Raw genomic sequence first — 67,207 nt, forward strand, 5'->3', positions numbered from 1 at the left:
CCGAGAGAACTTTCCCGGTCCCAGGAAAACGTCAAGTGCAATTTTGCGTTTCATAAGCGGTAAATTTAATTTTTCTGTAGATTAAACACAGATATATATTTTGCGTGTGTACGATGGAAAAAAGATGATTTATGCTCCTCAAGTCTTTCAAGTAATTTATCTTTCGTCTGGAAAATGACGAAACGTATATGCATTATAATGTGTTTTTTGACTTTCGTCTTTAGCTGACTAAATAACACAATTCTCCTTTTATCTTAATTGAAAGATTTTTTTTATAGGAAACCAGCTCTTAAGCCGCTCGTGACTTTCATTCCAATGAGGATGCGCCAGCATTCTCAGAGCTCTAATTATCAGATATCCATCTTCTTACTTTTTATGGAACGCGAGGCTTCAATTTTAATTTCAATTCACCCTCCGATTCCATTCATTCATGATAATACCGCGTAACGAGATGTTTTAACCGCGCAATCTCATTTCTCGCGAGCAAGTTACCTCGAGCTTACGCTAATGAAATGTAATTCGGAGTTTAATTATCGACCGTGAAAAAAAAATAGATTGGAGACGAGAGAACGTTGAGAAATTACGTCTCAAAGCAACGACATTCCATCCGCGAATCGTTTAATGATATTCCGTTACCGTGCGATTTCCTGTTCTGATCGCATCCTTCTTCCACGAGTACCCCATCTTATTCTTGCCACCCGAAGTGCCGCCGGATGGTGATTGATGCGAAATGTCGGTGGCCACGGATTGCCTTAAATCATCACGTTACATCTCTTCAGGAGCAACGCACAACCCCTGCGTTAAAAAATATTCTTGCCTATCTGCCGACATCGCAATAAAATTTATAAACGTTTATCACATTTTTTTTATTGCATACATCAAACTTACATTACAAATTTAATAAACAAACAAAAATTAATTTGTTCAATTATCGGTTTCAAGTAATTACAGAAATTAATATAAAAAGTAAAATTGTAAGATTTGACATTCACATAATTCACTCTTGCTGATTTATTCACTTCATTCATTTATTTCGGTATCTCTTCAATAAAAAAAAAAGTGTGAGTAATTTCATTCCCAAAGTTCGAACGCGCCATTATTCAAATACACGATTCCAGAGAAACAGAATCCAGTTTCGATTCTACATCGGTATCTAATTATAAATTCATTATGTTGCAATGTTGGATTTATGCCATTCCTCGAATAAAAATATCCCATGTATCGTTCAATGATCTCACTGCTTGGTACGCGTTACGCAACTCGGGACAATCGTATAGATTTATAAGTCGGATAGAGTTGGTTTCGTTGGCCGTGCGAAGAATTACGTAGGCGTCGACTCCGGAGACTTCAATGCCAGATAGGAGACTCTGCGAGAGCGCGAAGCTCGCCAGATGCCGATGAAGCCATAGCCGTATCTCTATATCCGTTCGTACATTGGCAAGCCCGATGTTTTTGTATTAACGCAAAAAATATGAGCGGCACAAAATCAACGCTCTCCGACTGGCAAGCGGCTTTATCGTGATCACAACGATCGGATCCGTACAGCGTAGCACCTCTTGGCTACATTGCGGCAACATTGAACTCTTACAAATTGTGATATAATATTGCATAGATATTACTAAGGCATGGAATTGTAAAGTACAAGGTTGCAGCAATATTATAGTAACGGGACGTTCGATATATATCAACGATATCTCGTATGAGTTTTGATAAATAATATCTATGGGTTAAGGAAGGTAGCGATTACTACAGCACGATAAAAGTAAAAAAGTGACTGTAATTTGTTGCAACTTTTTCGACATTAATTGTCTATAAATAAAACCGTAAATTCAGCTGTTTTAATTCATCTAGAAAAAAAATAAGGAAAGTACTTTCTCAAATTCACATCGCATTTAATAATAACTCAATTCAAAATGACATCTACACTAGGAAAAATATTTTGTTAGTAACAGCAAATAATTTGATTTAAATGTACAAAACAAAATTAATATTAAAGCCTTATAACGCAATAAGCTTCATATTTAAAAACATATTATTTTATACCCGTAACAGATATCTAAATTTATTTATCACAAAAAAACAAATTTGCTAAAATGCAGATTTGAAGATAACTATGTTGAACCGTTTAAAGAATTGTATCGAATAATACAATAATTAGTTTAATTTGGTTGTTAAAATGTCAAAACATTTGCAACATTATCACGATTGAGCGTCCTAAATAATTATTTTGATGGCCCAACATAAAATTGTTTTCTGATTTAATTCCAGCTAAATTTTTAGATGTTGCAGTAATATTGTTCTTTCCGCAAATATCGCTTCAATTTGTGTCGTTTTAAAGAAAATATCTCACAAGAATCTCCACTGCAATTGTCTGTTAAAATGTAACGCGTTTACGAATCATTCTCAAAAGTCATCAAAATTAAACAAACAATTTAATTTTTCTCATACAACGGAGAAACTTTGATTATAACAAGAATCATTATTTGTTTGGCGATAACAGTCACGCAGACGAAATCGAGAGGGGCACATCTCTTGCACGCAATTGGAAGTTGATTAAAAACAAAACCGCAGAATACATTGATCGTCTTCATTATCGGTCATCTCCATCGTCTCATCAGATACCCCATCTTGTTGTCCCTCGACCGTTAAGAGATCCGGGGACTGATGGTACGTACGGATATTCGAAGAAACCTTACCATTCACGGTATTTTGTAAGTAAAATCGATGTAAATACAATGCTAACGACTTGTATTTTCGGAGGTCAGTAACCAGAAGAAATGGAGAAGGTGTATACGGGAGGCTTAGAAGGAAAAATACCGCCATAATACGGTACCTCGTAAAAGAAAAATTTTCTAAGTTACAATTCATCTATTAGTGAATATAATGACGATCATCGGCTTGTATTTTCGGAGGTCAGTAACCAGAGATCATGGAAGAGGCATGCTCGTCCACCGTTCATAAGGAGGGAGACGGAAGAAAAGACCTACACGCGTATACGCTCGAGGTAGACACCAAAGAGGACAGAGGAAAATGCTCGGGATGGAGGGGATACAGGGCGAGAGAGAAGGATAGGAAGACGGAGTGAGAGGTCGAGAAAAAGAGAAGAGAAAGGATGAATTAACAGACAGGGAAAAGGACGGAATGAAGAGTAAGGCAAGATACATAAAAGTAAGAGAAAGAGAAAGAAGACGCGGAGTAAAAGACAGGGAAAGGGAAAGAAGGAGAGACAGAGTAGAACGCATGGAAAAGAGACTAGGAAAAGAAAGGATGAACTGGGTGACAGAGAAAAAGAGGCAAGGAGAGACAAGTAGGAAAGGAGAGAGAGAGAGAGAGAGAGAGAGAGAGAGAGAGAGAGAGAAAGCGCGAGAAAAGACAGAGAAAAAAGGAAAGGCAAGAGACAAAGGAAAAGAGAAAAGAGAACGTTAGCTCCCACAGAAGAAAAGAGATAAACTGATGAGAAGACGGAATGAAGAATGAAACGAAGCGAGTCGGTAATGAGCGCGAAGAAAATTTCTCAAAGTTTAAATGTTAAATAAAAGTCTGGAATCTCTATTCTTAACACTTATTCTTAGCAACTTCTTCTGTGTCGAGAATGCTGCAAAACAATAATCTCATTTCGTTTTTGCGTCACTGGTAGAGATAAGGACTGGAGAGCAAAGTCCTACAAATGAGGGAGAGTTACTTTAACGGGGCGTAAAAATAGAAAAGTTCGATATAGTTGAGAGGGTGGAAATCTATAGAATAAAAGGATATACAGAAAAGCGTGAAAAGGGAAAGAATACGCAACGACGATCTCGGAGAGATATATACACACACACACAGACACAGATGGGAGAGAGCATGGGGAGGGTGATAAGGAGGATGAGAGGGGTCCACCTCGCAGGCGAAAGGGAGACGAGGACGAGGAGGATGAGGTGAAGGCAGGAGAAGGTGAAGGAGGCGAGTGATAGCGTACACACGGGAGAGAAGAACTCGATGCCGAGCGATGCTAAAATGGGGGTGGGGAAGAGTACCGTTGCTTCTGTCGATGGGGAATGCCGGCGTGCGCGCACGAACGAAACGAATAACCCGCCTGTATGCCGCGGCGGCGGCGAGCACCAACCAACCTGGATGGAACGAACGAGGAAAGACAACGTGCTGCGGAGGAGGAAAAGAGGGAACGGACGGACGATCGTACCAACAACAAGCGAGCGAGCGAACGAACGAACGAACGAACGAACCAACGAAGGAGCCGAGAGGCAGCACGAGGTGTTCACCGCGTGGCCGTAAAGAGAGAACAGCCAACGCCGAGAGAACCAACGGCCCATCGTCGTCATCGCGACTCTGCCTCCTCTTCCTTCCTTAGTCCCCTCGCCGGTCCCCTCGCGTATACACACACGGAACACGCAACGCGCTCACATCCAAGCGCGGTACGCACGCATGTAGGCCCGCCCGCTTGCTCGCCTGCCTACGTGGGTCACGCACACGTGTGAGAGCGAGAGCACGGGCAAGGAGACACCTAGACTCACCTTACCCGCTTCGTACTCGTCAGTTGGAACCACGCGGCTCCGCACGGTGTACACGACCGTACGTCAAGGACGAGGCAGTCTTCGACTGCCGGCGCGGATCAAGAGCGAGATAGAGAGAGAAAGAAAAAGAGAGAGGAAAGAGAGGAGTCCTGACGCGCGCGATTACGAGAGAGCCGCACTCCCAGTTCGACCATCTCGCCGTAACCGGCCAGCACGCGCAAAAGGGTGCGAAAACGTTCCGCGACGATAATAAACTAACATCGACGGCGCAACGATACAGCTGAGGGAGTCTCTTTCTTGGTGCACCGTCAAAACATAGTGAACATTACGCTGCGAGTACCCTCCCTGTCTGTCTGTCTGTCTGGTTGGTTGATTGGTTGGTGCCCCGATACCTCAGTGTCAAAGTAATTCGAAGAAACATTCGTGAATCGCGGCAATCGGTTGACGCGACATCGATGGTGGATTATCAGCCGGACGTCGCCGGACTGGAGATATGTCAGTGACTTCAACGTGTGAACTTTGACAGTTCGTCGCGAGAGGATCCACCGGCTGCCAGGCAGATACGTCGCAAGGTGAGTCCGATAAATTATGTGATATCAGTTGGACAGAGCGAGGATGCACTGTACATTATGCAAAGGTACCGCGACGATAATAGTCTGCAATGCCCAATGTTGTTCAATCTTAAAATACCATAACGCAAGCGTAAACTCACGATTGGAAAACCAATTCCTAATGACAGTATTGATATACTTTAAAAGAGATCAGTTAACATTTTTACATCCTATTTAAATGATGTCGACACTTTTTCTTGAAATTTTTAATACGTCATAGCACATATGTTAAATTTTACAATTACTTATTTTCGAATAGAGAAGCAGTGGGATTCTAAACTTAAATGTTGCTTCACTGGTCACATCTAAAGAAGATAACACAAATGAATCGTTTTGCTTTTCAAATCTAATTGTAAGTTTTTAGATTTCAAGATTTATAGCGACCCGGTTCTTTTCGTAATCGATAGCGTATATTTTAACAATGAAACGATTAGCATTCTTAGATTGCATATAAATTGATCGTTTGTCATTACAATATATTCATAAATTTGCGATCGCCATGTTCATGAAACTTGAACTGGTTTTCTTCTATCTTGATAAAAAGAATCTCTTGTGTATTCTTAATTGATCATGGTAATTATATTGCATATTAGATCATTACATAAAATTACGTTCGTAGAATGTAGATGCAAAAGATGATACTGTCATTGTAATATAATTTATAGTGAATTAAATTAATATCCGACATAATGACAAACGATCGGAAATCTCATTAAAATCGTCGCCAAGAACTAATTCTGAAAAGCGTGACACTTTTCTTCCATATTATCGAATTAGACGCGCGCGAATCCGTCCTCGTTCGTTATTAATACTCGCATTCGCGATTTCATCGGGACACTATTACGAATTACAAATAAATCAGGGGCTATTAATGTACATTAATCTGGTCAAATTACATTAACCCGATCGGTTCTTAAGTCTCGCGAACGCGCGGTTAATAAGATCGGGTCTCGAAGCAGAAAATAAAATGAATAAATTAGCAACAATGCAGCGACGGAGGCCAACAATTATGCAATTTTGCATAACGGTCCATCGGGGGACGGAGTCGGCAAAGCGCAAGTCGAATAAAACGGCGAGGAACGAAATCGCGCGGAACGAAAATGAATATATACGAGGCAGTCCCGAGTACTTTGAACCCTTCGATATATACGCGTTACGTCACGGGAGATGCTCTTCGAATACAGAAAGTGTTTCTTCACGCTCGTTCTTCGAGAGCCTCCGTGTGTCCATAACGGTACCAGGACCAAGCCGAAACTCTGGAAAAAAACAACGGTAAACGCAATAACGCAGTTCATGTTTTGCGGAGTGTACCGTGATACTATAACATACGGATTCCCCGATCAATTTCACGTATCATCTTAATTTTTTTTTTTTTTTTTTTGATCGCATGCGAATCCGATATTATCTAGGCAAAATCTACAGCATTATACGAAAAGCCACTTATAATTGTTTCAATATTTACGAACAAAGCATTTAGACAGCGTTAGAGTTGCAACGTTTAAAAAAATTATTAAATTTTCTAAAATAGTAAACTTTGATATAGTTTTATCCCGATAATTACTCTAGACGAGATAGGTCAAAATTGTCACCAGCAAAACAGCAAACCAATAAAAAAGAAATATCTTGAAATATATATTTACCCGATAATTCACATACACACACAACAAATCTACATTAGATTTATCTTTTTTCTAGGAATAATAGAAAAGATGAGAAATCATTAAAGAGTGATTTTTTTTACCGTGTGAACTCGTAAAAGGTCTTTGAACCGCAAACAAATATTTAATTGCCTGTCAACAGTTCAAATTTTTCGATCTTCGACAATCATGAATTGTAAATATTATCGATTTTTCTTTCCTCTTCTTTTTAGAGGAATAAGTGATCCTTCTTTACATTGTTCGTCTTGGTACGCATTTGTCAGTCGAATATAATATCGATCGGGACCGTTTGCTCGTCATAAGTGTACGGAAAAACACCGTTAAACGTACGTATTTCCTAATATGACATAACGGTGTGCCGCGGCCTCCCACTTTTTCTTCGGCCGAACGAAATTTTCGTCGGCGCGTAATTCTCAGTTCGGCTGAGGAAAATCTCGGCTTGGAGAAGGACGACGTTTCTTATTTGAAACAAAATCCCACCACGAACGGCGATAAGAGTGGAAGCGGGAGAATGGAGGAAGAAAAAGGACGGGGAATGGAAAATTGTTGAGGCGTCAAAGGATTACGAAGTATAAAGGAAGTCGAGAACGGAAACGAGTCCTTTGTACCTACGGCCCACGTTTCCTATCGGGCGTTGCTTCAAGAAGTAGTACGAAGAGACTTATCTCTATCGAATGCGCACTATGATTTAATAATCGTCAAATAGAAAGATGGATCTTCAGAAAATTCGATAATTTGCCTTTATAGTTTATGAAATTTTAAAATTCTAAAATAAGGGATAAGAGAATGATTTACGTGTATGCGTAATCCATTATTCTTCATAAACGCTCGCATTGCATAATTTTATTATTTCTTCAAAAAATATGTATTTTATATATAAGTGTAGAAAAATTTTAAAAAGTATAAAAATACATATTAAAAAATATAATAATATATTAAAAAAGTACATACGGACAATAATTAAATATTAAATATTATTAATATTGTTAATATAATTAATTTTATTAATTTTATTAATATGTCATGGGCTAAAATGTCTAAACGTGAATAATTTATGAATTCACCATTATATTAATTTTACTAATTAAAATATAAATTTTATTTTACTTTAATGAATAAGATGATAAGAAACTAGTTGTCTGTAATGAATGTAATCTTAGAAAACAACTTCAAATGCATCAGGATCAAATTTTTCAATTTCTGCATAATAGATATGTAGAAATAAATAGACTCTATATCTGTTTTGTCAATACAACAGTGGTTTAGCTGACAATGAGCTTCAACATAAATCAGACAATTGAATCAGAAGAATCGAAGAATTCTTCGAAGATTTCTTCAACCTATATTTTACGATATAAAAAGCTGCATTAGGAACATAGCATAAACGATATCAAATATCAAGTATCTTGATCAAAATTGATCAGAAATAAAAATAGCATGATTTATGATGAATAAAAAATTATTGGAATAATGTGAAATAAAAACTGAAATTGTGTGTGCAATTTTGATATAATTATTATGACTGCACGTCTATAGCCATCAATTACTTCAAAGTGATCTCGTAATCTAAAAAAAATTTTAGAAAATACTGTGTTAAGAAATTGTCTTACATGCTACATATGCTGTCCTATTTTTTCCAATATTTTTAAAATATATAATTTCGAAAGAGTAGTTTGTGAACAGGTTCCCCGAGAATATGTAAACGCGAAAATCCTATTTACGGTTCGCGCACAGTCGCAGCATCGCAAATCGACCTCTCGCGGAATTGTACCGGGCATTTCAATTATCAATTCAACATCCCTGTGAACGCTGCAACGTCTAAAATGTCCTGCGACCGTGATGTCACGCTAGGATATTTTCAGACGCCGCGGTCCCGATGCCGCTGCCGATGGCCGGTACCGTTTTCTCGCGTGTTACAGGATAAGTGTTTTTCGATTTTGAGAATGGCACGCTGTGGGAGAGGATAATAACGCTTGCAGGTGCCTACTAATGTGACATAACGGTATCCACAGCCGCGGTTCGTAGCCGCGGTCACTGCGAACTTGCGTATATGTAATCATTTTGGGATGGAAGGTGGGGCGAGGGATAGGAGAGGTGGAGGTGAGAGAAAGAAAGAGAGAGAAAGAGAGAGGCAGGGGGAGGGGGACGGTCGATTTATTGGAACGGTCGTTGCACTTTTCGTACGGGGGGCACTGATCGAAAAGATCCGTACTTTCTTGCATGTCCGCGAAGCACCCGAAGATCGAGAGATCTTCCCAATCTAGTATCATTTCCCATCTGACTCGATGTCTTGTTTGCTTTCAATCATTACTTATTGTCACTTGGACGATACATAAAAATTTATCTTTGTGAATTTTATCTTGTGCGAAATAACAAATAAATTATTATTATGATTCCACTAAACTTATTATATTCAAACTTATTATTTTTTTTTTTATTGTCAAAAGCAGAAGTGGAAAAAGAGAGCGTCATGCTCCAAAATAAAATCTAAAATTTAATAAACAACTTTGTTACAAGCTCATACGTAATTGAGGACGCGCGGATAAGATTCAGTTACAAATTGTTTCGTAGCTGAGAATCCTCGATTGTCTTCGGGAAGATAATTCTCGCGTGTCTCGGGATATGCATTTTGTCCGGCGCCACGTACCGCAACGGTGTCATAATCTAATCAACGGGAAATCGGAGTGCGCGCGCATTGCGCGGCTTTCTCCGTCTTTAGTAAAAAAAAATCAAGGGTGGTCGATGACCGTGTCGTTCCTAGGCCTAGCCTAGATTCGTCGTCCGCCGCGGACGAACGGCGAGGCTGAAAGTACCGTAGCGCCATTTTCCATGCAAAAATTGCGCTTGTCCTGTGCGATTCCGCGATAATACGCACGCCGAACCGTAAAGTATTACGCGCTACCGTAACGATGACCGTCCGTCGCGCGTATACGGGGTGTCCCGTTCGGCGCGTCGCCGCGTCGTGCCGTCGTGTCGTTGTGTTCAATGAACGAGTATATACCTCTCACAATGCAATACCCGAAATCTCGATTTGCGTGCTACTTTATTAATATTTGAATGTATTTATAAAATAATTATAAATACCTGCAAATATTAATAAATATAAGTAAACTAAAATAAGTTTTTAGATTCGTATCCTAAATATAGAGTTTCTATCTCTCTTGTTTAAATATTTAAATGATATGCCTGATTCAAAAATTATTTTGAAAATTATGTATAATAATTTTATATGCTTTCGTTAATTTTCTTTATATTTAATGGAATTGAACAATTTTAAAAAAATTCAATAATGCTTATGTTTTGCTTACATTAAAATATAAATTTAATTTCAAATGTAAATAAATAAAAAATTTTTTATAATAAAAATTAATTTACTGTTTACTTATCATTTGATTTTTTTTACAGAAATTAGTAATTTTTGTATTTATTTTTTTTCTTTATTTTTCTTTAAAAAATAAAAAATAATTTTCCTATTTTTTTATCCAAATTATTACTTCGTTTTTAATTATCTATTTCTTGATTTTAAATAATATATTTATGTATATAGTCTAATCTTGATAATTTTAGCTTTATTAATAAAATTGAGAATTCTTCCATTTTACTTATAACTATCTTTAATTTTTAAATTATTAAAAAAATAGATAAGATGCTTGACATAATTTAAAATATTATTAAATTTGATGAACTACTTATTGCGATAGATTTGCAAAGCTAAATTTTATTTAAGAGTCTTACCGATTATTAACATATTGATAAATATATTGTAGTACAATATTCTCGGACAACACAATTTTTATAAAAGATTTACAAAATATTAATAATAATTATTTGAATATTTTATAAATATTTATAAAAATATTTATAATAAACGTTTTTATAATTTTAGATTGAACATAAAGATTTACCATAAATGTTACATAAAAATATTTATAAAACATATAGTCTATATTTTAATAACATTTTAAATAAAGATTTTATTATTTCTCTCCTTCGTTCATATAAAATAGCTATACAATATTTATGTAATATATAAAGAAATAAATAGAAATAAATATTTATAAATATTTATCATAAATATTGCATGCTGTCTGGGAATGTAATTGCGGTTAGTATAAATGTCTTGGTTTCATTATTATTATTCATTACTATTTTTATGCAGTGTCGATAGATTTTTTTGAAAGAATTAGAAGTTGTATGTAAAATAGCACAAATTCTGTGAAACGTTATTTCAGCACTCAGACCTTGCAACGATCGTATATGTACTGACCTTTCTCGATTGTAATTGTGTTACATACAAATCACGGTCGTAATCATTATGTGAACAATTTTAAATCTTTTCCTATATTTTTTACTTAAAATAATATCAAATAATATTAAATTTTGCTGAAATTGCTGGGTTAATGTGAGCATTTCGCATGTACCATTAGTACTTTAGAAAAGAGGGATTTGCTTCGTTGAAGGAGTTTTCTCACTCGCAGTGAAGATTCTAGCGGACAGACACGCCGAATTAGTGCAAATTTTCTCCCAAGCGGCCGGAGTGCAATAAACTCGGCCTGCATTTTCTGCGGCGCGCAAGCTAGACTCTCCGAAGTATTACGCGGTACCATAACCCCGATTATGCTATCTATAGGGTGACTACGAAATATACTAAGTCTAATTCGGTTTAGATTGTAAAAAAAAAAAAAAAAAAAAATGTTTGCACATAATCGATTTCTTTCTCTTCCTCTCTCTTTCTCTCCCTTCTCTTTCTCTTTCTCTTCCCTCTCTATCTCTGGTTTCTTCTGTCTGCCTCTCTCTTCCTCTCTCTTTCCATCTCTCTGTTTCTCTATGCACTGAACTCGGAAGTGTTACGTTCGTGTCTATCGGGTGCCGCTAGATCGCTCATGAACCTGCGGCTCTAATGCGTACGATCAGTACACGGAGATAAATTCATGAACAATGAAAATTAAGTTGAATTCGTGTCAGCCGTACTATACATGATGTGACACAACTCGTAACAAATAAATTCGCGTTGGCACGATAATTATGTGGCACATCCGTGAAAAGCGTTTGCAAAACGGAAAAAAAGGCATGACCGTTATTATTTGTTCGAAACGAAGTAGATTCTCCTCTCCTTTGCCCTTTCTATTATCAGCACAAGAAGATTTCGAAATACATTATTTACAATGAGTGAATTAAATATCATAAATTCTATTTTGTTTTTTTCATCATATTTTCTAAACCGCAAAGAAATAAAATTGTTCACTAAACTTCTCATCTTGATTGAATTTCTTCAGTTCAAGCATTTACGTATTTAAATTAAATATGTAATTAAGTTAAATATATAAATGCTTAAATTGAAGTTCAAACACTTTATGTATTTAAGTCAAATACATGAACAGTTGAACTGAAAAAATTTAATCCAGTTAATAACTTTTTTTCTCGGTGTATGGCGCTCATTAATTGCAAATTGAAGAATGACCACCGCATTAAATTTGTCTCACTTTATTTTATTAAAAGCTTCACTCGAGGAATTAAAAATCGTTTTCTTATCGATATAACGCGAGTGTATCGATGACTGTGTGCCATTACCATCAAGATTTGGAAGTCCGTCAGTGAAAGCGCGATTCTCTTGACAAAATGAGCTGTGTTGGTGCATCACGGTCGTGTGCGATCATTATGCGCGCTTCCTCATTCTCACTTACGCCGCAGCTTGCGGAATTCATCGTGATAAAATTCCCATCGCGGCCCGTGCGAAGTACCTCCGCGCCACGGATCGTCAGTGATCTTGGAATACGAGCCGAGTTATACGAGTGTTTATCGTAAGGACGCATCGTTAAATTCTCGTTTGTTTATGGACGAAGACCTTTTTTAAGCTCACGAAGTCGTATGCATCGTCGATTAAATTGTAAAATAAACTTCTGGAAACAACAAATTGTTCAAAAATCAAAGTTTATTGGTACATAAAATAGAACAATTTTTTAGACACTTTAGTGTCTAAAAAAAAGCTGGATACAAATCTAAAAATAATTTTGTTTCACAACCCAAATTAGAACATTCAAATTGGTTGTTGGAATTATTTGCGAAACTTTTTACAGCTTTGTCCATCATGCTTTTAAGCGTCCTATATGATTCCATGCTCTTATACATTATTTCGATGGTTCAACAAGATTATTTTCAAATCTGAATCTAGCTAAATTTTTTAATTTGCCTCAGCAAAACGTTCTTTTCGTGTATGCATTTACCTTCTCATATATAATTATACATGAAAAGAACAATTTTACTACAGCATCAAAACATTTAGCTAGATACAGAGCAGAAAATACTTTTATGTTGTGCCAACAAAATAATTTTGTAGGACCAAGTATGGTAACGTTGCTGCAAACAATTTTGACAATTTTTCTACCAACCAAGTTAATCATTTTTACATAACCTTTTTTTAAATTTAATTTAATTTGAATTCATTGTGTATTTCAAAATTAAATTATGGTGCGTTCAACATAATTATTTTCAGATCTGTAGTTTAGCAAAATTATTCTTCCTGTGTAGTCATAAGTAGAAAATTGAAAACATATTAAATTCGTAAATATAAATGTTCAATAAAAACAACTGAAAACATATTTAATTTGAGCACAAGATCCATTTTGATCAATGTTGGCTATTTTTTAAATTTAAATACGTTGTACCTTTTACGGTCCTACAAAATACATGAAATGTTAAATTCGGCATTAAGATTTGAAAATCTCGAACGTGTTTGGAATCGAAACTTTCGCTCGGCAAAAATTTCAAAGTTCTACGTCATTGAAAAATACAAGTACTTGAATTCAATGAATTGAGATTCGGTGAATCACTCATTGTGGCATTTTATTTAGAATCAAAGACTTACATTTCGATATAAAGTAATTTATTTTCCATACTCATATCAGTGAGCCTTAAATACGACACTAATAATCTGTTATGAAAAAATAATTAAGGGCTATTATTGGCAGCAAAAATGTAGAGTTCACGTGAGAGTTCTGGACTACCCGGTATACCAAGTGTGCGATCTAGATGAAAATTAGCGTAAATCGGCAGAGAATCGAATCGCGGAGGTCAAAGCGCGCATCGAGCGTCGAAGTATCACGAGTCGCGCGGCGCGCTCATGTACCGGGTGTTCACCGGCGAGAGGATGACGTCCGTGGATGGGAAGGAAGGCTCGGGCGGCGCGGAATCGACTCGGGCGCTCGCGTATATAGGAGGCTCGCGAGGCGAGGAGTCAATGACCGTTCTACATTGACGCGTTGCTCCGGCCCGAGTGCCGGCTGAGTTGAGTAAAGTCACGGCCAGCCGTCAGCCGTGAGATTCCCTCCCTTCACTTCACTTCGCTTTGCTTTAGCCTTGCTGGTCGGCCCAGCGACGGCGACGAGCCGCGCGCGAGTAGTAAACTCGTTTTTTCTTCCCCGCGGCGCAAATTAAATTGGGCTAGATATATCGGTGAATGATCGATTTTACGATCATGTCACGGAATCTGGCTACGTATAAAATATCGTAAAAATTACGGAAATATATCTGCCAATAGCTTAAACCATATCGGAAGGGAAAATTTATTAATAAATTTAAAATGTATCGATTAAAAAAATTATTTAATAATTAAAGTTTTTTTTTGAGAGCACAAGATTGTTTCAGATTTGGAAAGAAAATATACTTTAAAGATGTTTTGATATAAGCTAAAAGTTATCAAAATTTAAAAACTGAAGACCTCTAGGTTTATTCTTTTTTTTCCTAATCAACAATAAAAAAATTTAGTCGCGAGTGCTCGAATTTTAGCCCTGAAACTAGCTGCGAAGAAGAATACAATGAAAAATTTGATTCATAATGGTTTTTGCAAAAAAAAAGTTATTATATTTTGCTGCAGTTTTACATAAATAACTTTTAAGCGAGTAAATCGATCTAAATAGAATTTTTGCACGAATATTTATAAAAGTTATATTTATTGGAATTTTATTAATATATGTAAAAATTTTGATTTGGTTGATAATATGAAATTTTTATATTTTTGGTAATGCTTTGAGATATAACCCATTCATCTTTAAACATATTAAAAAATAAATATAAAAAATATTGGTTGCACGTACACATACAATCTCTTCTAAATAATGAAATATTTTTGAAAATAATTTAAACACCTTTTAAAATTCTTTTTTCAGCAATTTGAAATTTCTTTTTTATTAATTTCTTAATTATTATATTATACATTAATTTAATATTGCTACAATTTTTTTCTTATGAAAAAAACTACGCTAGCCCTCTAACTATATTTTTTTTATTAAAATTTTTCATCTGCATCGATACGCCATTGATTTTGATATATAGGGTTTTTTACTTGTTGAAGAGACAATTCTGCAGAATACAACGCTCGCGATTAAACGCAAGGTATTAATTAGCACGCTTGAAGTATCCTATATTCCGCGATCACAATTTAATTGGTATTATCGATGCATCAAGGTCGCGTGCACAGACTGCGTACGAAACAATAAAAGGTGACGATAAATTGTTGCCGGTAATATTATCGTGGGATGAGAAATTCAGTAACTCGGAATTCTTTGCGTTTTGATTTAATCGAAGCGACCTACCGCCACCGCCGCCGCCGCCGCCGATGGGAAGGTATGCTCTTCTTATGAAACTTTGAATTGTATAATCATTCCTCCATTATATTCCGTATCAGACTGTATTCTTAATCCGGCAAAAAGCAAATACGCGCTTCATCATTAACGAATTAAAGCGGATTTGCATTCGGCCGCTCGCTTTGACGAGAGAAACCACGGGGATAACTTTGCGATTATTTTATCGTGACGGGCGAAACTTTAGCGAAGCGCGGTTTCTACGCGCCTGGTTTCCAGGATTCGCCATTCGCCCTTTCGAAAATTCCGCGGGCGAATACGCGAGAATGCGACGATAATTAAAGTCGACGCGCGCTCGCAGCAAAGCGGATGAAATACCTGCGTGATCCCGCTGCGACCGGCGAGTACACAAAACCAGAAGACTGTAAAGCAGGAAGCGGTCCGGTAGGAAGATGCGCGAGCGACGCTTGAGCGCGAATAAAAACAAGTCCGTAGATCCGTTATCGGCTAAATGCGTCTCTCTCCGGTATTACCCGACATCGACACAAACGATGGATACACGGTTGAAGAGGATTGAGTAAACGAGACCCCACAGAAGCATCAGATGGTCGCGAAGCGCAAGAAAACGGTCCTCGCGAAGGGATTTTTTTCGCCTCGCGGATTTACCTACTTTTCTCGGCCAGCTGCCGACTTTTTCTACTGTCAATGCTGAAAAGTTAATCGTCCATCTTCCGAGCGCTAAATTTAGTTCGCCAAGCGATACGCGTGACTCTCGTACTGCGAACGCGTATCCTTTACTCTCACCACGGCCATAAACGCATTTTACTATCGCCACGCTGCACCGAAGGAGGTATACTTACCTAGAAAGATACCTCTTAGAATTTCCATTTTCTCAAGTACCCGCGAACAACGCTGCCGGAATATACGCGGGTGGACGGAGGGAGCGAGTCTCGTTCGATTAGCAATTCAAAAAAGTAGAGACTACTGGGCAAACTATTTAAAAAAAAAAAAAAGTAGGTACCCTTTAATTCCACAAACGAGTAACAGAACAACGTACTTCAAAGTCATTTGCAGCCTCGCATTAATCTTCCCCAGCTTGATCGAGAAATTGTTATGTGAATTTCTCGATTATTAAAGAGTTTCTCATTGGAGAATTTCAATCGGCAGTTAAGGTTATAAATATTCGAATAATTCATTATATATTATCTTAATTATATGAGATAAATTATTATTCGATTATTCGTATCTAATTCGTACACCCGAATGTGAAATTGGAAAACCCATAAAATCAATTGAGTTAAATAAATTAAATATCAGATCCATCATACTTAAAGATATCTTAATTGGTACATTTCTTTTCAATAAAAAAAATTAAAACTTTTATTATAACGCACTTTTTTTCCTTGATAAAGAGAAAATAAGATTTTACAATAATTGATTCAATTATTGTATTTCTCTTGGTACGTGTCGATTATACTTGTCAATAATTATTAATCAAACCGTTCAAGTTCGATGAAAAAAATTCTTCATCTTATGATACAAAAATTCTAGTAAGGAATATTTATTTTCGAGAAAAGAAGAAAGATTGTCTTTTTTTAAGTGCACAAAACTTGTAGAATATTCCGGCAAAATTGTTGAATTTATAAAGTTTGTAAAAATATTTTCAAGTTTGTGAGGCAAAAACAGCGAGATGACCGTGGCTCGTTTCGATTAATTGTCGTATAATGTTACACTTGCTAGATAATTAGTCGGGGCTGCCGACCGAAACAGGATACAGCTGGAAGCAGACGGTAGAGAGTGAGAGAGAGAGAGAGAGAGAGAAGATTCCAGGATTAGGAAGGATTAGATACGCGAGAGCGCGTAATTTTTCGCATTTCCTGATTCTTTGGCGAGCGGCAAAACAGGCGACGGAATTATTTCGTCGTGTTGCACGGCGCGCGTTCGAATTGCATTAAGCGGATAATATGCCCGAGTCTCTCTCGGCGGCGAGTCAGCGCGCTCGTTCGTTATATAAGGTGAAAGGGCGACTGACATTGACATTGAAGTTCCGAGCCGCTCAATGCGGAAACGCATAAACTCCGTTATTTAATCTCTTTCGCAACGATTACGGGGGATATATCGCTTTATCGGCGTGCCGAAGTTATGATTACGCCAACATTTCTCGCCTTATCAACAGCTGAGAATACATCGTACGCAATGTGTACAGAGATAATAAGACAATTTTGATAATTTTTTAATCACGACGACAATTTGAAGAAAAATTATCATTTACTTTTGCAACGTTTCTATTTGTTGTCACATATTTTTAGAACTATATTTTACATATTAAAATGTTAAAGGAATTGACAGAGTACAATTGAACGAAAACAATCGGAACGGAATAATGTTCAGGAAGCTTCAATCTTCCCCTCCCCATAATCTAGCTATTTGCATATTTCAGTTGCAAAAAAAATCTAATATAGTCAATAAAACCGCTTTAAAACTCCGCTTTTAAAATTTCCTATGGATATAATAGATACAGTTTTTTTTTAAACCATGAGCTAAATTAGTAGTTTCCGTTTTTTTTTTAAATTTTTCTAAACTTGTATGACACCGGAAAAAAAGTTTCGCGAAATTTTTCAGTTTGTTTAATCTCCACGAGACATATCGTAACGTGCTTCGTTATTCGCGTTACTCGCGGAAAAAAGGGGATTCACTGTTGCTGTCAAGCGCGAGATGCGCATTGATAGTCTCAATTTTCTCGCGGCCGTTCCGCGCGCGTTCGATAACCCCATCCTGAAAGCGAGAAACGTGCGCGCAAGATATAGAAACACACTTGACCTGCCTCACTCTCTCACGCCACGTCGAGCACAATACCCGAATATAACCGTTCTTATCTCTGTTTGCGACAATTTCTCTCCGTTTCGACGTACCACGTGCTGTTACCAGCATGTTATCAGTTTTTGTACGGGAAATTTTGTAAACGCGCGTGCTGACCAACGCGGGAGCTCAAATAAGGGCATCCCCAAAGGGATACATATGTTTACATGTTTCTGAAGCTTTATCTCTACGTTGTTTAATTTTACTAATCTGTTTTTTTTTTCTTTCACAATTTTACACTTGCATTGCTCCCACGTAACGATATCTTTTTGGCAATACATGTTATAAAAAATTTAAAAAATTATAATTGAAAAGTTTAATGGAAAGAAACTAAAACTGAATATGTATTTAAAATCATTTTTCATCAAATGCGTTGAAAAATTTTGAATGACTTATCTTGCAGAATTGAAAATTTAAATTTTGATTAATACTTTCGTAAAAATAATAGATATGTAATAATATATATTTAAATATATATTTAAATATATATTTAATTATATTTATTATATTTATTTCATTAATATATATTTTAATATATATTCAAGTATGTAAAAAGGATACGATTATAAAGGATTTTTATTAAATAATTCATTTTTTATAACATAATTTTATGTTAGACGTTATTTTAAAATTCAGTCTTTTCTAGTCTTGACTTTTGTGCCACTTTGCTCTGCGAAAAAGTCAAATATTCTACTTTAGCTAAAGTAAAGGAAATACATCGGCATTTATTTGACCTCCTTTATTCTAATCAAATAATCATTCGCGACCATGCAAATTTATTAGTCATGCGACGTGTCATTTGTAGAAAAATAAAGTTAATTTCCTCATTTCAAACAAAATTGTATGCATAAATTCATATGTTACTTGAAAAAAATCCTATTTAAAACTTGGCATGTTATCTAATTTGAAGCTTGGTTTCTGCCTTTCTGATTGTAAATTTGTTAATTTAATAACTGTTTAATTAATATAAATATAATTATTGCATAACTGTTAATTAATATAATTATTAAATACTTGTATAATTGTTTAATTAATATATAAATATTTATTAAATTTATAAAAGAATCACTGTTACATTCTAGTAAGATTAAAAGCAAATTTAAAAAGATTTATAAAAAGACAGATTATAGAATAAATATACAATAACAGATAAAAATTTTAAAATTAAAGAATAAAATATATAATATAAAATGGAATTATAGATTTTTTTGAAACATTAATTATTGAACTAAATAATTAAAGAGTTCAAGCACAAAATTAAATTAAAATAAAAAAATATATAAAATTAATATACTCAGCAATTTCAAATGTGCTCTCTTTCTCTTTCGTCATCTACTGAGAAAATTTCAAAAAGCGTAAATTGGAAAAATTGTGAAAGATAAGAAGGAAAAAGTGCAAGACATTCAATTGGCAGCGCGCCACGACGTGCGGCGTGAACGCGCGCAGCCCATTTCGGAATGAGGATGCCGCGCTGGTGTGCCGGTTAGCGCGGCACGAAGTGTGCTATTACAAAATAGGTTATGCAGCGCGCAAAGAGAGTCGGGTTCAACAACCGGCGAGAACGGTGAACCGTGAGGCGCGCAGCCCGGTAGCGAAAATGATATAGCGGTCGTCCGTGACTGTGCGCGCTCGCTCGCGCCGAGCGAGCGAGTGGAGAGAGGCACGCTTTGGTCGGCCGCAGGCGAGCGAGCGAGCGAGCGAGCGAGCGAGTGAGCGAGCGCGCGCCACTCAAGAAACCGGCGCGGCGACGACGGCGGCGGCGGCGGCGGCGGCCGACCACGAGTACGCGCGATCACGTTCCCCATTGAAAGCGGCCATGCCGTACGTACGACCCGGCGTTGAGTCGCGCCACTCGCCGAGGCCGGTGCGGCCGACGTCCGTTTCCACTTGTACTTTTGCGAAACGGCGCGCGCGACGGCCGCGCGAGGGTCGATGTACTCGCGGCCGAAGGAGATCAGTTTCGGCGTGTTCTCGCCGTGCTCTCTTATGCAGGAGCAGCGTGCTAATAAAAGAAGCACGCGGCAACCGAGCGAAGCGACAATTTTTTGTGTCTTTGGGCAGCACAATTTTCGATCTTTTTCGAACAGAGGCACTGCTTTTGAACGATTGAAAAACTAGAGAAACGAGACTAGACGTATGTGTATGTGTACGAATTATTACGCGGGCAAACTATTAGTTAAAATATTATTGTTTAAATAATTAATAAAAATATGGAAATTAATAAAATTATGGGAAAAATTCAAAATGGCAGATTTGCAATATTCCTGACAGTTTTAATGGACATTTAAATTTTTTTACTTGTATAAAATGTAATAACTTAATAATTTTAAAATCGCTTAGATTATTTTCCTGTTATAATCAGGAAAATTTATCAGTGTAATATAATAATTATTCTATTATATCGTAACGCGCTCAAGGAGGACATCGAGTCGCGATTAGTGGACTACATATCGTTTCATTCCCATCATTCACTGATCAAACGGTGTTCTCCTTTTGCCATTGCCATTGTATAAGGACCTTCGCGAAAGCGAGATGCACATAAGAGCGACACAGTTGTAAATTACAGACGCGTTATTATTTGAACTAAACAATATTTTCTATTTCCCTATTGCAGTTGAGAAATTACAAGTAATTCAACATTTAAAAAATCCAACTTTATAAATCAAATTTAACGGAAAGGCTAACAGCTTCTCCTATACTTGTGAAACAATTCGTCTTCAGCTCGTTTTGATCGTCGAACGTAAATCTGTATATGTAATCACAATTGTATAAAATAATATGTCAAATTATATTAATATAAAAAAATTAGGCACGCAGTTTAATTTAATTTTGCGTGTTACATAATGTTTCTTAAAAATTGATATTTTTATTTGTTGCAAAGATTATTTGATGTATAAAATTAAATCAATATCGTTCATACAATATATTATGAAATATATTTGTACTATTATGAAATAATATAAAATTTCCGAATAATATTAGAAAACAAAATAAAACTTAATTTAATAATTATAATCTTTCTCTTAGAGACTGTTTTTTGATATAATACTGCATTTTTTTCCATTGTTGAAAGCATTTTTTGAAACTTCTTCTTTCAAATACTTTTCATTGCTCCTGTGAATTTGACTTGAATTTCAAACAATCAGAAAATCTGTTCTTTTTCAACTGTATTTTTATCTTCTTGGAAATAAGAAAAAGTTCGCACGGAATCAAGTTGACAAAATAGGGAAGGTAGAAGGTAGAACATTATAGTCTGTTATTTTTTGCCAAAAACTTTTGGACGAAGAAAGAAAGAAGAAAGAGAGAATATGCCAGCTCTCTACCCACCCAGTAATTTTTGGCAGAAAATAACGCGTCTTTTATCTATTTTCTCGATCCGACTCCACGCGGCTTCCTGTTTCTTAAGATAAAAATACAGCAGAAAGGAAAGATTTGCTGACATCGCCGAGATTCAAATAAAATCGCTGAGGCACTGTGAAGAGAGTCTTGAGAAAATGGAGTTTGAAAATTGTTTCCAATGGTAGAAAAAGAGTTTAAATGAAAAAAAAATTGTTCCGAAAGAAATTGTAAAAGTGAGTTTTTAATCTATAAATATATTTTTTAATGCAATTCCAAAATCTTTTACCATATACATATATTTCCAAATTGAAAACTTCTCTGATGAGGACTACAATACACGTAATAATAAATTTATTATTTCACTTTATGCTATTCAAACAGTAGTACAAATATATTTGATATTATTGATTTATAATATTTTACACGTCAAATAATATTTGCGATAAAAAATATAAATTTCTAAAAAAAACACTAACACGCGAAATTAAATTATGTGCCTAGCCTCTAATATAAAGCCTGTTTTCTGCGTTTCTCATTGGTTTTAATTCTGCTAATTTAATAGTAGTTTAACTGTTTAATAAACATTAACATAATAATTGTTTGTATTTTTCCACAAAATGTTTCGTTGATTTATAAAAAGTACAAACTGTACTCTGAAAGGAGAAAGATTTATAACAGGTTTTCGTGGATTGTCACATGTTTGAAAAATAAAAGGATAAGAAAAGATTAAGATAACGATAAGATAGAAAATACAGGATTTGCGCAGTCGGCAGAAAGAGGCGGAAAGAGGCGACACACGTCATTCGGAGTAAAAATGCACAAAAGGGCATTGTGCGTGCACACAGGCACACGCGCTCTCTTATATAATATGTATAAAGAGAAAACGCAGAAACACGCGAACAAGGAAGATCCGGAAGAGACTCGTGATAAGGAGTCGGAGATAAGCGAAGAGTCAGCGCCGCCTCGAGCCTTACCGAAAACGAATTCGGTTTTACTTTTGGCCGTGCCATCCCCCGCTGCTGCTCTCGCGTACACTTCTTCCTCCTCCTCATCGCCGATGTACAACGGTGCTTTTACGCACCTGTACACGCATAGACACGCGATGCGTGTAGTGCATAGTGTGGGCCCACGTGTTGTACCCGCCGTCCTCACGTATTCACGCGTTTTACGACCGTCGGACGCGGCGCACGGCGCTGTATGTACCTGTACGGTACTTTCGGTATATACACAAGGCACAGGTATGTACAGTTAGGCGAATGACGCGCTCCGTCCGTCGTCGCGTCGGTTCTGTTCCGATGTCGGAGCGTGGGTAATATGCAGGGGCGAATCGCGGGGAATCGCCCGCGTGTGTTGGAAAATCCTCTCACACGTTATGCACACACGCGTACATATGTATTATGCACCCCGCGCGATTGTGCCTGTCGCCGTTGCGAGTAAATACAGCGGTACCGTACGTGCGCCCAATTCACTTCAACCGATACGCGTTCTCTATGACGATGCATTTGGATTTCGCGTTTGACACGTCATCTTCAAGGATATGAAGTGCTGACCTGCAAAGTGCAGCACTTGCCGCGATGCCGTAAAAACGAGATAACTGTTTGCGATTGTAAGGCAGTCTCTTGTTGCGAATTAGTATTTTCCACTGTTACAAGCTGTTAAGTAATAATTCTACAGAAGTAAAATAAGTGAGTCTCTCTCCATTTGTATTCGCCGTAAAAATTTTATTCAGCACGAATGATATTCGTGCTTCTCGTAATAATGTATTATTGAAACCAAAGAATAAGATCCTGCGCACGATAGAGGAATATTAGATATTAGGAATCAAAATTTTAGAATCAATTTCCTCAAGAAATACTACAGATAAATCATAAATTATGTTGTATTAAATTCTCGAGAATATTATAACTTTTAAATTATATAATAATTATAAAGGTTGTTAATATTTTACGCATAATAATTCACATTAATTTTTGAACAAAAATAATATCATAATCGTAGAACATTTTTATAATATTTCACGGATATTGGAATAATATACTACTAATATTATATAAAGCGAACGTATTACATTAATACAATACTCCTGTAATATTAAAATAATATTAAAAATTAAAATAATATTCTCGGAATATTATTTTAATATTATTTTAATTTTTAATAATATTCGTATAATATTCTAAGAATATTGCAGCGCTTATAGGGATCTACTGTGCGTTACGTTAAATTCGTTAAGAAAACTAATTCTAAAAGTTCAGTTCCTATTTCTAATATTTAATATTTCTCTTTATTATGAGCTGTCTAAAGAGAGAAAATTAAATTTGAGATATATTAGATTATTAATTATTGCTATTATATTAATGATAAATTGTTAATCTTAGAATATTGTGTATAGTAATGTGTGATTGTAATTATTTTTTATGTACATGCACCGCGCAATACTATGTCGAAAATTCGCTACAAAGAATTATTACAGAGCGACAAAAAAGTATCAAGAGAAAACGTTGCTTGATGTAGCGGAAATTACGCAAATCTGCACGCGTTAAAGTTTGTTCACCGATGCGCGATACCTCTTTGAACGCCCCTGCGGCAAACATGTACTGCCGTTCTAAAATCTTACGATCCCATTATCACGTCTCTTAAATTGATCGGAAATTAAATCCATAAACATCTTCGTATAATTTTTTAATCTATAATAACGTGTTTCTCGATAATATTTCAAACTGAATTTTCGTTACAGCAAAATTCTGATTGAACAACGTATAAGATTCCTATCATTTTTCGTATCCGAGAAAATGTCTCGCTTTTATTAAGAAACAAAAAAAAAATGCATCGACGAATTCGTATAGACGAAAGTAGCGGCGATAGTTCCGGGACACCCCGTATACGCTATGCAGGCGCGAAAGGGGGTCCCCTATGGGGGTATCGGAACCTCGTTACTCAGTGCACCATGCCTATGGTGTGGTCCAAGTCCAAGTCCAAGTAGACCTCCAAGTGGGACAACGACCGGCAGAGACCTTCTTTCAGATCCGTGGCGAAGAGAGAATGGAGAAGGTGCCGTGGCGAACGAGGAGAAAGAAGGACGAAGCTCACTTGGGCAAAGGGTGGGGTGCGGGGAGAGTGAGGCTGGTCGAGCGAGGGGAACGAGGAGAGGTGGTGGCAATCGCGAACTCACTTTGCTAATTCACTTGCTCGTTGCTTTTCCGGTTTACATTTTGCTACCAGCCGGGTACGACGGCCTTTAAAGCCGCGCTCGGCCGACTGGAAAACGAGATTTTCAATGTTACGCGCCGTGAATGGGAACTCGCCGAAATCGAAGACGCGAATTATTCGCCTCTCATCCCGAAAGAATATAGGGCAGTTTGTACAAAACGCGCCCATCCTAGTGCTAGAGGATGCTATTTAATATGGTTCTTTCTACGCAAAATCTATAATATAACGATTCGTTCTTCGTTTTTCACAAATTTCTATTATGCAACGTACGTAGCTTGACTTTTCGTCTTCCAGTTTGAACAAAATATTTTTCTCGTCGAAAATATTAAAAGGGCTTTGGATTTATCGAAAATCGAAATTATAAATTAAAATTGAAATTTAAATATGTAATATGTTATGATCAAAACAAAAGAACATCGACAAAGATAACGAGTTTTTTTTGCAAATTATTTTTTAAACGATTCTTGAGATACGTTCAGGAATTGCAACTGTCGCAAGAGCAAAATTTATGAAATAATGATTTCTTCATTTTTCGTAATTAGCTTGACTTTTCATCTTCCAGTTTGAACGAGATATTTTTATCCTCAAAAACATTAAAACGGCTTTGGATTTTATTAAAGTTCGAAATTATAAATTAAAATTTAGTTAAGTAAATATGTAATATGTTGTGATTGAGATAAGAGAGAATGTAACAAAAATTTTTCTCGATGATATTTTATAATATAAAAAAATGTTTGTACAAATCCGTAAATCAAGATTCGCAAAGATAACAAGTTTTTCTGCAAATAATTTTTTAAACGATTCTTAGGTGCGTTTGAAATTGCAACTGTCGCAAGCAGCTTGGCACGTTTATACAGGAAACTTTTTAAGTGACAGGAAACAACGGAAAACCGGTAAAGTTCCTTGATGCTCAGGATGCTAAATATTTCAGTGAGTTTCCTGCTTGATGCACCGTTATCGATAGGTGAGAGTACACGTAGTATACTCTAAGCGGACAGGAGCTAGATTTAGCATTAAATCCGTTTCGCAATGATGTTTTATTAATGATGTTTTATTAATATTTAAATATCGATAGGCTGAAATTTCCTGCCTATGAATATCTAAACATTAGATGAATGCACTGAAAGAAATGTTTGCTAATGTAATAATAATAATCAAGTTTTGGTGAAATAATTTCCATTAGATATTTGATGGGGATATAATCAAATATTATTTACTTATATTAAGAATGTTTACTCATTTTTTAAATATCAAGAATTTAATAAAAATCTTACAATTGTTTTCACGTATGTTCGGAAATTTATAAAAAAATCTGGAATCGATTCACTGAAACATTCAAAAGTTATGAGGATTTTAGTTTGCAACGAATTTACCTGCGACTTTATGGAAAACGTGTCACGTTGATTCAAATGGTATTCTAAAATAGAAAGCAAAAAAAAATGATAGAAATTATTTAAAAATTTGTTTGAACATAGTCTAAATATAGAAGAAACATTTGATTAAATAATTTCGTCCAAATATTGAGTGAGTCAAAAGATATTGACTGCAGCGAAATAGAATCGTTTTTGCTGCAAAAATTATTATAAATCAAATTTTTTATTGCTTTCTTTTTTGCAGTTGGTTTCAGGGCCAAAATTTGGACATTAGCGGCAAAAATGTGTGCTGTTGATTAGGAAAAAAAGGAATAAAACTTAAGAAACCTTAGTTTTTAAATTTCGATAACTTTTAATTGGTATTGCATAGTCAAAACATTTTTAATAGTAACAAACATAATAGTAATTAATCAATTATTAAATATGGATAGCAAATGGTTACTGAATATTAAATTTTATCAAATATTTGGTTACATTAATTGAATAATTAATTGAACTATTTCACCAAAGCTTAGCAGCTATCTAGGCTTGATCATTTTTATCACATTCTTTTTTCAGTGTAGCAGATATTGGAATTCGTATAATTTTAAAGATCGAAATCAGTGAAGACAACAATTCGATATTTGCAAGTTGCCGCAACAAAGTTAACCTGATTTTGTGCATTAGGTACTTCCGCAAACTTTCTTATCGTTTCGTAAAAAATAGAGAAAACTACTTGTACCACCTGTTCTGGCCAATGTTTCAATTAGCGTCCGCCACAATTCTTAGTATCTGTAATGGCGGACGGTGGAAAAAAAAAATCAGGGACTCGGTATTTTCCCGGAAGGTCGGACAACTGGTTAAGCAGGCGCATCAAATATTCGTTTCGTGTCCTCCGTGGTTAAGAAAGGTCTGGACGTCTGTAAGAAGGTCGATGCTTCGCCGACTGTGCGAGAGGTCGATGACCCATAAGGCTTTGAACCGGGACATGTTGCGTTTAAGCTTTTTGTAGAAAGTGCTGTTACTCCGCGTTACTTTTGTATTAAAGTGAATCCTCGCCGGCCTGCCGCGGTACAATTTACCGTTTTTCGCGTGCGATTCGCCGCACCGTGGCGTTTCAATTATTCCGCCCTTCAACTTGAACAAGCACCTACGCGAATGCACATGAGGACCCGAGCTGATCTATTTGATAAAACAGTAATATTGAAAAGGCGAATGATGCATTTTAAAACACATTAAGCTATTTAATTAGGCATATTAATAATACGAAGGAGTGGATCAAAAAAATTTAAGGCTGCAGCGAAGACTGCAGCCCTTTCTCTTTAATGAGATCCTTATGTAGCACGAGCATATTTTACTTTTCTTACCTCTAAACTTGCTAAATACTTTCTTTTTACGAATACATGTATAAAATATTCTCCCAGAAAATTTATCCACTTAATGATAATAATATGATATTTATATTTCAAAATGATTTTTTTGCAAAAATTAAAATACCGATATCTATAATATAATTACATTTCATTAAATGCAATAAGACTGTCTTATTAAAAAAAAATCACATAATGCACGAAGTTAAAAAAATGTACAAAAAAATATGAAGCACATAAAAGCGAAGATAAATATTGTTAATATATTCACTTTTGTAGAATTGATTTCCTTAATTACGTAAAAACAAAAAATAGCTGTATTGTACTTTCCATCAAATTAAAAGTTCAACGATACGATTTCGCAGTTATGTTCCGAGGACATCTCGCGCGGCAAACAAATTTCTGCCCGTTATTCGCCGTAATCTTTACGCACACGCAATCTACTTGATAAACACGCATATATACGTACGCCGGACGGTCCGTTATATACTCCTAAAGTAACAGTTACGAGTACGCGCAGCGGCAAGCGTGCGCAGGGAGGAGAAGGAGGAGGAGGGAACAGCGAAACACCTTGCTTCGATCCGAATGGGTTCCATGGAAACGACGTTTCCGGTTCACATTCGGTTTTCTATCCGTGGTGGCCGCTATTACGCGTCTGATTAGAAACTTGCAAGTGACGCGCAACATGCTGTCACCGCCACCGCCGCCGCCGATTTTCCGGCTTTTTTTATACGGCCGGCGTCGTGGCATCCCAATTTCTCTCTTAATCGAAAATCGATATTTTATACGAAACAACACAAATCCGTCAAGTGTATGAATAAATTGAAATGCATATTGCAGAAATTATCTTTGGCACCAATAGCTAAATAAAATATTTGCATTTCATCCAACGCGGAAATCGATCGGAAATTCGAAAGCGAGAAAAATGAATTCTTGGTGCACAACTACGTTCCTACAATTTCAAGAAACATTTTCAATTGAGTAACGCTGCAAAAGTCTTATTAAACGAGTTTTAATTTGAAATTTCATTTAACCACACGAGTATGAATTTATCGATGAATATTCGTTTCCAATAAATTTATTTAATTCGTAATGTAAAGACGATTAAGAAGTTAAATATAAAAGCTATCGATAAATTCTATTTATGCATAAATTTTAATGAAATCGGAAAGCAAATGTTATACCTTGTATATTAATTTGTTGGTTATGATTTTATTTAAACAAAAGAGAAGTAACTTTAAAATTTGTTTTAATAACGAAACAATAAAGTTGGGGTATAATAACAATTGTTAGACCGTAACAAATATTTTTTGTTCGATTATAGCTTCAGTGCGATGCCAATGTCCGCGATAACGCTCGGATTCCGACTCTCGGATGCAGAAATCCTGCGTCCGAGAGTATTGACCTACAGAAAACGAACTATTCTGAAAGTTTGCAAGCGCCGACATTCAACTGCGATTCGTGTGCAAGAAGCGGTCGTGCCGTAGGAAATTAATATATCTGGTACACAGTCGTTCTCCTGGCGAGGAGGGAAAAGATCGACGACCCCGAGGAACGTATCTGGGTTAGTAGTCGTCGGCGATTCACGCGGAAACTTCTTTCGCTAGGCGGGACCGCCGTCGACTGGCTCGCCATCGTGGAAATCGCCTCGAAGCGAATCGCACGTGTTCTTCCGTCGAAAAGTGAAATTCGGCATGAGCTGTCGTATCGCGTATGCCCACGCCGAAATTTCGTCACACTGGCGGAGGAGGAGGTGAAGGAGGTCAACGGCTTCGCCAGACGTATAATCGTAGCGTAATACGAGAGCATCGTTCACACGTAGACTGGATTTACCATTTGCGTTACCATGATGTACGCGTGAACGACTTATTAATGTAATTCTGGATTTTTATATTTATTTTATTTTATTAATCTGCAATTTATTTATTTGCATTGCTTTCTCTGTTCATGAGAAAAAAAGGAACGATTTTTTAAATAATCGGTCAAATGCGAGTTTTGTAATGGGAATTTGGGATAGTACGATCAAAGCAGCGTTGGGGAAAAATCCTGTTTGCAAATGAAATTCTGCAGTTCACGCAATTTCGATAAAATTACGAATAAATCATGTGTAACCCAATATTCTATTAATATCGCTGCTGGTGCAGCACCAATGAATTATAGCGGTGCTAAATCGTCCTGCGGTAAATATGTATTTTCCTGCTCCTGTTGTGCGTTGAAACCCCTATTCTTTTTCACGTATAAATATAAATATAATAAATCACGACGCATGGAATAATCGCTAAATGATATTGAATTTATACGTTTTTGTATTATATCTATATAAAAATATATTTTTTTGCATTGTCCAAAATTTTCCAGCCCGATTGATATTAAATCTTAAAAAGTTAAAGTTTCTCGTTAACATAAAAAAATTGTAATATCAAATTAAGTTTTATTCGCGATTTTTACATTTAAATCTAGAAAACAATGTTTTTCTGTTATGTATTATAAAAGTCAAGTAAAAAATGAGCAATAATATAACAATGTAAATTATTATAAGATTTAACATCTGATTAATATAATTTTCCTTTATTAATAGACAAGCTTTCTGTATGTTTAATCTCTATTAATTTTTAGAAAGACATCATTGTTTTTCGAAGATGAATTTTAAGATGCTAAAGGAAAGGTAAGTGAACCCAAAATGTCCGTTAATCTTACGGTATTAAATGTTAATTCTGATTATTTGTAATAATTTACATTATTATATTATTACTCATTTTTTACCCGTCTCTTAATTACATTGATTGAGTCAACTTCTTTTAATTTCTCTAATTCTACAAAATTTTATAGTGATCGACTCGTGCTGGTTTTTTTCAAATTGAATTTATATCGAAATACGGGACCTTCGGTGATTGCTCGCGTAACCTTGGCGCGATGTGATAGAGACCGGTCTTTTGGATTAGAGTTCGGTTGTAAGAGTTCGATGACCCTTCTTCTCATGTCGCGATGTATTCGCGCTCCCGTCAACTAATCTCGCGATTCGAAAAGGCTCGAATCGCGCACGCTCTCTCGCGTAGTCGAAGTGAACGGGGTTACCGATCTCGAATGGCCGTGACTCTGGGCCAGGGTCTGGGCCAGTCGGATTCCACGTACCCGGTGATCGCGAAGTCGACGCACAAAAAACCGATCGGAGAATTTCGTATGCCGGCGGCGCGCGGGCATTATGTGTACCGTTGCCGTCTTGGCATAATTCGATAATAAATGGCGACGCTCCGTACGCGAAACGACTGACCGATCTTGTTCATGCAAAAATTGCGACCTACCGATCGAGCACTGTCAATTAAATGAGTCGCTTACTTAATTCGCAAAATGTTTCATCTCATCGTAAACCCCCCACCCCCCTTGAGAGCTAATAATATTTCCATATCTTTCGCCATCATCGATCTGCTAGAGCGTTTAAAGATAGTAATAAGCTCTTTCCTGATTTGTGTGCGTATCGTACGTAATCGCCTCCATACACCAAGTCGTGAATGAGAATAGATGGTTGGAGAGGTGGTCTGAAGTATAGTCGGAGGGGTTAAACGTACGTAAAGAGGTTACGAGAGGGCGGCAGACAAAGAGAAATGGCGAGGAGGAGGAGGATGCACAAAGAAAAAAAACATGAAAATAGCAGGACGAAAATAGGTGTAAACTGATGATAATAGGGTAATGAGAAAAACTTTTTAAGAGAAAACCGTAATTCCCGAGCTAAGGTTACACAAGTCTCGTTGTTTATACAAAAATTGAAGAATATTTAATAATTGACAATAAAGACGCAGCATTTACAGTTTATACAAACGAGATTTATAATAATAAATCTATCACAAGGTCTTTTAACTTTTTTCTTTAACTTAAAAATGATTAGAAATTTAGTTTTTACATTAGCGTAACATTTGAAGTAATGTTGACTTTTTATATTGGCGTACCGATATTTTCGAACTTCGCTGAAATTTCCAAGGACACTTTTCATCCGACTATTAACCGAGCTCTCGCTCAAACTTCTCTTCCTGATTCTTATAACCGCAAAAAGTTATCCGAAGAATTAAAACTTCGGGACCGACCGTCCCATGTCTTCCGCTGTCATCAACAACGGCGAGGGATGAACAAACAAGCGCCGCGATGACGACGAGAGAAAGGGAGAAAGCGACGCACGGAATAGGGGTAGTGCGCCAAGGGGGTTGGTTGCACGCGCGTCGAAGCGGGTGGTGGGTTGAAAGGGGTAATGGGTGACCGACGGGAGGGAGGGAGGGGGGGAGAGAGAGAGGGAAACGAGGCGGGTGTATAGCGATAAACGGCGAGACGAAGACGCGAGAGGGAAATGCACGAAAGAAAAAGGAACGGGGTGGGGAGGAGGAGGGCAGTGGTGGTAGACGGGGAGGAGAAGGGGAGGGAAGCGAACGAAGAGCAATGAGCGGGGAGTGGATCGGGGTGGCGAGACAGGGTTGGAAAGTGGCGTACGGTGAAGCGAGACGTACTGAGGGAAGAACGGGAGGATTCGGGGTGGCGAGAGGACCGAGGCAAGAGAGCGGGAGAGAGAGAAATGGGAAACAGAGAGAGGGAGAGAGGGAACCTCTGGCAACGGGTCGATCGAAAGCGCAGCGCAGAGAAATGCACCACCTCTGCTCTGGTCTGGCAGCTTTGCGGGCGCACCACCGCGTCCGCGTGCGTCAGAAAGAGAGAAAGAGAACGACGGCGCGCGGGAGAGGGAGAGACGGAGAAAGAGGGAGAGAGAAAGGGACTGACGGAAGCGGAAGGGAGACCGACGTATATCCGCCGACCAATACCGACGCAAGGGGAGGAGGACGAGAGGAGAGCCAAGCCGAGTCGCGTTGGGCTAGGTCAGGTCTACCCGAGTTCCACACACACCGCGCTCTCTTGCGTGTGCCATCCCGCCGAGGAGAACCACACGAAGGCGGAGGCGCAACCCCTTCGCGAACGAGAGGACCGTCGCGGGTTTCCGGTTCTCGCGAGTGGGTTCTCCGAAAGCGTTTGGTGATTTTTTAAAAAGAAAAAAAAAGAAGAAGGGAAAGAATCCGCCTGTCGCGTTCACCAGCTACGCGTGTCCCGACGTATCGAGATATCGGTGCCGAAGTGGTGCGAGAATTCGTTCCGGGAAAGCCGGTGACAGTGTGCGCGTCGACGGATGACGCTTCGAGAAGAATGACACGGGAGAGATACTCCGATCGGTAGTAAATAATCGCGGGAGTGTTGACGCGCGTGTGTTGGGGCCCCCCAAGCCAGAATCGATTTGCTCTCGATCCCCGCTCCCGAGGAAGGTGGAGGTGAAATAGAAGAAGAAGAAGAAGAGACGCGAGAGAAATACATCCCTCGAAGGAGGAGATCGTCCGTCCGATCGTACGATCGTCGCTCGGCAGCATTGTTGACAAACAACGAGCGCTTGGGTGATTTGGGCAAGGAAATGTCGGCCGATCGGTGGGGATCGATTGCAATTCCCTTTTTCCGATGTCCTGATAATCGATAAGCGTCGTCGACGCGTAGGTGGCCGCGTAGGGACCGCCTAGGCAGAGCGAGAGCCGGGGCAGCGATCGGCCTTACCGACGTAATATCTCACCCTCGACCTCCTCGCCCTTCGCAACCCTCTCGGCGCGATCAAATCGGGCTGGATAAATGTTGAAGGTAAACGGCGTCGGTCTGCGTCGCCCGCTAGCGCGAGGCCAGGAAAATCGGGCCCTAAGTGCAGCCGGGGCCGGCGCGATGCCGGTCTCCCTGAGGAATCACAGGATCACGTAAAGGGCGGCTGCCGGTCCGCCGACGATTCGGAGTCCTTCGCACCGCGCACGCACGGTCGCGCAACGGCGAAGGGATCGCTAGAGTGAGAAGAGGGTGTTCTCCGGGTGATCCAGGCTGGTGAACCTACCTATACGCCTCTACCTCGAGAAATAATACTGTCGTCGTGGAGTTTGTCTGGCGACGTCCGATGCACCAAGAGCCGTGAGTACCGCAAACCCGGCTCCCCGCGATCGGATGACGTCGCGCCATCAACACGTATCGCGAAAAATACGTGAAAGAGAGTATATTATGTACGTCTAATTATAATGCCACGAGAGTCAATGTAACAAGGTCCCGAGATAAAAGTACGGATTTTCGAGTGGGTTCTTCGCTATCTCGGAATCTGGAAAGTGAAAAAATATAGGGATGCACACGCGGCTATAACACCACCGCCTCGGAACTAGCGTTCGTGAGAAAAATGGAGTTTTGTGTACTGCCCTTCGTTGTTCCAAACTTGGCGATGGTGACAAAAATAAGTTCTCTGGTGTATCTTTTTCTTTTTATGTGCGGATAATTGATTTAATAAATACTGTACTTCACGAGGGAGACCAGATATTTCTCGGATTCTTCGAATGGAATATTTTGCAAAAGAATAATAAGAAATTGAAATAATACGCACATCTTATTTTCATTAGAAAAAGGCTAACGATTATAGATGATATAAAAGAATCGGAAAAATTCGTGCAATGCAGAGCGTAACGCGACCGACCAAAACACCATATACATCCTTTCGCTGGGATCGATCCTGTCGCGGCTGCAATTTTTGCGATGTTGCGAGTGCAACACGATCTTTTGTGCAAAATGCAGCGCATTGCTTGTTATTTCAATAGTTTTTGTAGTAACATTTTTCAAATTTTCTGTTTGGAAATTTTATTGCAAGTTTAAAAAAACGCGAAAGAAAGGGGGACTTTGTTATAATTCGTGTTAAAATAAAATGCCGGTGGATATCGGCAAATATAAATTGTGAAAAGTAATTTAAGTTAATTACGCCGAGAAAGTCAAATTGGTTAATTCTGTGACATAAGAAATCAATTCTTCTGATTAAAAAATAATAAAATAGATATATAAATACGATAAAAGTAGATACAAATAAACGGTGCATAAATAAAATGTGTCATAATTGCAAGTTGATGAAAAATAAATATCGCACGAAGTACGAAATAACCGAGAAAAATGCTTCTGCGCTAGGCCAGAAAACCGCATTATACAATATTCGTGCTCTCTCGGTATTTTTCGAAATGGAAAGAAATAAAAGGAGAGAAACTCTAGGACTTTGAATGCAACAATCAATTTTCGAGAGAGCTGTTACGAGAAGCTGAAAATAACCGATTGTTTGTCAGGGGGAAAATTGAGAAATCCAAGCTTCTAAGCGTTTATGAAAAAAAAAAGAAAAAAATTATCTGTAAATAACATCCCCGAGATAACATCACCGTTTACACTTATTGCGTTTTATGAAAAGAATTAATCTCGAAAATGCGATATATCTGTTTTGTAAGAAATCTATTTCCCCGAGAATTCGGGTACGTGATAAAACGCTTTCGAAAAATCGCATCGAAAACATACGCGAGCGAGCGGTTTGCGATACCGGCGGTGCGCGATTTTCATGGAAATCGAAATCCACCGGGTAGCGAAAACCCTCAGCGGGTGGTAGCGAAAGGGGAGGGACTTCGGAGTTTATGCCCCCGTCCGCCCTACCACCCCCTGCTTCTCCTTCCCTCCTCCCTCCCTCCCACCCCTGCAGTCGATCAATGCGTGGACGGGTTTCACTTTCGCGGTGTTAAAGTGTTGCACCACCGCAAATTGAAGAGTCTCGGCACTGTCGAGGAAACTGGATCGCGGATCGCGATTCATTCAATGATATTTTCCGCGCTGGCAATTATTTCTCACGTTCGCGGAAAATTCTTTGTGATATTAATTTGATATTTTAATAACATCGCTGGCGCTGCCCGTGAACAAATGGTTATTATCTCGAGCTCGTACGATCATTGATTGCACGTTATTTCGAATATACTGACTCAAACGAGGTATTCGGTATCGAAAGCATCGCGAAAAACAGCCGTACGAAATGATATTTGATTGCTAAGCGTTAACTGCGTTTTTTACTTCGTTCATTACTTATTCTTACATCGCCTTCGGTCAATTTCAAATAGTTCGCGTTTCGATTCGCGTTTATTGCGAATTTATCATTTCCCGGAGTTGCGCGAATGCATGAAGCAAGGAATAGAACTGCGCACCGCCAGGACTTTTTAATTATTCCTTCGATAACGATCGCACCGTTTAACTCGTGCAAGACTTAATGATGATGCCTGAGCTTAATCGAGTGTTCGCTCGACGATAAAAATAAAAAAAAAACGTAAACCTATAAAAAAACAATACGGGTAAAAAATAGTGGGCATCAATGGCGAAGCTTCGATTATTCATTCGAAGTGTTATTGAACGGACGAGAATGAAATATGCGAGCTCGCTTCCTAGAGATCGTTAACAAGTAGTATCGAATAACAGGCGGAAGATATAACACGCGTGTGACAGCGACGTATACGATAGCATTAATAATCTTAAAACATATCGTAAAAATTCGAATTCTTTTTAACGTAATCCGCTTAAAAGGACATTTAATCCGTCATTCGATTGTACGCAGTTTTTCAGGACTGCCACGGGATAAATTAGCTTCTATTATCTAAGATTATGGAAGAGATCCCTAAGCTGAAACGTGGCTTCTGGCCCATAATCCATAACGCTGAAACTTGAGATCGCTTTACGATAAAACCGCGAAAGATAATAATTTTGTGTTAATCTAAGTTATATATTCTTAGGCATTGTAAATGTATATCGGATGTATCGGGCTAAATATAATGAAGAAATATATTATTAAAATAAAAAAAAAATTGAGAAATACTCTCGCAAAATCTTCCCGACGTCGAACGAAATTAACATGAATTTCTGATTCTATTTGCAGTGAAGGATGGAGGCCAGCGAGTGGGATCACGCGACCTTGAGAGAGGAAGAATTCGAGCAGCATGCCGTGTATTTGGTACCGGATGTGTCGGCATCACCGAACGATAGTAATCGTGCGGAAGCGTCCTTGCCACGGAACCTGGTCCTCAAACCCTCTCAGGCCCTCAACGATGTATGTTCTTTCGCACAAGAAACTCATCCCAAAACCTCCTCGGTAGGAGCCGCGTGTTTAATCGTGAATCGCATCATGTTATTAAATTTTTTAATCCCAGCTAAGCTAAGCTTGTGCAACATCACGCGAAAGAACTGACAATTTCCGGAAAAAAATCGCAATCTTCTAAAGCGAAAGGTTAAGCGCCATGCGGAAACTTCGGGATTTAAACAGATATTAGTACACGCGAGCAACATTAATCCTAAACTACTGAAAAGTACTGATAGAAATTTGGTCATAATCAGACTTTTAATCTCTCGTCCACTAATGTTTTCGTTCTCTGCTTGTTATAGTTCATAACTTTTAAACAGAATTTTCAAATATCAATTACGATTCATGTAACTGTGATTTTACTCACAATAGTATATATCATATTGTTTTTAGACAGTAATGATTTTTTTTCAATTTTTGATTAAAAGTTTCCGTTAGGAGAAAGTAAAGCGATACGAATTGCAGTGACTGACAAAGAAGCACAAAGGATTTTTGGATAGATTTTAGATAAATGTGAAGCGTTGAACATGAAACGGGAAGGCGTTGGCCGAACGACATCACGAAATCAAACTTGACCAAGAGACAAGGCTAATTAACTTACGAGGCATGACCTAGAGACGAAGTCGAATTGTTACACTTTCCTCAGCGCGGCTGAGAATCGAGAACGTTCGGTGCAATCGGCGTGAAACTTTTGTTCGAAGCCTCTCGAAATGCCGCTTGCGAAATTTCGGGCCCGGCCGGAGGCGTACGCGAATCGCAACGATGTAATACAATATATCGAGAACGAGAAGCGCGCGATGGGCTAATCGACGTCCGTCGGTTGAGTTTTCGTTTGTCAAAAGAGAAACAAAAGCATCGGAAGCGCGTGCTGGACTGAAAGCACCGAAGAGTTAAATTAGTTTTGCCGAATGGACGTTTCTATGCAATAGGGTGGATTCTATTCTAACGTGAGCCGGAGTGAAAATAGGTTCTATCTTCTCTCTGCCGCGTATTTTAACACAACGCCGAAATAGATGAGAACGCCGGACGATGAGAATATCGGAAGAAGCAAACAATGCGCTTTTACCAATCACCGATCATTTATACATTTTGGTAGCTTTTACAGCTTTCCGAACAAAGCTTGAAGACTCGTAGAGAAGAATTTATTGGTAGCGCAATTTCTCGGGTTTCGAAACTGTGAATCCATTATATATGGATTATAGAATTGATTTATTACTCCGAATTATAATAGAATCGATGTCGTAAGAAAACTTCATACTTATAAAAGTGATTCATTCCTTTTAATTCATTTACTTTTTTGCGACACCTTTTATCAAAAATTAAAAAATTTATATCAAGTTATAAAATATTACAAAACGTATTGGAGAGTTTTCGATTATAAAATTTGACGGATGTATAAATTAAGAGATGAGAACTAAGAGGCTAAATTGATATTTAAGCTTTAAATATGCACCATCCCTCGATTTCAGTCGACCCGATTAATCGGAAATTACATATGTGGCAGGTGTTGGGTGTGTGGAGCACCGGTTACATCCCCAAAGGGACACGTTTCGGGCCTCTGGTCGGCCAGGTGTACACGAAGGATTCGGTACCGGCAGACGCGAACCGGAAATACTTCTGGCGGGTAAGGTCAACTTTACATTTCTAATTCAATCGAGATATTCGGATTACGCGACGAATAATTCTCCGCCGATGTATTACTTAACATAGAGAGATTCGATATAACGCTAGTGAAAATAAAAAAAAAGAAAACGCGGAAAAAAACTAGAATAGATGGAGAAGCCCAGCAAAGTCCAGAAACTGGTTTCAATCGTTCTAGCGAGCCTTAGAGCGAAACCCGCGAGAAGCCGTTGTTGCCTCGTAACTCATCAATTCATTTCGATTACTAGATTCCTTCGCGATCTTCGCATGAAACACACGATACGTACAAATCGCGATGAGAGCTAACGAACGTTAGCTAATGCCTTTTCTTAGGTTTTTTCTTAATTTTTTTTAATAATTATTTAACGTTTCTGTGTAATAATAAGAAAATGTACGCGCATTAGCGATAAAAAGCGAGAATAATTATAATTTATATTGTAAAGTTTTGAAATGTAACACGAAAAAAGTAACTTTAAAAATAACTTATTCTCGATAACCATGATCATCAACAAAATATATTAATAGTTATCAATATTTGCTTTATTAATGATCTAACAATAGACGATCGATTTATAGCTAAAAATGTTATCAGCACGAAACTCTTACAATGTATAAAGCGACTCCCAGACGTTTGACATTATTGCACAATATATTGATCGTCTGAAGGTATATTAAGTTTGTTTTGCATTGTCAAGAGGAATATTGTACAATATTATTGAGGTTCTAGACGTTCAAGAAATTTAAAAAATTAAAAAAATTTTAGATCATCTTTTAAACAGCCCCTGGATACTCAATATTATTGTACAATATTCTCTAGAATTTAATAGAAATTCTAGATAGATAACTTCTAGACACTCAATATTATTGCGCAATTTGATATTGTATGATTGATTTTATTGATATCTGTAGGTTACATTGAAGATTTGTGCAATATATTGCATGAATCAAAAGTTCTTTGAAATATATCGCGCAATTTGTAAAATATTGGGCTCCCTATGCTATTGCACAATAAAATACCAATTCATTGATGCTCGATGCTCATTTTTAGCATTAATAGACCACATATATTAACAGACCACATATATCTGAATTAATGCTGATTAATGAAACTTGAATGATCACTTTTGATCATGTAATTTATGTATAGTTTGACGCTGAAATGATGATCATCAATCATCAGCATGATAAAGAATGTATATTGTTTCAATTATCTCAGAATAATCATAGTATAAATTATGTTTGGAATCTAATGACATATATATGGATAAACTTCAACATAAAAATGTTTGAACAAACACGGTTTCAACATAAATATTAAACGTTTTCTATCGTATGTTATAAATTTAATGTCTGACTTTGATCTTATCTAATTGTCATCAGAAACATGCAGCATGTTCGATAAAATATTTATGACAAAAATTAATCAATAATTTTATCACCGAGCAAGCCAAAATTGAACGAAAATAAATTGAATAATTGAATATATTGCACGAATCCTTAATATAGCCTCTTCAGACAATCAATAATATTGTGCAACATCAAATTTCACACAATATATTGTACAAACTTCAGTATAATCACGAGAGAATATATCAAATATATTGTATAATAATAGTGATAATGAGTGAAAACTGCTTTAGACATTCGTATTTTTGGAACATATCTATAAACAATATGTGCCAGTAATTAAAAATTCGTCAACCATCCGCCAATCCGTAATGATAATTTTTTTCATGAAAATATTTCGATTGCTGCGAATACAAAGTGATTTTTCCATTGCTCAGGTATACAAGAACAACGAGCTGTTCTATTACATCGACGGTTATGACGTCCAGAAATCAAATTGGATGCGTTACGTGAATCCCGCCTACTCGTCCGAATCGCAAAACCTAATAGCATGCCAGTATAAGGTAAAGTAATTTTGCGAATCGCATCTTGCGAAGGAGCATATATTTTGAATCACGTCTAGATTATTCTCCGCGCAAGGGAAAAAGCTCAAAATTGTTGCTACTTGTGTTTCAGATGAACATTTATTTTTACACGATCAAGCCAATATTACCGCATCAAGAGTTGCTAGTTTGGTACTGCAGGGAATTCGCGGAAAGGCTCAATTATCCGCTCACCGGTGAGCTGATGCTTCAGAGAATACGTAAGTAGATATATATTCACTGTAAGCTAATATAAGCGTGGAAATTAAATCACAACATGAAAATTTAGCAATCGAAAAATCTCAATTTACCACTAACATTTATAATATATTAAAATGATTAGTGTTACAACGCTGCCATTCGCAGCTTGTATTAAATTTCACTTGATTAATTGTGCATTTCTATCAGCGTATTTTATAACATAATTTGTATGTTTATGAATAATCTTCTCTATAAAATAGAAATTATAATTATATAAACGGTAACTAGTGTCACATGATACAATTTAATTCGAATTAAAATCGTAAGCAAAACTAATATATATATTGTTATCCATCCAGCAGAGAACCTTTCAACTATTTTGAAGTAATTTTACAAATTATAGCGTAATATTACAGAAACGGATATAGAATAGCAAATTATAGCAAAATTATGATAAATGCAAAATTGTGCTTTTGGCCTTATATCTCCAATAACTCTTATATGCAGGAATGGTAAGTAATGAGCTACAAATAACATCGTTACCGTTAGCAATACTTTTTTATAATAATGACCCGGCGATGAGGTTATAATTTTTTATAACAGTAATGGTATAATCAGAGTTGGAATAGTCACTTTTGATAAATAACTCGATACCATTACGCGTTACTCATTAAAAAAAGTAACTCATTAGTTAACTCATTACGTAACAAACAAACGTAATGAGTTACTAATGCGTTACTTTGACCCGTTATGTAACGTAACGTTATGTAAAGTAACAAGTTCCATTTTTTTTCAATGAGTAACGCATTATTTGTCAAAAGTGACTATTTCAGCCCTACCATTACCGTTATGAAAAATTGTAACGTCATTACCAAATCGTTACAAAAAGGTAACGGTAACAATGTTACTAGTAACTCATTACTTCCTATACCTGATCTTAAACATAAAATTCAATATGCTAAATAAAACGTGATAAATAAAATAATAAATACATGAGGGCTGTTCCAAAATTTATATAATGCAATCAAATATTTGCATAAAAATCCCGTTTTGTAAACTTGTCTGTGTTGCAAACTGAAAGCTCATAAAGTGACCTCTTTTTGCACTATTTATTCATTTTTTACTACATTGTTTTTGATTACATAAAAATTCAATTTTGTATTTTTAAATAAATTTATATATATATATATATATATAAAAAGAAGCAACACCTTTTTCACTCATACGTCAAATTTATTTAAATATATTTATAACGCGCGATATTTATTATTAAAAAGATTTTTATATTTTATTATCAATTATTTTTACAGGACAACAAGTACAACAATCGACGCTACCAACGGAAATTTCGCCCGCTGTCGACGTAATATCGCCCTTGAAAGATTCATCGATCTACGAGAGGCGTCAGATGACACCAACAGATGGTTCCGTGAGGTCAGACGAGGGTTATCATTCAAACGGTTACCACGACGAGATCCTAACACCACCTGAGGAAAGCAGCGAATCCGATAGTGAGAACAACTACGTGCTGGATTTCAGTAAGAATGCCAAATCGTCAGTGTGCAACGACGAGATTTTGAAGCAAGACAACACCGCAGCGAAGAACGAATATAGAAAAGTCAAGATCAAGATCTCCAAGACCTACGGTAATTTTCAAGCCACAAAGGGCATCGCTGACGGTCCGACGAAGGACAAGGATCAAGAGTTGTCCAGTCGGGCAGTCACTCCGGAACTTCAGAAGCCGGTATCACCTATCATCCTACAAAAGAGCACGGTGTTGTCGACCGTGAATGAGGATGAGATCTCTGAGAAGAATATGAAACCCTTTTACGAGCCGGAGGTTAAAGGTGGTAATTTGCCGATGTCCGGCAGACCCGCTTACCTAGCCAACCCCAGCAGTTCCATCCTGGAGAACATTCTGTTGCGTAACAGCACAGACAACAATAACAATAGCCACAACCATCATCATCACAATGGTGGCTCGCAACAACACCATCAGCACCATCAGCTACACCATCAGACTCACGCGGACTCAGTGACGCCGCCACCTTCCAGTCCCACCGAGATGGCATATTCTTACAAGAAGTCCCATCGTTACGGAAACATTCTGCCCTGCAGCCCAGACTCTAGCTCGAATCTGCCCTTACAAACGGATTCGTGTGTGAATTCGACCAGTGGCAACGGTGGCGTATTACCTAGCATGCAGAGCCCCACCGGCAATCTGCACTCCAGTACAGGAGGAGGACTGCATTCGAGCACCGGTGGAAGCAGCAACGGCAGTCTGCCGCCGCATCCTGGAAATTTGCATTCATCCAGCAATCCCGGCGGTGGCATACATTCCAGTACGAGCGTGCTCTCGTCTAGCGCAATGCTAACGTCCACCAGCAGTCCGCATTCGGCGTCCACGACAGTGAACGGTTGTCCGCCCAAGCGAAAGACCAAATCGCCGTCGCCGTCGTCAAGTCAGAACGGCGTGCCCACCCCGACGACGATCCTTTACTCCGGCAGCTCAGGGGCCACCAGCTGTCAGATCGAGTCCGCCAGTCCGGTTTACCCGAATTCCGCCGGTAGTAGCAGTAGCAGCAGCAGCACCAGCAGCAATCAGAGTGTCTCACCGATTTCGCCGATTCAGTCGCCCTCGTCCTACAGTCCGTACGGTAATCTGTACGGTCACCAGAATGGCTCGCTGCACCACAACATGGGCGCGTCACTGTCTATCAATTGCAGCGCCTATTCACCCACGCCGAGCGGTAACGTCGTCTACGAGAGGACGACGGACGGCAGGCGGCTGGAAGCCACCAGCAGCGGTGGCCATCAGCTTCCCACCTCGTCGACCATGCAAATCGACGGTAACCAAGCGTTGATCACCGGCACGCACAATCTTCACCTCGGTCACCATCCGGGTCTCACCATCCATCCCAATTCCTCGTCGTCCCTCAACAGATATTCGCCGGCGAGTTCTTTGTCGCCGGACGATCACGGGTGTTCCCAGAGCGGCTCCCTCAGCCCCAACTCCCAGGGCTCGAGGGGCTACAGGTCGCTGCCTTATCCGCTCAAGAAGAAGGACGGCAAAATGCATTATGAGTGCAATGTCTGCTGCAAAACTTTCGGTCAACTGTCGAATCTCAAGGTTCATCTGAGGACGCATTCCGGTGAGAGGCCCTTCAAATGCAATGTCTGCACCAAAAGCTTCACACAACTCGCACATCTTCAGAAGCATCATCTCGTGCATACCGGTAAGCCGTTAATATAAAAATTAGTTTTGACATAGTTGTCGAATAACAATCAAAGTATGATTTCTCTATCTCTTCAACATATTGCTAATATATTTTATAAGATTTTTGCTTAGTGAATTTATTTACGAATTTTTACTATTTTAAATTATAACAATTGCTTTCGGTTTATATATACGAATTATGAATCATAATATACAACATTAATAATATAATTATTAATTGATGTGTATATAATAATGATTCTTTATTCTTTTGTTCAATTTTGAAGGCAACATTTCCTAAATATACAAAACAAAAGATGTAATGGTTAATTGTCGTTACGAATAAAACTTGTCTGAATTCGATCATATACAAAAAATATGTTATTGCTAGATTTAGTGCCAAATATATTGTATAACAATACATTTGTATTTATTTATTGATGCGATTGTTCTCAGGTGAAAAGCCGCACCAATGCGAGATATGCAAGAAGAGATTCAGCTCAACCTCAAATCTGAAGACCCACCTTAGACTGCACTCCGGCCAAAAGCCGTACGCCTGCGACCTTTGCCCCGCCAAGTTCACCCAATTCGTTCATTTGAAACTGCACAAGAGGTTACACACAAACGAACGACCCTACACCTGCCAGGGTTGCGACAAAAAGTACATTAGCGCCAGCGGCCTCAGGACTCACTGGAAGACAACGAGCTGCAGACCAAACAACATCGAGGACGAGCTCGCGCTTGCCGCGGCTGTGGGCTCGCCAACGTATTACGAGTACGGTCCTGACATGAATGTTGGTAAGTATGAACTCTCGATAGGTTTTACAATCAAGATAAAATGAAGAAACAGCTTATCTTTTCGTTGTTGCACATGCCTAAGGCAATCATTTATATCAATCGACAAATTGTCTCGACACATTTAGAACCTCGGGAAAAATTAATCGATTATTCAAAAAGGAGAATAAATGCACATTAGCATTAGATAAGAAGACAAAGATAACGCTGAACGGGTGTATTATTGCAGGAAATATGCCCAAGGAATGCGAGTTGGAACACATCGATAATTACGACAGGCATGGATCGACGCATGGCCCGCACTCCACGTCCCTTCACAACCTAGAGAATTCTGTAGGTCGGCCGAGCGTCATAGAAACGTCCCAGCCACACATTATCGAGTGTACATAAGTACATTATATAATGTTACATCGGTATATAAATCGCTCATGGGATATGAGCCCTCTTCCGCTCGGGCGCAAATGCATCGTGGAAACGTAAAAGAGTAATTGCTCGCGATTGACCAGAAAAGATGAGATAGGTGCTTTCCTTCTCTGGAATGGCAGTAAAGAAGAGAGCTTTCGCAAATAGCACCGCGCGAAAAATCTTCGCAAATTCTTCATAATTTCGATGAAATTATGGTTGATTTTCAAAGTGTTTTCAAATAATTTTAATAGATTTCTATTAAAATCATAATTGGAGAATTAAAATTTTCTCTCTATAGTTGTACAGCCTAGAAAAATATTAATTTTTTTTCGAAAACATTTTACACTCTTAAATATATACATAATACTATGGTAAAATCTCTTAAAAAAATTATTTTACTTGTTTCTCTCTACTCTCATTATCTCTAATTTTTATAATGTTAAAATTTTTATGTTGAGTTGCATTAAAATAATTTTAAACATGAATACAGTAGAAAAAAAGCAGATTCCAGATTTTTAATTTAATTTATTTAGATCGGTATTCGTAGCCATAAATAATTATCAATCTTTGAAAGCATAATAAATTACAAATTCATATATTCATTTTTTCTTTCATTCAAAAATTATTTACGATTATAATACTGATCTTAGTCTATTTTTTCAAACTAACCATATTTCATCAAAATTTGAGACGATTTGTGAATAATTTCTCGAAACAATGAGAAACACGGGAGAAGTAAATCGTAGAATAATCATCGCTAATTGCATAATAGAAGTTGTTTAATCGATTGTGATCAACAACCGCCTAATTTTATAGCGGACACTTTGAACTTTGTTGTTTTAATATCGAGATGATGATGTGTAGAAAAGGAAAATGGGTTTTTCTAGGAAAGCCGACAAAGTTCTGTCTAGAAACGCGCATAAAGTTCCTTCCTTGTAAATTATCCTTGTAAATACTCATTTCTATATTTTTTCTATCGTAGCGTTATCAACGAAAGAGAGAGAGAGAGAGAGAGTGGTGTTCGAAATAATTAGGTTTAATCGTTTGAGAAAAATCGTAATGCTGCCATTTCAATAAAAATAGAAAAAATGGTCATAGAAGCAACGGTACCAAAGTCACTCGAGTTCCTCGATTACTCTTCCACGATGCATTTTAGAGTTGCACGTCGAAGACGCATCATACAATTCCCAACGACTTACAATTAGATAAATGTCAGTCTAAAATGCTTCCAATTGAATAATTTTATAAAATAATTTTTTACATCTTTTACGCATTGCGATTTTATTCTCAAAAACATCTGTATGTACAAAAAGACATATTAATATTTCTTAATTCATTCAACGTAATTATATTGCAAAAATTAAAAATTGGAAACTATTAAAATTTCAATGGTTTAAAAATTACTTTAAGTAAAATTAAGAAAATTGATTTTAGTTTTGCAAAAATATTATTTAAAGCGCAAGAAAGATAAATTTTTAATAATTTAGCAAGATTTTACTATACATTGTCAGAAAATTGCAAGGCACATGCTGCATTAATTATTATCATCGATACATTGCAAAAATAGACTTTAAATGTATTTCAGACATAATTCTCATGAAACAAAATTTTACGCAGTCTTCGACGGGCTGATTTTAGGTCGGTGTGTAAAATGGCGGATTTTGTCGGCACCCGTCATAATAATGTTCGCATAATAATACGAACGATCAGCAGCAAAAAGCAACAAGAAAGACTCGAACAACTAGTGACGACACGACTGCAACTATACGAGACCTGTACCTGTATATATATATTAATATTACTATTAATTATTCAGTAATTTAAAAAGAAGTAATATAAGGAGCTCTAATTTATGAATACCTTTATACATATATACATATAAATATATATACCTATATATGTGTATATACATCCGTGTGTACACATGTATATGCGTATGTGTACTTGCGTGTATACGCACATACATGCGTGCATACCGTCGTCGTCGGTTGGCGGACGGTAGACTGCGCTTTACGTTAACTTCCGCGAAAAGTAAATTTTATTAAAAGATTTCATTAATAATATTAATTTATTGAATCGTGTATAAAAAAGAAAAGACGTTGAAACTGTCAACGTGCGCTTCTATCTATTATACTCGTGCTTTTGATACGATCGGTACATATAATTTTATTAATGCTTTGAAAGTGTTGCTTCTTTTAGCATCCCTAAGCAAGAGATTTTAGATTTTAACGATCGTGTTATTTATTAACGACGTAATATTTGTCGAAATTTTACGCCGAGAATTCGTTTTCTTGTCGGTATAGTGATGTGTAGCATAATAAGCTCTTTTCGGGCTTTAACCGCAGAGTGAAGCGATAAAAGTAATCGCATATATGAAATTGTGCACCGTAATTTTTCATCGCGCTTATTCCCATATTTTTTTCAGTCTTCGATCCACGCCAAACATATACCTATTTGTAATATTGCTGTCCTATTAGCTTGCATGCATGGGCATGTTTCTATTTACTTGAGCTGAATCTTTCTTTCTTTAACGCCCATTAGCTAAAGGAGAACATGTTTTATATAAATTTAAGTTTCGATTGTAAAAAGTATCTCCTTAATATCACGCAGTTTGAGGATATCCATAGCTTTAAACGATCAAAATTTAAAAGAGGAGAGGGCAATTGTCTGTAAAATCGGAAGTTTATGATAGAAAATCTAGTCAAAACGTCCTGAGAAAGAGAGAGAGAAACATAGTGCAATTACGGCGTTTCTTAAGGAAAAAGTATTTCGAAATTGAGTTAAATCTCCGTGGAAACAATTATCAAATATCGCGTGCGCGCGAATCGATTCTTCGATCACGTCGTGCTTCCTGTACATAGCGCAAAAAGTAAAAAAAAAAAAAAATTAGAATTAACGAATCGTCGAAGATGCTGTTCTTCTTTCCCGCAGCTTCTATTGATTTTACGCAAATTCGGCGAATTCGAACACTTCCATTAATGCTAAGCTAGATCGAACGAGTTAATCCTGAGCGCAGCTTACCGTACGTGGTGCGAAACAACTCAATCTTCAACTGAGGGACGACTCCGGGGAGGGGTTTCGTCATCGTGAGGGTCGGGGGCGAGAAAGAGAATTTTTTAACGAACGATACGAATTTTTAAACCCGAAATCGAGATCTCCGGAGTCGTCGTTCCGTACGCAGGAAAAAATTAATATCAAATCAATTCATTATTTCACATAGAAACGAGAATATAAAATCTTTTTGAAAAATAAATAAACAAAATGAATTTAAAACTCACGCTCGATATATGCAAACACAATTCAACAAATGTGACAGTGTGACACAAGGAGTTGCGAGTTTACTCTCCGTGCCAAAGATTCGGATTCAAATCGATCTAGAACAATATAACGCGAATGTCCATTTCCATCCCGATGTAAATTATAACTTTGATCTTGAGTTTAATTTACTTTTTATCTTTTTCTAATTTTTAGAACTCAGAAAAGGTAAAGAGTAAATTAAACCAAGATAAATTAACCAAAATTAATCTATATTGGTGAAAATCAGTTTTTAATTGATTGAAAAACGATCACCTCTCAGAAGGCAAATTACCGAGAGTGACTTTGTCTAAAAAAGTCTCTTCTATTAATTCGTTCGGAACCGGCGTTAAAACTGTAGGATCTGCATATATTTACAAATATATGCAAATCTGCATATATCTACAAATATATGCAGAAAAGATCGCCTACACATGTTGAGAAGCGTATAGCACGCGAAGAAGAAGAAATAAGTAAAGTCAATCAATGAGCAAATAAATTAGAATAAAATAGTAACGGATATGTATTAAATCTTGATTTTCGTTACATTATGAGATAGGAAACATGTACGTTTCTGACTAACTTGTCATTCTTCAGCATGAGAAGCGCAACTAACATATATAACGTCCAACAAAAAAATGTAAAATGAAATATATATAAAAAAAAATTTATAAATAAATGCAGAAGTTACAACTTCTTCAAAGAATTTATAATCATAAATAGACATAATTTGCTTACATGAAGAAATTTTCTTCGTGTATATTCGTCTATCAAATTCTTTCAAAAAGATTTTATATATTCTTGCTCATATGTGAAACGACTTGTTGATTTGATACAAATTTTTTTTCTGCGTAAAGATATTAATCTAAGGGACGTATCGCAGACTGATATACACACGGCTATTCGAATGTTTGTGAGATTTTAAAGAGTCACGTGCATCGCGATACGATTCCGTGCGAAGCGAGAGAGAAAAGGAAAGAGAGCGCGAGAGTGAGAGAGTGTGCGATTTTCAAGAATGCAGGAGTGTATTAGATTATTGTTCTAAATTTCGGCTTCCTTCGCAAGATCCTCCGAGGCTTCGGTTTCGCAAAAATCTCCCCCCCCCGCCTCCACCCCTCGCGTCTCTGATGTTGCAACACCAGGCCGCAACAATTTATATATAAATCCAAAGAAATCCTTAGCTGAATCCTTTAGCTGAATCATTCATCTTTCGAGATGTAATAGGGGACACGCGACTACCAATGCTCTCCTATACCAAGATCACGCGCGAGATCTTTGCGAAACTGATGCTCCTCGTTTCTCCATTCTCCCCGAATTACCTATTACCCTCATACTATCCATCACCTGTCCGCTAGGACACCGTCGAACGCACTCGAACGAAGAGTTCCTCCTCGACTGTCCCGGCAATTATACCGTAATAAGTTTAACGAGCGTTTCGCGAACTGGACTGGTAAATGCGAACGCGAGACGATGTATCGTAGATTCACAGGGCCTTTACACTGATTTGCTGATATACCCTTTAATAATCAGGCAACGTGGACGACTCGCGGGCATTCTACGGGATGCCGAGAAAGCAATGAAAACATTTCTGTACAAGCGTAGCGTGCGCTATACTAGCGATAATATATAAGTACTAATAGACGCTGCCGCGATCACGCTCGAGGAGCTCCTCGGATGTTGTACGAGGTATCCGCGCGCGCGTTCTTCGGCATCGTTCATCTGTAAGGCGCCTATATCTGCAAGCAGGAGAGATGCGACGAAGACGAAGTGGAGGCAACGACCTTGAAAAAAATTTTTTTCCAAGGCTCGTTGAAGTAATATCGCGTTATACAAGCAATAATGAAATTTCTTTTGGCGACATTCGCGGTTTCCGGTGACGTTCCTCATCACCGGGTGACATTCCGTACATTGCCTCGAATCCCCGCCTTGCCTGTATTTTGAGAGCACTATTACGAATAACGAAGTTAAAACGGAGCTAGGGGAGGAGAAACCTTAGGCGCTTAGGACTTTGAAACGCTAATAGCGAGAACGTGGAGATGGGAGCGGAGAGCACACGGCGCAGTGCGTAAAGAGGCAAACGGTGAAGACCATGTAAATACATACGCTGAAAGTAGTGAAATATGGAGAGAAAAGCGACAAGCGTGGGCGACTAACCGCCTCGAGAACAAACAAGCAATATTTAGTTCTTATCATCTCGTAATAATTAAAGGATAAACAATCCAATTGTACCGTGCACGCACACGCGCGCGCACGCGTGCACGCGCTCGTACGTATTTAAACGACTATAAATTAAATGTTAATTATCCTTACACTTCGTATACATATATATATATATAGTGAAATTGTTACGCATTTATTATCATTATAATTATTGAATAGGTAATGCTCAATTAGCATTTGTTTCTTAAAATAAAGAATAAATATATGGCTGTTGGATATTTATATGCACATATCACTACCATCCCTACATACATCGTTATAGTCCATCATTCAACGTAATGTTAATGCTTAAAATTGATGCAAGAATCACGTTTAGAATGTTCATTTTCCAGAAAAATAAAATTGAGGGAAAAAAGTTTTTTCCCAAAAATACGAAAAAAAGTAATTAGGGTAACTCCGGTATATATTGCCTCACCGATGGAAAACTTAATTTATCAAATATTACTTATTATATTTAAGGTAAATAAATTATACTAATAAAAACTCTATACTGTCTATTGCTATAAAAAAAATTAAAAATACGAAATATTTATTTTCTTATATTTGAAAAAAAACTTTTAAAAACTCTTACATTTTTTGCTAAATGTAGTAGGAGTCAGCAAATTAGACAAAAGATGTGGAACGATCAAATTAGAATAAAAGAGTACTTATGTTTTTTTATACTCCATCCTTTCTCTACACTTATTACATTTATGTATCACGAAATGGCCATAGCCATGTAAGAAACGTCCAACTCGCGCGAAATTCGTTTCGAGAAAAATGAATAATATTTGATGTGATTTAAAAATAAATGTAGGTAAAAACTGTTTTTTATTAATTTTAGGCACATATTAGGCTTTGATCTTTTTTTGTTTAATGTAGAAAAATATACGAACTTCTCATTGATTACAATAATTCAAAAATTATAATTTTGTGAGTTGGTCATTCTTAACAAAATTTCTTGCATAACTAAAACCAAATAATAAACTTTTTATATTTTCTATAAAGAGAGAAATTATTTTATATAAATTGTAATTGTAATACATCGCTGCGTCACTCATAACATTGACAAACTGATTCTAACTTCAATGACTTCGTTAATATTAAAAATAAAAAAGTAAAATTACAACATAATACTAAAGGAATATAATAGAATGGTTAAAAGCAAGTTATATCTACTTCTATTTCATATATTTTATCTGACTGTTGCGGCGTAAATCCCCGCACAGCGTAAATATACTGGAGTTATCTTACGATAATAAAATTCTTTTTCTTTTTTGTGAAAAATAAAATTGTGATAAAGCTCATTTTTTTCCGGAAAAAATTAGAAAAATATGACTGTAACTGATGAATTACTTATCAAGCTTTTAAATGTGAAAGAAACTTTAAGATTCGAATAAACGTTTCTCAGATCTCAAATCTATCTCTGTCTCACAGATAATAATGTAATACACAAGACAAAAACAAATTTGAAATCTGAGAAACATCTATAAATTCGGACCTAAAAGTTTCTTTAAAACCATTAACATAGAAGACAATAAAGATGACATTATCTTAAAAAATAAATCCAAAAAAATACAAGAGAAAAATTAAGAAAAATCCATCTTTTCTCAAAATTCCAAAAATATTTCTGGGCTAAGAACACTAGTCACATCACAATCACACGATTTACACGCAAGGGGAAGAATAACAATGTGGATATGGATGTGAACTGGATATGTGGACTCACAGGACAATTTTTTAGTTTTTATTATAAATTGATCTACAAGTCATCATATCCTGATTTATCGTCATTTACATCATTATTATCATAAATAATAAAAGGCTACGTTGCCACTTATTATTTTCATATGCATTGTACAATCAATCCTCGAAACTACCACAATGATTTCACAGTAATTTCGAGGCATAAAACAATACTTAATTTGTGTTTATTCGAATTTCACTAGGCATAAAAGTTGCCGTTCGAACAAGTCGCACGAAAATAAAAGTGGTTCTGACAGTCATCAGAAAAGTAAAAGGGAAGAAAGTTATCTCTAAGTTCATAATCCTGTATAAATTGTCACTTGCATTATCGATCTCCCCTAAATGGAGATGCGAATATGATCTTTCTCCAGTGCATGTTGAGAGAATAATATATCTTTTCTAATTCCTATAGTAATTAGAAAAATAATACAATTTCGCATTATTAATGGAAACAATTAACTATATGCATAATGTATAATCACATGATTTATACGGGTACGCGAACATTTGAGTATGTTGTCACAGCTAACCAATTTTCTGGAAAAATGGAATGTTTATTTGCAACATGTATCAGCTAACACGATTTTATGTCGCTATCGTGATTTTGTTTGATACAACGTTTCATAAGATATAAGCGTCCTAAAAGTGTTAATGAAAATCAGGTACTTACCTTATCAAGGTACGGGACTGTCTGTTCCACTCCCACTGTTGGTCCCAGCCTCCGTTTTGGTAGCGGCCACCCTATCACCTCGCTTGGACGTTTTCGATAATGTCGCTACTTCCCTCAACAAACTAGATATCTTCTGTTGCATATTAGAGATTTTTGCCTCGTACTCTTTCTCTGACGCTTTCATCTTATTACGCAATTCTGTTTCGGATGTGAAGTTCTTCGCCTTCAGTTCAGTAATCTGTAACAAAACAAAAAAAATGCCAAAGTTAAATATTGTTCATTTTATCGTTTCTAAAAAAAACTTCTGGAAAATCATCACTCACTTGTCTATCTTTTGCTAATAACTGATTCTCTTTTATGTTGATTTGCTTCTGAAGATTTGCTATCGTTTCTTTGAGCTGCGTGACCGCTACTACATGATCCGAGCTGTTCGGATCGTGAGGATCGTGTACACCGGCCATTCGTGCTGCTTTCACGGGAGTGGGACCGTTCGTATCTCCGCCTTCGGATTGCGGTGGCAGTTTTGTTACATCGACTCTGTGGGGTCTTTTATTATGGCCCTTCAATCTGCAACAGAAAGTACGAGATATATAATTGAGAATTTCATCAAAACAGTTTAAAATGCTTATCGAATGTGTATTTCACATAGAACATACTTTGAAAATTTGTGTTATACACACAATATTAAAACTACTAAGTACAAAGTTATAGCGTAATCGTTTTTTTTTACTCGACCCGACTCCGAGTTGGCTTGTTCTTTTTAGGAATAAAAAAAAAGATAAATTGCGTAAGAAATTGAGCTAAAAAGAACATCGACTCGAAGTCGAGTAGAGTCAGCAAATCAAATACGCTATTACCTTGTAATATTATGTATCTGGATAATTACTTTTGTTCTTTGTGCTTCGCGGCCCGCTGCTGCGCCATTTTCATATGCGCTCGTCTCTCTGCATCCGATTGCTTTGTCTTTGCCAACGCTCGTTTATATGACAGTGTACACAGCCAACATAATAACTTGCCATCTACCTAAAAACCAAAACATCACCGTAACCGATTAAGTAACATTGTGATAAAATAGATGTATTACCATGTACCAACAAGAGAGAGAGGTCTTAGCTGTAGAAATTACACTTGATGCTTATTCGCTCTCTAAAAAAAGAAAAGAAGTCGTGACAGGAAGTCAAATGTATTCAGAAAATATAAGTATCGTAGCGAAATAGAGCATACACAGCTACTCTCGGTTATTCAGAGTAATTAAAAAAAATCAAAGTATTGTACTAAGAAACAGGTATATATAAATACCACTAAAAAAATAATTAATTTACATAAATCTCATATAAATTTTTCATGGAAATATTTATTATTACTTAAGGAATACTTTCATCAAACTCTACAGAATAAGATCAAGAATACAATCACATTGTGGTAATATTTGGTGAGATTTAAAAAAATGTGAGTAAAAAAAATATTCATACATATTCTCGGAGAAATAGGAGTAAGTTGTATTACCGAATATAAAGAAATAAAAAAAAGAAAAGAAAAACAATATTAGAAAAAAATAAGTTTCAGCATAAAATCTGGTTTCTATATTGCACAGCTAGAGATCGTCTCCTTCAAATATTGAGAGCTACAAGCATACCGCCTTTGCGTTACCTTCTTATCCTCGTCCTGTCTATCAAAGGCACACTTCTGCTTGCATTGCTCGCATGTGACTGGAGGTCCATAGCGTTTCTCTGAATTTGTACACCGTTGACACTTACTACCAATAAATGCAGCAATAGTATTGCAGTACTCGCAAGCCGACGGCTTTCCATAGGACTTTACATTTTGCTCACACTTTTTACATATGGTGCTTGTGTTACCCTTTCTGTAAAAAGAATTGAAATAATAATAATGTTATCTATCTGTTCCATTTTACAGAAAATGTTTACAAGAACAGTGATTTGTTTTCACACTTACATTGTTTGCTGGAATTCCGATCTGCAGTATGTACATTTTACTACGGGAAAGGCTCCTCTGCATTCCTATTTGAACAACAAATTATCTTAAGTATTATCAGAAACATAATATATTTGCTAATATATTGTCTAATATATTTTTTTTCTTGTATCCTCCTAACAATATCTTTTGCATTTTTTCACAGTTTGTTATTATGCATTTACAGTACAATGAAATATTTTAGCAAAGTAATCTTAAGAATCTATAACAAAATTAACATCCTATACAATATTTTCCAGTTACATGTGTCAAATTAAATAAAAAAAAAAAAAATACTTTCTTGCAAATAATCACATTTTATGTTTATAGCCCAACAAAAACTGAAATCAACTGAAAGTGAAGAAACTGCAGTTTATCAAATTGTACTTCAAATTTCTTAATTTACATTTGTATGTATTTACACAAAAACCATGTTTTTCAAGCATATCATAGAAATGTAATATTACTAATTTATCAAATATTTCTATTTTAATTGTTCATATTTTCCTAGCAATTTTTCATATCTTTATGTGTTTTATGTGTTTACTATCATACATTTACAGTATAATAAAATATTCTAACAAAATAATCCTGATAATAGTAAAAAATTAACATTCAAATATTTAGGAGCCATGTGTGTCTCAAATTTTTTTATTCAAATATTTAATTTCTCTCAAATAAACACATTTTACAGTATGACACAAGAAAGAATTATCCAAACAATTTTATTGTATTTAACATTTCCTTAGATAAATGGACAATATATTTACAGAAAAACCAATACTTTCTCTCACATTTTATGATACTTTCTAATCATATTTTATGGTACAACAAAGAATCATCATTCAAAGAATGCAAGCCATTGTACTTTCACATATGTAACAAATTTACACAATATGTTATCCAAATGTGTCATAGCAAATTTTATTGAAAAAAAAATTTCATTGCTAAAGCACATGATAAATCACTTCAATTACTAATTCTATATTTCTTTTTCAATTTTTCATGTTTTCATAACAATGTTTTGCAGATTTGACAATTTTAGTTATTATGTACTTATTATTATTCATTTACAAAATAAAATATTCTAACAAAGCAATCTTGACATAATCTATAAGAAAACTAACATCCTAAGAAATATTTTTGAAAATTATAATCCAAGTATTTTTAAGTCATGTGTTTCAAATGTTCTCTTTTATTCAAACAATACTTTCTTATAAGTAATCGTATACTTTACACTATATCCTAACAAATGATTGTAAAATCATCTAAACATAAGAAATACACCTTGCTGAATTACACTTTAAATTTTCTCAGTTACATATACAACGAATTTACACAAAAACTATATTTGCAAACGTATCATGAAAATTTAATATTAATGATCTATCACATATCACTATTTCAATTTTTTCAACAACCTTTCGCAACCTTATATTTTCATCTATATTTTGTTTATAATCATGCTATATTTACAATATAATAAAACATTCTAATAAAGTAATCTTGATAATAAGAAAATTAATACCTCAAGAAATATTTTTGAGTCAAGTAATCACGCTCTGCGATAACACAAAAACGTGACAAGAAATGCAGCCTATTGTACTTAAAATTTCTTCTGAGGCACATGTAATTTCCTCTAGGACATATTTACACAAAAGCTATGTTTCCAAGATAAACGCATCATAGAAAACTTCTATTGAATTTTTAATTTTTATTATGACAAATCTTGTAGACGCGGCGATAAAAGTAACACTCGCTGTTTTGTCGTACCCCGTTTCATCGCGATTTCGCGAACGGCATCGGAATCCTGAGATCCTCTCAATGCCGCGGCGTCATCGCGTGAATTCAGAAACAAGGATGCCGCGTGACGCCCGCGAGGAAACAGACGAGGCGCGTACCTTGCACAATTGCTGGCCGGGTGAGAGGTCCTCGAAGGGATGTCTGGAGAAGCACCGGGAGCACGCGAAAAGCGCTTGCACGTTGTTCGCGCTCATCCTCGACGGCTTCCCCGCGATCGGCGCGGTTCGCGATTGGGTATAAGTTTTACCGGACAACGGGGAGAGGCGGCCGCGGCACCAGACGAAAAGACGCGAGAGCGAGGACAAGGGAAGAGCAGTGAGAACGTCACGATGCACGGCACCCACGTCGCGGGATGAGGAGAGACGCGTGTGAACGTAAAAATCGACGATGGCAACACGCCAGCGTGATTATCCCGACTGTACCAGACTGCGATCACTACTTCGCCGGAACCGGTTGTTGACTTTCACGTAGCCATCTGTGACCGCTGTGACGGAGCAACATGGCCGTCCGAGGGCGCCACCGCCGCGCGAAGCCATTTTCAAATTCTTCGGAGTGCAGTAGCGTTTCAAATTAACGGAATTATTCGAAATAATTCAGAGTAATTTCAGAATAAAAGAAGCAACGTCAGTCGCTTTGTTTTGAATGAAAAAAGTGCAATGTAACGTGGTTTTAAAAATTAAATTTAAAATATCGTACCTCCTCCACAATACGTTTTTTTAAATAAAACAAAACTTAAAATTTTTTGATGGAGAAACAATGAAAAAAATTAAAAAACGGTTCGAAAAATGCAGAATCTTCGATTTTTAAAGTTTTTCTTTTTTATGTCCGTTTCTGTCAATGTAAATTAGTTTTAATCTTGATTTAACTCATTCTTCATCATTTTCCTATTCTCAAAACTAAAAAAAATAAAAACAAAAGATATTATAATGTTAAATTGAGATTGAAGCTAATTTACATTAATAGAAAAATAGATTTTAGTCGCTTTCTTCAAATGAAGAAAATGCAATATAATATAAGCGACTTTTAAAAATTAATTTAAAATAGTACAGTGACTACAGTGTATTTCTCTCGCTATATAAAAGTACGTTTTTAAAATAAAATAAAACATAAAATTACTTGCATCTAGATGGAAAACAAAAAATTAAAACTCACGCACATGTGTGCCATATTGCAGAGATATTTATAAAGAATATGTAAAATATTTATTATTCAAATATTTTATAAATATTTGCAAAAATATTTCATAAACATTTTAGTGATCTTAGATTAAACGGATCAGCATAAAAATTTATCATGAATATCACATAAAAATATTTATAAAATACAGTACAAATATTAATTCTTTTACTTACCATAAATGTTATATAAAATATGTAGTTTATATTTTAATACATTTTGAATGCGTTTTGAATATATTAGGATTTCTTCCCTTCGGGTGTATAAAATATATCTGTAAAATGTTTACATAACATATATAAAAATGAATAGTAATAAATATTCTTATTTAAAAATTAGCATGTTATCTATTGTAATTTGCAACCCCTAATTTAAAGTCTGTTTTTCACGTTTCCAATTAATTGTAAATTTGTTAATAATTTTTTAATTATTTAATTAATATAAATATCATTGCATAATTTGATTCATAATTATAATTAAAATTAAAAATTGTATAATGTATATGTTAATTATTATATAATGTATTAAATTATAGTATATATGTTAATTATTATAAATATTTATTAAATTTGTAAAAGAATTGCTGTGGAAAAAAATGCGCGTAGCATGTCCTAATAATCTAAAATAAATATTGTGTGCTTATCTATCTACAGCACGTATTATCGAATTCTTCAGAACAAATTCCGATCGGAATTATTCCATTTCCTCTAAAAAAAAAAAACATAATAGAAATTTAGGGAATAATTGAATAATTCCGATCGGAATTTATTTCGAACAGTTTCATAATACACATACCTATTAGGTTAGATTCCGAAACGTCCTTTTCGAGGAAAATTCTACTCGAAATATATTGTATCAAATAAAATTTTCATCATAAAGAATGTTTTGAAATGTAACTTTAAGTAAATACAAAAATCTATACGTAAAATCATACGTACTATATATAAATATGTGAAAACAGTTACAAATGTATTCCGACCCGACACGGGATAGATCGCAGTGCGTGATGCGATTCTTCACAAGCATTATCTCTATCAGCTTATTTAGGTTATAGTGAATAATTCAAATCGACTTATCAATGTATTTTCCTGGATTGTGACTCACCTACAGAAATAAAGATAAGGTAAATGAGGAAGAATTCGATGGACCGCATTCAAAACTACAGTCAAACTTTCAAAACGATTCTCCACTCAAATAATAATAATAATAATAAAATTGATAGGAGGATCCCGGTCGGTAAATCTCATCCCCGTGATCAGTCGTTTCCCGCTGGATAACAAAACGCGAAGCTTACCTACTGTCGCGATGATTCCTCGGCGGCTGTCCGACACTGTCACCGGGACCAATGAAATCTCATCCACGATGCGGAATCCGCCGTTACGTGGTACCGTTGCGCCGCGCTCTTGTCAAGCGTTATCGCTGGGAGGCGACACCACCGGGGTGTCGCGGTCGCCGTCACGCGTGGTCCCCGATCCCTTCGCAAGGAGGACGCTCCCAGACGCGAAAATGACGTCCCGTCACGAGAAGGAGCGTGCCAAGCAGATCCAGGAGAAATGTCAGAATCTGTTGACGCAGATGCTTCGCGACGAGGATAACAAGTACTGCGTCGACTGTGACGCGAAAGGTTTGTTCTTGGCGACATGGATGCGCCTTTCTTCCGCTTCACCTCGGGCAAGTCGAAGGACCCTCAACGAGTCCCAAAGCGCGTTTCATGGAGCGTTGTGGCTCGCGTCCGGACGCTCGTTTGTAGAGGGTCAGTTCGTCGATATCGATCATGGAATGTCCTGCGCGACGCGTCGCGTTCCATGCAACGCGCTTTGACATTGTGGATTTTTAATTTCCGCGTGGCATACCTGTCAGTACGCTGTCACTCGTTGACATCATCAATGTCTTCCCGAATTTTACGCTAATCTCGTACTCGAATATTACCTCAAAAATCATCTTCTTTGTGTGCCTCTCTTTCCCCCTCTTTCGGAAGATCGGTGAAAAAAAAACGCGTACGTTCCTGCAACGATGTGATAGGTCATCAAATGAACTTTATAATTAATAGACATAAATATTAACTCGGTTAATCAATGAGGTTTTTATTGATAGTTTATCGTTGTATTTACGTCAAGTCTTAAATATGCAAGAGATAACAGTTATTTATATTTTTGATAAATTTACACTTTGCAGGACCAAGGTGGGCCAGCTGGAATTTGGGAATATTCTTATGTATCCGATGCGCTGGTATCCATAGAAATCTTGGAGTGCATATAAGCAAAGTCAAGTCCGTCAATTTAGACACATGGACACCGGAACAAGTAGTGGTATGTAGAGGATATACAATTTATAGTTTTATAATGGAAGTTTTTGTTATTTTCCTGGTAACAATTTTTCTCAGAATTTTTCAAATAATTTTTTTTCAGGAATTTTCAGAATTGTATAATTTTATGATTTTCTCAGATTTTTATATACATTTCTGAAATTTTTCAGAAATATTGAGAAAGTCTACATATTTTCTGAAAATTTTTCATATATGTTAATTATGAATTATTCTAAGATTTCTAAGATTTATTATTCTATAATTTTTAATGAAATGTTATAAAATCTAAGAAAGTTAAAAGTATTTTTTCAGAAATTATAAGATGAGAAATCTCAGAATATTACAGAATTTACATGTAAAAATTCTAAGAAAAGATGTAGACTTTCAGAGTATTTCTGAATATTTCTGAAAAATATTCCAATTTGTATAAAAATTATAGAAAAATTTTTACCAGAATTACTAGGCATCAATTTAGAAAAATATTAAAAAAATGTAAACTAATGAACTCCTTTAGTATGAAATACAATTAGTCTATTATAAAGAGATAAATGTAAATGATTTTTAATGTTTGCTTTTTATGGAAAAATTTCCATTTTTTTATTTTTATAATTCGTTTTTCATATATTTTCTGTAAATTTTATATTTTAAATGCTTCCTTAAATATATTCCTGGTTAAAATTTTTCTTAATAAAAACAAACATGGAACATTTTTCAGAAATACACAAAAGTCTATATCTCTTAGACTTTTTCATAGATATGAATTATAAAATATTCTGAGATTTTTCATCTTATAATTTCTAAAAAAACACTTAAACTTTTTCAAATTTTATAATATTTTACCAGAAATTATAAAACAAAAAATCTTATAAATCTTGAGATCATAATTAACATGTATGAAAAGTTCTGAGAAAAGATGTAAATTTTACGAATATTTTTGAAAAGTGTTCCAATTTGTACAAAAAAATCTAAGAAAGTTATAAAACTATACAGAAATTCTAAAAAAAATTTTCTCTAGGTATATTTTATAAATAAAAGAATATTTTATATTTTGTAACTCATGTTTTTTACATTTTTATTTGTCATTTGTCATGATTTTTTTTAATTAATACAATATTTTAAAAATCTAATTATAAAGTGAACATAACCATGTTTCAATTTCTAGAGTTTACAACAAATGGGCAATTCTCGAGCCCGAGCAGTCTATGAAGCCAATCTTCCAGATAGTTTTCGAAGACCTCAAACAGATTGTAGTCTGGAAAGTTTTATTCGCGCAAAATATGAACATAAAAAATATATAGCTAGAGAATGGGTGCCGCCTCCTTTACCAAAAGTATGATTAATGTTTCTGTTTAATATTTCAGTATATAATGTTACATATAAAAATATGTAAATTGCTGAGCGTACAAGCACTTAATTTTGTTTTATTATTTATGTACATAATTGATTGTATATATTTGTGCAGAAGAATTATTGCTTTAACTTAATAAATGATTTTCATAGGTAAATTGGGATAAAGAACTTGACGAAGAAGCTGAAAGGCAGCGTAGACGGAAAAAGGAGAGTTCGGAAGCTACAGTCTCTGTACTCCCACCTGTAAAAAAGCCGGAAGTAGTGCCTCAATTGCCAAAACCTCGAAGTTCTGTTAGTCCTAAATTGGGCAGAACAAAAGAAAATTCTGCAATCCTCGATCTCTTAGGTCTTGGTACGTTTCTTATCTGATTTGTGCAGACTGTCCCAGAATTTGCACATGGGACGTGCAGTGTAATTCTTTGTATTGATAAAAACGTGTCACAGAAAAAGTTGCTTCTTGTACAGAGAATCGCATTGTGTATTCCATGTACGTGAATTTTGGCATTTTATATAATTTATGGAATACGTTTTCTTCACGCTGTTTATCATCGACAGATGCACCAGCAACTAACCAAACAAATGTAAATGGTTCTGGGGACGACGTATTTTCTTCCTTCTTGTCTGCACCGCCTGCTTCCATAGCTTCAACTGGAAATGATTCTAATGGAAGTAAAACAAACACCACCGCAAGTAAAAGCGAAGAGGAAAGCTTCTTTAATCAACCGACCCCGCTACCTCAGGAAAAAAGCAAGATGACTAAAGACAGTATTTTAGCATTATATGGTACACCAAGTCATCAACCGATTTATGGTGTCTCAGGTAATGTATAAGACAGAAATGGCAATTTCATTAATACTTATTTAAAGTATTAATGAGATTATACTAGATGTCTTAGATTTTTCTGCATAAATTAGTAATATGTCCTATAAGCAGAAATTATAAAAAAATGTTATATAAGCATATATCCCAAAACGTTTTATTAAAAAATTACAGCAAAAAGATGAGATGTATAAAAAATAATTTCACCTAAGTCTACTATAATTTTAAAATGTCTTCCAATGTAAGTTTAACTTTAGTGATATTAAATTTGTCAACCTAAAAATTAGCACGCCATAGCAGAAATTACACAATATTTAAAATTCTGTAATTTCATTAATTTTTATCAGATATGAATAAAATTTAATTTGCACATTTGATACTTAATACTTTAAAAAATGCAAAAGGACAAAATAATCGATTTTTTTCAAAGTTTTTAATCTATTATTTTCGCTTAAGTAAAATTGACACAAAATTCCTAAGTAATAATATTAAGTTCATATTTTTGCTATAACTTTTAATATATTATATTTTGAGATCTATATGTAACATTTTTTTCTTATTTTTGGTATAATATACTACTAAAATTTGTATGGAAAAAACTGAAACACCCTGTAGAACTAAATTATATATTTGTTAACATGTTTCTTTTAGGAGGAGTGTATCCTCAACATTCTGTTCCATATAAACAACAAATGCCTAATGTGGGTGCATTTGGGCAACAAAGCTCCTTGGCTCAACTCGGTCAACTTCCCACGCAATTACCGGTTACAAATCAGATACCTGTCAATCAAAATCAAATTATAGCGAATCCTAATTCGATAGGTGCTGTAGCAGCTAATCCTTTGGGTTTACATATAGGACAAATAAATCAACTAAATGGTGTTCCTAATGCTGCTGTCACAGTGCCACCTCAAATGGTATATAATATATTCTTACATAATATTGCTAAATATATTGATAATTATCCTCGTAGACTCTTTATATTTCAAGATTTTTCTCCAATTTCACAGATGATGCAGCTAGGACAAAGTAATATTGCTAACAATGGATGGAGTGGAATGCTGACACAGACTATTCAACCAGCTCCCGGCAGCAATCCCTTCTTTAATTTAACAACACAACAACAACAAACTGCATTTACCGCTCAGGTATGTAAATTTCAGTGGTATATATTTTATTAACAGGTAAATAAAAATTTCATTGATTTATATAACTCATACAATTATATAAAATTCTTACAAGACAATGGATATAAATAAAGTAAAATTTTTGTTAAAAATTACCATTTGCATAAAATAAAATTTTATTTTTATAACATAATTCATGATGTTTCAGTTGCCACAACAAATGTCGCAGATGTCTCTGGGCGATATGAACTTTGCCTCTGCGACGGGCAAGCCTACCGCTGCCACGCTACCCGGGCAGACTCTTTCCACGAATTTGTGGCAGTAAAATTTATTGCGAATATTGTTAGCCTGTTGATTATCTCATTCAATGTTGTATACTCATATCGACAGTTTATTATCCAACGTAATAATTTCATGTCCGTCGATTGAACATTGCTTTGGAAAGTAATAACTGGCGATGGAGACAAAAATGAAAAAAAAAAAGAATGACTTTGAGTGTTGTCTCAACACATAATTCGTCAATGTTTATAGTGTTTCAAGTAGATACATATTTTTATTTGAAAGTCTTCATCAGCTTTCAACGTTACTGTTGAAGGAGGAAAAAGAAACTGGAATAAAAATCAGACAAGTCTTTGACCGAATGTAAGGAATAAAAATGTTATTTGACACTAAATATGTATCTCATGATGCAAATTATGTTGCTACAATAAGGGCTTTTTGTAATTGCGATTAAAATATATACCAGGGTCCATCTTCAACATAACAGAATATTTATTCGAGTCAATAATAAAAAAAGGTGTAATTTTAATTAGCTCAGATTTTGTTGTTAAAATTGTTATGAAATGTATTTATGAGTTTATTCGTGAAACAGGAATGCGTTTGGCATAAAGTACATTTTTTTTTTATCAAACAGCATCGAAAATTGAGTGGAAAATTCAGTGGAATTATACTGATTTCAAATGTTGATTCAAATAAAAATATACATGCATTGTGTACAAGTTCCGTTAGAGATATAAAAAGACTTGGATCTTCAACTTATTTTTAAGGTATTATATTCGACACGTGCAATATGTGTCCACATTTATTCTGTATTGGTAAATAAATGCAAAATAATATAAATGCGAGATATAACGCATTTCACTAAAATATAGAATATATTACTGTTGCGACAATGGTTTAAATAGTTCGGCAAACTATTTATTGCAAATATCTACGTTATGTGAAAAAAATTCGTAAATCGTTGATGCTACGAATTCTGAAGCATTTTGATTAAATATGTCAAATTTTAGTCAAACTGAATAATACATAAAAAATTTTTGTTTTTTGAAAAAAAATTAAAAAAAAATACTCTGCAATCGCGCAAGTAATAAGAAAATATACACGTATTTATTTTATTGTGCAAATTATATTAATTATGCTTGTCTGTATATTATCAGTAAAACGTATTGCGAACAACAGTTATTAATACATTGTTCATATGTGAAGATAAATTTATTTAATACGTGGGAGGCACTACTATACTTAGATGTGTAATCACAACCTGTCTTTCAAAGTACCGATAATGATGATTATGCAGACTATCTAAGCATTGCGTATATTTTCTCATTTACAGGTTCTATATATAAAGTTATAATCAATTGTAACACATTAATAAGTTCAGAAATGTGAATTAAGTAAATTTTATTTTTCATGATTATGGTATTTTTGATGACTTGATTACCAATATACAACACTCCAAATTTAATCTAAGGAACCTGTAATCAAGAAAAAAGTGCGATGCGCGAGACATTGTATATGGATATAGCAAGACACAGTATTTTTGGCAAGTATTGGCGTTAATATGAACAGTTAAATCACTCTAAGTGATTCCTGATAATCAATGAAAGCTGTACCAAGAGGGACTTAAGAAAGCTCATCTTAATAATTGTTGCCTACAGTATCAAGCTGTTATTTATATGAATTATTATAAGTATAATGAAATAGTGTACTTGTGTCAAAATATAACATTTTATTGTAATAATTTGATTACTGTATTATTTTTCACTCGCGAGCAAGTGTTGTTGAGCAAGATGAATAAAACTTTATTACACAACAGATTTATTTAAATTCGACAATAAGTTACTGGTGCATATCTTTCTCAACAATTAAAACTTTTTTAACATTTAAAACTTACACTAACAAATTATTACGATAATATAAAGTATTTATAAATTTAAAAAATTCAAAAATAGCACTCAAAAAACAGATAATATCTATTTAGTAACAGCAAATCTTGTAAACTGCTATAAATTTCTGTTTGTACGTAATCTAGAAATACATATTTCTCTACTTTTAAAATTGTGAACAAGAAGCACAATTCTGGTGGGAGAGAAGTAGAAACATGGCGAATAGTATGTATTCTTTTGTTTAGCTGTACGATAAAATTTAACAAATATATGAAAGTTATATTAGTTTTATCCAACAGTTTATTCCATTTAGCAATTAACAAAATTTTTAATAAGAATTTTTTTCAATTCTAATCAAATTTAATCTAAATATTCTAAATGAAATGGAAAATGACTCGAAATGTTCCTTATATTTTCATATCCTTATTTTTATATGCTTAGTCACGTTTGAGCTCTTTTTAAAAATGTTCAAAGCTTAAAACTGATTGAAAAAGAGTCAAAGTTCTATGAACTGTATCAAACTTTTAAAAATTTTGAGATGTTAATTAGTAACAATTTAGCAAATATGATAAATAGCTGTTATAAAATATATTGATAATATTTTGATAACAAATTTGTACCTACATCTCACTCTGCAATAATAATTAAAAAATCCTGTCATTTTTTTTAATAAAAAAGAAAAATAATTACAAATCGTAAATAAATTTATTGCAATTTCGATTTGTCGTTATTTTTCAAAAAAAGATTTTCCTCCTTCAATAAATGCAACAATGAGCAAAAAAATTTGCAGTAATATGTATAATAAATATTTCATTCTTAATTAAAAATTATAATTTAATCATATTGTTCAATTAGCAATTACGAGGCGCGTAAAATGTGGATGATTTCTAAAGATTTTACGAAAATCGAAAGGAAGAAGAGAAGAAAAAATCTTGAAAATGGCCATTTAACATGGCTCATTTCCACGATTTAGCTGATGCGATTTTTTTCGAAACGTTATACGCCATCTCTACAACGTAAACGTATACTACGATGCCAATGAATATATACATCAATATACATACAATCGGTCAATACCTCGGAAGCACATCAATCGCGTTTGTTGGCACACCTGGCGAAAGGATGAATGCCGAGCGCGCGTATACGAACTTTAAATTTGTCCCATCCTAACGGCTTATGTGCGATTTATTACGTCACGATTTATGCGAGCGCAATCAGGACGAGACACAAATACTGAAATGTGGGGGCGAATAAACAGTAGATACTCGTACAAATAAATTGACTCACCGTTCGCCGATCGCCTCGTCCAGCTCCGTCTCATAATTTCAGCCGCCGCTTTCGAAGATCAAAGATCCTCCTCCTCCTCAATTCATAGTTAGAATAACGCGCGATACTTGGTTCGTTTTTGGTTTACCGCACCCCCGGTATTCACGCCCGTCGAAAACTCGGGATACGGTTCAACGGAGAAAACGCGGTTAAACGTGCGACGCGACTTCGTGCCATCCCAACCGATCATTGTCGTCTGAACAACACGAAGGATCCAAGATTCTTCTCACGACGATTCGTCTTGATTCATACTTGGCACGAACGCGCGAGCCTTCGTTTTCGGAACTCTCGAAATCCTCCCGATGCTCACGCGTGTATGAATACACGCGTAAAAGTTATTCCATTGAAAACGGAAAAAGAAAACAGCAGAATCGGCGGAATAAAGCTGCTACCAATCACAAACGTTCCACAGTTTCGCAGTTTCGCCATTCCGCATCTCATGTGAGCGCACCCTGAATCGTGTTTGAATTGTTTTGGAACACCAGCGACTCACCGGAAGACGAGCGGCTGGTCTACGAGTCTACGCGATTTCTTCCACTCTCTTCCATTTGCGCCAGATACCTCTTCCGAGTGACGATACACGTGAGAGGCGATCATTATGGACAAACCAGTCGT

General features: G+C 36.0%; 4 protein-coding genes across 6 annotated transcripts in view; 3 read left to right on the top strand and 1 right to left on the bottom strand.

Annotated features, from left to right (window-relative positions):
• Window positions 1-2,307: 2,307 nt before the first annotated feature.
• Window positions 2,308-50,037, top strand: LOC105196936 (PR domain zinc finger protein 1). Of its 3 annotated transcripts, XM_039456273.1 has the most exons (9): window positions 2,308-2,667; window positions 2,766-5,080; window positions 36,251-36,463; window positions 37,956-38,075; window positions 39,877-40,002; window positions 40,115-40,241; window positions 41,532-43,457; window positions 43,895-44,236; window positions 44,463-50,037. In XM_039456273.1, exons 3-9 carry the CDS (start codon window positions 36,257-36,259, stop codon window positions 44,621-44,623), a joined length of 3,009 nt encoding a protein of 1,002 aa, XP_039312207.1. In that variant the 5' UTR covers window positions 2,308-2,667; window positions 2,766-5,080; window positions 36,251-36,256; the 3' UTR covers window positions 44,624-50,037. The 3 variants fall into 3 exon arrangements, with proteins under 3 accessions (XP_039312207.1, XP_025993420.1, XP_011161406.1); XM_026137635.2 differs by lacking the exons at window positions 2,308-2,667; window positions 2,766-5,080 and adding an exon at window positions 31,839-33,456; XM_011163104.3 differs by lacking the exons at window positions 2,308-2,667; window positions 2,766-5,080 and adding an exon at window positions 31,840-33,456 and having other exon boundaries at window positions 36,251-36,421.
• A 1,809-nt stretch (window positions 50,038-51,846) lies between these two features.
• Window positions 51,847-56,518, bottom strand: LOC105196934 (protein FAM76A). Its single transcript, XM_011163102.3, has 7 exons — window positions 56,423-56,518; window positions 54,504-54,568; window positions 54,198-54,411; window positions 53,434-53,570; window positions 52,871-53,114; window positions 52,548-52,785; window positions 51,847-52,414 (listed from the first exon to the last, which is right to left on the bottom strand). Exons 1-6 carry the CDS (start codon window positions 56,516-56,518, stop codon window positions 52,552-52,554), a joined length of 990 nt encoding a protein of 329 aa, XP_011161404.1. The 3' UTR covers window positions 51,847-52,414; window positions 52,548-52,551.
• A 2,363-nt stretch (window positions 56,519-58,881) lies between these two features.
• On the top strand, window positions 58,882-65,121 carry LOC105196937 (stromal membrane-associated protein 1). Its single transcript, XM_011163105.3, has 8 exons — window positions 58,882-59,124; window positions 59,676-59,809; window positions 60,968-61,135; window positions 61,306-61,507; window positions 61,711-61,974; window positions 62,626-62,891; window positions 62,985-63,122; window positions 63,310-65,121. The coding sequence occupies exons 1-8, from the start codon at window positions 59,007-59,009 to the stop codon at window positions 63,424-63,426; spliced, it is 1,407 nt and encodes a 468-aa protein (XP_011161407.2). The 5' UTR covers window positions 58,882-59,006; the 3' UTR covers window positions 63,427-65,121.
• A 1,995-nt stretch (window positions 65,122-67,116) lies between these two features.
• The window catches only part of LOC105196938 (40S ribosomal protein S28), a 744-nt gene continuing 653 nt past the window's right edge, over window positions 67,117-67,207 (top strand). Inside the window, exon 1 of the mRNA XM_011163106.3 lies at window positions 67,117-67,207. This exon is cut by the window's right edge and continues 653 nt beyond it. Coding sequence (XP_011161408.1) covers window positions 67,191-67,207 — 17 coding nt within the window. The 5' untranslated portion in view covers window positions 67,117-67,190.

The sequence above is a fragment of the Solenopsis invicta genome, chromosome 12 (assembly GCF_016802725.1).
Source record: "Solenopsis invicta isolate M01_SB chromosome 12, UNIL_Sinv_3.0, whole genome shotgun sequence".
In the NCBI taxonomy this organism is placed as follows: domain Eukaryota; kingdom Metazoa; phylum Arthropoda; class Insecta; order Hymenoptera; family Formicidae; genus Solenopsis; species Solenopsis invicta.

Bases quoted from the DNA above. Each gene is read 5' to 3' on its own strand.
- LOC105196936 (XM_039456273.1), top strand. From the start codon at position 36,257: ATGGAGGCCAGCGAGTGGGATCACGCGACCTTGAGAGAGGAAGAATTC. The intron at 38,076-39,876 runs GTAAGGTCAACT...TCCATTGCTCAG, and splicing joins ACCGGAAATACTTCTGGCGG to GTATACAAGAACAACGAGCT. The intron at 40,242-41,531 runs GTAAGTAGATAT...TTATTTTTACAG, and splicing joins GCTGATGCTTCAGAGAATAC to GACAACAAGTACAACAATCG.
- LOC105196934 (XM_011163102.3), bottom strand. From the start codon at position 56,518: ATGAGCGCGAACAACGTGCAAGCGCTTTTCGCGTGCTCCCGGTGCTTC. The intron at 53,571-54,197 runs GTAACGCAAAGG...TTTGGTTTTTAG, and splicing joins GACAGGACGAGGATAAGAAG to GTAGATGGCAAGTTATTATG. The intron at 53,115-53,433 runs GTAATTATCCAG...TTTCTGTTGCAG, and splicing joins GCGAAGCACAAAGAACAAAA to ATTGAAGGGCCATAATAAAA.
- LOC105196937 (XM_011163105.3), top strand. From the start codon at position 59,007: ATGACGTCCCGTCACGAGAAGGAGCGTGCCAAGCAGATCCAGGAGAAA. The intron at 59,125-59,675 runs GTTTGTTCTTGG...TACACTTTGCAG, and splicing joins CGTCGACTGTGACGCGAAAG to GACCAAGGTGGGCCAGCTGG. The intron at 62,892-62,984 runs GTATATAATATA...CCAATTTCACAG, and splicing joins TCACAGTGCCACCTCAAATG to ATGATGCAGCTAGGACAAAG.